The following is a 72,089-nucleotide window of genomic DNA, read 5'->3' on the forward strand; positions in this document are numbered from 1 at the left end:
TTTACTAAAAGCGCATTTAAAAACATGCTGGCTATGCCCTTGCAACTCCCACTCTAATATCACCCACCCCATCTAACTACTACCTTTCTTTCCACTCCACTAACTACCTTGATTATAGCAAGCTCAGATGCTCATGAGCCTAGTACTTATTATACAGCAGGAACTTCTCATTGTTACATTTGTTAATGCCTGTTATGTACTTCACAGATAAAGATTCTAGTTGTCTACTGATGTACTATGTTCTTCATCTGTAAATATGTTGTAAGTAATTTCTATGTTAAATTGTTAATCGCTATGTAATCCAATGTAACTACTGTCTGTTTATTTTACTGTGGAGCTTTTCTCCCCGAGCCTCCGCTGAAAATGGACCCACATCCAGTCGGACACTCCCGGTCAATAAATTTAAATAAATAAGAAGAGTGTGGGTATCTGAGAGATGAGTCAGGTTAGTAATCAGGTGACTGAGGAATTGGGGATGGTGCAAGGGCATAGCCAATGAGAGGAGAGATGTTGGTAGAGGGATTTTTTGAATGAGGGGGCATTATTTATAGTCCATAGAGAAGGTGGAAGGGCATTCCAGAGTTTAGCTACAGTGAGAGAGTAAAGGTATTGGCCTACAGGGAGTTTAGGTCTCTTAACTTGAATAAGTGATTTTCAGATATTAGCAAATGGTTTGGTTGATAAAGAGTCAGAAGTAAAGCCAGGGCTGGGCATTTTGAGGAATTATAGATGAATTTGTGTGCTGTGGCTAGTTGTATGCAAGTTAGGTGTTGTGAGAGTTCTAGCCAGTACAGGGATTGTAATGAGTGACAGTGGTGGGAGGAATATTTTGCTCTAGTAACGAATTTAGCAATTTTGCTATAGCAGCTCTCCATTTTATTTTTTAATGAAGATTGGATGTTTGTCATAATGGGGGCACCATAGAGAAGAGAAGTTAGGAGAAAAGTTTGGGCAAGTGTTTTTCTAGTTGAGTAGTTTAAAAAGTGTATATGTCGGTAGAGGGTACCAAGTTTTTGGTGTGTTTTTTTGATCGTGTTGTGGATGTGTTGGTCAAAAGTTAAGTTGTCATCTAAGGTTATACCAAGTAACTTAGTATGGGAAACTACCTCTATGGCAGTCTTGTTGGTGGAAAAAATAATTAAATCAGATTTATTAATGGTGGTACTTTTTTGATGTAAAGAGCAAGAGTTTTGTTTTATTTGGCTTGAGGGCGAGGTGATTATTTGTCATCCAGGTTTTGGTAATAGAGAAGGCATTCTGAGTGATGGCCAGAAGTTCAGTTTCAGAGTTACCAGAGCAGATAATAGTAGAATCATCCACGTATTGAACTACAGATGCATGAGTGGGAGTGGAGTGAAAGTCATTAATAAAAATACTGAACAAGAGGGGGCCTAAGATGGATCCTTGGGGAACTCCGGTAGAAGTAATGAGAAAAGGATGGCAGATGGTCACTGATATTGCAGGGTAGAGTTCCTGCAGATGTAATTTTGTTGGGATTGGACACTAAGACCCAGTCAAGTAAGGTGCCTTTGTCAGTATTATTGCTAGGCCTGGTTATGGTAGTAATGAGCTGAGTGAAGTTATAGAGGTTGATGCAAGCTTTTGGGGAAGGATTTGTATGGTCTAGCCAATTTGTGTTGACATGCTTTAGGATTATAGTTTCACTGTGGATATTATTTGAGGTCCAGGCTAATATTTCTTCTAAGACAGAAACATTGTTGCCGGGTGGGATGTAAATGGCTATCGGGCACAGACTTTTGAAATCATTTAGTTTTAGATGTGCAATGATGAGTTCAGCTGCAGAGAATTGGGGAATGGAGTTTGAGTAAGGAATGATGGTGAAAGATTTAGAATAAAGAAGAGTAACTCCTTCCCCTTTCTTGTGGGGTCTATCAGACCTTGGGGAGGAGAAACCTGGAGGGAGGAACTCTGTGTCTTTTATATATAGTTTTAGCCATGTCTCGGTTACAGCAATTATGTTGGATCTGGAATATGCTATCCAGGCATGGACTTCTGGAATTTTGTGTCTGGTACTTTGTATATTAATGGTAGTGAGCTTTAGAGATTTATGAGGTTTGGGAGGTGGGAAGGTAGTTGGAGTGGGTCCTGGGTTGGGGTGGATGTCTCCACATTGGGGAAGTGTGGATGTACTGTTTGAGTGGTGTTGCTGTAGAAGTTTATACTTAGAGCTAAACTGAGTTATGAAAAGTGTAGTTTGTAGAGTTAGCTGTGTATGTGATAGGATTGTATGTTTGAAGAATAATAATGTGATAATGGAATAAAGACTAGGAGATATTGTGGAATAGGAGTTGTGTTTAGGAAGCTGGATAGCTGTACAAAAGGTGGGTTTTGGTACTGTATGAGTAGGATGTAATGGTGTAAGGTGTAGAAGTAGTATGAGTCATTATGAGAAAAAAAGAAGTGGTAATACAGTGAAGTGTATTAGTGACATTGGTAAATGTTTGGTGAATATAGCAGTACCAGAATAGGATGTGGGAGAGAAAGGGTTGGGAGTGATGAGTTGAAGCAGGTTTTACTACAGTTGAAAAAGGTGTTTGTTAACTGAGGTAGGTGGGATGGTTTAACAGCATGAGGCTTCTGTTGATTGAGTGAGTGTGGCATGGGCTTAGAGTGGGGTATGTGTTGACTGGTTGCTTGAAACTGGGTGGGGTATATATGTAATTGATATGGGGTAGGGTAGGGGAGTGACGTGAGCTCGAGCAAAGTGAGGGGAAATGGAGCAGGAAGGCTCGATTTGACTTGCAAGGTGGGACAAGAGAAACAATCAGTAAGGTAGGTTGAAGTAGGGATGATAGCTTGGAGTGCAGAAGGGAGAGAAAGTGGAGGCAATGTTACTGACTAATGCTGCTGTGAGTGCATTCAGTGGGGGGATTATAGTGAAACCTGATCTAGCGCTCTACCTAGGAGGTAAGAGCTGCTGAAAAAAAGTATCAGGAGTCTAAGTAATGAAGGTAAGCAGCGTTGTAGTTTAATGGCAGGGATAATGCCAGTTACTATGTTCCACTATTTATTCACAGTGAATGGAAAGAATAACTTGTTTGAAGGGACTTGGGCGACTTTACAGTAGACAGTAATACTGGATAATTTAAATAACTGTAGAGCACTGTTTTTCTTACAAGATGAGCTGCTAATCTGGGCTAAGATTCAGCTGTTTATTGGTGTTCTGCTGTCAGCTAGTGACAGTCAATTTCAATAGCATGGATTGGGAAAAGGAGGGGGGGATACCTTGTAAGTGTGCATGCTAAGCCAGTATAATAAAATTAAGTAAAAGCACTAAGAACTAGATGCAAAAATTAGTTAACAGGGAATACACCTGCATAAGAATATTGCAGAGAGTAAAAGACCCAGTAGTGAGTCCCTTAATTCTCAGAATTCTTCACTTGGGAGGGAGGGAGGGAGGGGGGCAGCTATGAGTGAGTGAAACAGACCTAGAGATAAGACTATTTCAGACAGTAAAACTGCCAGTAGTGACTCCTTTTGCCCCCAGTTGTTTGCAGGATAATTATCAGAAATTCTTCACTTGGGGGGTGAAGCAGACCTAGAGATAAGACTTTTTCAGACAGTAAAACTCACAGTAGTGACTCCTTCTGCTCTCATTTGTTTGCAGGATAAATATCAGAAATTCTTCATGGGTGTGGGGGGAGGGGGGGACAGCCACGAGTGAAGTAGACCTAGAGATAAGAATATTGCAGAGAGTAGAAGTCTCAGTAGTGAGTCCATTTGCCTTAGCTGTTTGCAGCATAATTCTCATAAATTCTTCACTTGGGAGGGAGGGGGCAGCTGTGAGTGAAGCAGACCTAGAGATAAGACTATTTCAGACAGTAAAACTCCCAGTAGTGACTCTTTTTGCCCTCAGTTGTTTGCAAGATAATTATCAGAAATTCTTCACTTGGGGGGGGTGTGTGGCGGGGGGACAGCCACAAGTGAAGTAGACCTAGAGCAGCATGTGTGCACACTTCTCAGGGGACCTGTTGGGTAGAGGCAGTTGAAGCGGCAAACTCTGGACTAGAAATAAGCACTCTACAAATGTTTTATTCAGACATACCATTAATCATGCCACTGCTGAATTTCAATTCATTGTTATTGTTAAACTATATGGGAATATGAATTGAAAGGCTGGATGGCACAGTATTTTAAATAAAAAAATAGAAAGCTTGGATTGTGAAATTGGGGGGATTATTTCCACCTGATTTAAATGACCATTTGTGATTTGACTGCTGATTGGTTGGTTTTGATTATACATCTCTAGTTGCTTCTATATATAAGTGGAGTAAACTACAGTTAATGTTATACATTGATAAAGGCCATTGGGCCGAAACAGGTCTGTTGACTGTAGTTTGACTTTATTAAAGTAATTTTCCTCTCACATGTGGTGCTGGCTGTTCTTTGTTGCTTTACAGTTTGCTTTTTGAGCCTCTGCACTAGCTGTCCATGAGGAAGCACTGTGGTTCGTTTGCTTCCTTCTATTAAATACCAAATAGATAGATACCAAATGCCCTGCTTGTTTTGTTGAGGTTGTAGGTATAGGAAATGTAGATAAAGCTATGGTATTTTCCAAATCAGTTCTCAGTGTTCCGTTAAATTGACAGAATGCTCTTTTTTTCCTGAGCCAAGGTGTCCACTTGTTGGGTTATCTGCTGAATTAAAATGGTTAAATCTACAACTGACTTGTTTAAATCTGTCCCTTCCAATTGAAGGAGTAAATATTGGCTACCAGCATCTGTTCCTGCAGCCATGAAAACAGACTAACAACCAACAGAAAATGCCAAAAATACAAACTAACCAAGAGAGAACAACCAAACTACAGTTCAGCTAATCAGTGCCAATAAATAAAAAATAGTTAAAACTGAAGAATGCCTTTATTAAATTACAAACACAGATGAGCACTTTCATTCACTTATGTTAATGAACTTCATCAGATAAAAAATTCTTCTCATGTATACCTTATATACCCCTAACACATCCTCAAAGTGATGTAATTTGCCCAATGCTCATATTTTTACATCTGTAAAATGGAACATAAAAGAAATTGCATGAGCATCGCTGTGGTATAAGAAAAGTTAATACCAACAATGCTTTAGCAAAACATGTTCAAATTTACAATCATACTTTTTATTTAATGGCAATAGATTGTTACCCCAACGTTAAGAGGGAGACCATGGACTTTGCTTCTAGAAAAAAAGGAGCTAATGTGGCAAGTTCTCCTGGATGCAAACCTTTGGCCTGAGATTAATGAAAACATTTCTGTTTATTAAAGCTTAAAGCATTGGTTAGATGAAATATTTTAAAAAAGTGGATTGTAATAAATTTAAATGTTTTTGATATTCATATTTTTTATTTGAAATTGGTAATAACTAGGATTTTTAATGTATTTTTTAATATTGTTGGTGAATTCACTATTGCTGTTCAGATTTTTGTCATTATTATTTTGGATAACTGATGTTCCATTTATTCTCCATCTCTGCTATTCATACTTTTTAAAAGTATTTGATTTTATCTCATATTTTTGTCTCAGCCCTATTTTTAATTTTCCTGTAAATTGGGGATTACAGTAAGTCAGTATTGTCTTGCATTATAATTCCATATTTATTGTTCAGAAAATGTTCATGTTAAACCTATCATCGTAACAACTTAAATGAAGTACAGTAATATTTTAAAGTAATGTCCCAAGTTTTCCCCCACTCTTTTTGACTTTGCCCAGAATTATTTAGTGAAGAAGTTGAGAGGGATGCTGCTGCTTCTGCTGGCTGAATCCTGTGTTTTTGTGTCTGTGCCACATTCAGACTGTGTACTGGGTTTAAAGGGCTTGCAAGTACTTCTTTCTTCACCAAAACATTATTTTAAGATTCTGGACCAGCTGCTGGATTCATTAACTTGCTCTGTGGCTGCCCTCCTATTTTTTTTTCTTCTCAAATTCTTTGGAGCTTTAGATTGTGACAAGTTGGTTAGTGCTTGGAGCATGTGACGTAAGACAGGATGAGAAGGTATATTATGGAAAGCTATAATATATGGGCTAGGGATTTAACAGTATAACTAGATGAAGGTTTTATAAACATTGAATGAAAAAATTAACTTAGTAGCCATTGAAATGAGAAATGTAAGAGTGGGGCATTATGTATTGCACATCTGTTCAGCCCTGATTTGAAATGTACTAACATGAGTCGGCTGATGGAGAAGGGCTGGGCTGTGAGAGAGAAGTTGATTGCTGAGCGAAAAATAATTCCTAAATGCAGAAGGTATGTACAGTTGTTACATATTAGATTTTCGGACCAAACCGAAAAAACCTTGAACAGCAAATAGATAATCAGTAACCAATCAAACTGGAAGGAAACCACACAGCCAGATGGATAATTTTTAGCGCTTTCTTCCACTTTTTATTCTAAACGTGAACTTCCTCAGAAAAACCGGGAGATCTCCCAAACTCCCGGTTTTATACCAAAGGACAGGATGTGATGTAAATTTACACTTTTTGTGAAAAAATGAATCATTCACTTTCTATTAAATGTTCTATTCAAATATCACATTAAACAAACATACTTGTATGTAAAGTTAGTTAAAACACACATTATTTTATGCAGCAATATTCCATCTCAATCTATATATTGTTTTACAAAATATATCTTAATAATAAAAATATTTGACAAGCTTTCCTGTATAAATATCTATGGATTAATGACTTGATTTTCCAACCTCTCTCAAGCAATTGTTTGTGAATAATATAAAAATACAACTAAAATATGATAAAAAAATGTGTGTATATGTAAATATGTGTGTGTACACACACACATGCACACATGTACACACATGCATACACATACCCATCCATGCACATACACATACACACACACATCCACATGTATACATACATACACACACACATATGCATGCGTGCATGTGTGCCCGCATATAACAAGATGACATACATAAACATATTTATATCCAACCGATTATTTGAAAAGTAAGTACTTCTAAGTACAAATCATAACTATGATGATTGTGATACTCTGATTACCTTTGTATCAAGAAACATTTGATGTTTATTGCTTCGTTCAAACCAGGAGGTTCATCTGCCCCCAAATACAACTGCCATAATGTCTCTTTCTGTTCTAACTTGTTATTTGTATCTCCTAACAGTAAACCTTTCTCAACAAAATCTAAATATTTGACAAGCTTTCCTGTATAAATATCTGTGGAATATCTGTACTTAGAAGTATTTTGTAGATAGACATTTACATGTATATGGTTCAGTAAATTCTTCAAGATTTTTGTTAGTGTCAGGATGAAACAAGGGCATCTCAGTTCCATTCCAGTAATTTCTGCACGATGAAGTATAGAATACAGTTATGAATTTATATTTATAATGGAGGTCATGGTCGTTGTGTATTGGTCAATTTTTTACTTTTCAAATAATCGGTTGGATATAAATATGTTTATGTATGTCATCTTGTTATATGCGGGCACACATGCACGCATGCATATGTGTGTGTATGTATGTATACATGTGGATGTGTGTGTGTATGTGTGTATGTGTATGTGCATGGATGGGTATGTGTATGCATGTGTGTACATGTGTGTATGCGTGTGTGGGTGTATACACACATACATATTTACATATACACACATTTTTTTATCATATTTTAGTTGTATTTTTATATTATTTACAAACAAATGCGTGAGAGAGGTTAGAAAATCAAGTCATTAATCCACAGATATTTATACAGGAAAGCTTGTCAAATATTTTTATTATTAAGATATATTTTGTAAAATAATATATAGACAAAGATGGAACATTGCTGCATAAAATAATGTGTGTTTTAACTAACTTTACATACAAGTATGTTTGTTTAATGTGATATTTGAATAGAACATTTAATAGAAAGTGAATGATTAATTTTTTCACAAAAAGTGTAAATTTACATCACATCCTGTCCTTTGGTATAAAACCGGGAGTTTGGGAGATCTCCCGGTTTTTCTGAGGAAGTTCACATTTAGAATAAAAAGTGGAAGAAAGCGCTAAAAATTATCCATCTGGCTGTGTGGTTTCCTTCCAGTTTGATTGGTTACTGATTATCTATTTGCTGTTCAAGGTTTTTTCGGTTTGGTCCGAAGCTGTTTGTGTGTTTTTTTCCATGTTTTCATCAGTGGCTTATTCAAACTAGTGAGGATGGTCGCAGAAGTTACCTCCCAGGATACGTTATTTGACGTATCCATTTATCCGACGCTGGGCACGGATGGAGCTGGTAGAGCTGAAGAGCGGAAACAGCTCAAAGGGCCTGAGCAGGATTTAATTAAAACTATCACAGAGATTGTGTTAAACTGTTTAAAAGGAAGATCAACTCCTAATGAAAGCGAGCAAGTAAACGACAAAACGACTACCATCGGAGGCAGTGAATTAAGGTCGGAAACATCATCAGAGAAAAATAAGAACACGAATGTTCCAACAATCGTGAATGGAGATGAAACTGATGACCGAAATCAATCTGAGTATACGGGCAACATCTGGGGGTTTATTACTAAAGAACAAGGCAATCCATTTTCGGAGGTTAAGGATTCTACGTCAATTAAACCAGTAAGTAATAACAATACAATGCAAATCTGCAAGAAGTTGATATTTGACTTAGAAAGAATAGTTTCCAGGCACGCAACGTTACGCCTGGAAATTCAATATTTAAATGAGTGCATTTCACGAAGTTTAGTACCCCAGGGACTCAGAACTGCCAAATTTCCTAATTGTGTGAGTCCTGGGGACGAACTTTGTAATGCATTGACTAAACTGTACAACGATACTGGTATCGCTATGATGCGCATTTTGGTAGCGCATTACGAGTCTGAACTAAGTCAATTAACAGAGAAAATTAAAATTCTTGATGGAGAAATTAAACATCACAGTTGTTTTTCACAACTGGTACCTTTATATAACAGCATTGAAGCCAAAATCAACAGGCTTCGGGCGACTGTTATTTTAAGAAAACAGAATAAAATGCGAAGAGACATAGCTTCTTATGAAGCAAATGAGGCATACATTTGTTCTTATAATGATGCAAAGAATGGTAACAGTAATTTAAATAAAGACTGTATGACTTCTACAAATACTTTTGGTAAGGAGTCAGTAAAACATTCTTCAAACACCAATCAGTCGTCTTCACCAGCTCTTTCGGTTACAACTAATGCACCTATGGGTGGGCAAGAACAAGTAGAAATCAATGACAGGCAGCAAACAGTAAATGGTGAAGTGTCTGAAAACATGGAAGCTTTTGCTTCAACTAGTTTTGCTGAAGTTGTCAATTCCAATTCCAACATGAATAAAAGGGGTGTTCCTTTTCACCAACAAGGAGCACAACCCAAGAGGACTACCAAGTGGTTCAATTCCACTCAGTACAAAGGGAAGTCCAAAGGGAAGAACAGAAAGAGGTGGTGATTTCACCATCAGGGGACAATGATTTTTGCATCAATATTGTAAATTTCAGTGACTGTTTGTTATCAGAGGCTTGTGAAAATGTTTTGAGAAAAGGTTTTAATTTCATTCCTTCTAACAACATCAAGATGGGTAGTTTGTTAGTTGATTTCAGACTGTTTATGCGTAAATTGAATTTGAAATATATTTTAAAGGATGTGGCTATAAATACTTCAGAGCAAAATAAGACACTAAGGAAACCGAGCACTTTCAATCCTTCTTTAGTAAACACACTTCAGGTATTTCAAAAAACCTGTGAAAAAGAATTTTGGGAAATGGACAGTAGGGACACTCATGACAATTTAACAGAAATGGAATGTGAAGCTTTGTTTCATTTATCTCAAATTTCTGATATTAGAGTCATGAAAGCAGACAAAGGGGGAAAGATCGTAGTCATGAACAAAAAAGACTATGATGAATCTATCACATTACTGCTTAATGACACTAATAATTATGTAAAAGTCAGTACAGAATTTATTTTGAATAGTTACAGGAGGGTTGATACACAACTGTTTGACATGATGTGTCAGGAGGAAATAGATAATTTAGATTATGATTTTTTGCTGCTAGAACAACCTAGGTTAGGTAATTTCTTTGGTATTCCGAAGTTACATCATAACAATGAGGACCTAACATTTAGGCCTATAGTGTCAGCTAAATATTCGAAAACCGAGAATATCTCGATTTGGTTGGATAATATCTTGAATCCAATAGCACAAAAAGCTGAATATTTCATAAGGGATTCTTGGCACTTATTGGAGAGTCTGGGACAAGTAGAATTCAAGCTTGACGAAATAAATTTCGCAACTCTTGATGTTAAGAGCTTATATACCTCTATAGATCAAGAGTTGGGAATAGATTATTTGAGGAATTTTCTCACACGAAATACAGATTTGGGAAATTCAAAAATTAATACTATATGTTCCCTAATGGAAATAGTATTAGACAACAACTTTTTTAAGTTTGACAATAACATCTATAAGCAAACATCTGGAGTGGCAATGGGGGCTAGGGTAGCCCCAGCATTTGCAAACATTGTCATGTCCAATTGGGAACAAGAATATCTCAAAAAGCATCCAGACTTTGGTAAAGCAAGGTTCTATGGTAGGTACATAGATGATTTGGTTTTTTTATGGGAGGGGGACAAAATTGATTTTGATAGTATGGTGAATGACCTGAACAGGACAACAAGTTTTCTGGTATTTAAACACAGTGGTTATGGTAGGTCAATCAATTATTTGGACATCTGCCTATATATGGATTCAACAAAAAATATTTTACATAGTAAAATATACAGAAAACCCTGTTTTACTAATTAATACCTACATAAAGATAGTCTCCATCCAATTCACATGAAGAGAAATGTCATCAAAGGCCAAATGATTAGGCTAAGTAGGTTAACATCAGAAGATAAGATCTATTATGATGAATTACTGTTGTTAAGAAATCTGTTTTTGGAAAGAGGTTACAAAAAACATTGGGTAAAGAGGCTAGAAAAAGAAGTAAGAAAGCTTAGAGATGGTATAGCCAGACCAATTTTGACTATCAATAAGTCTGGAATTATGGAAGAAATTTCAATAGGTATCAGAAAAAAGTAAAGATGTAAGTGAATTTCACACTGCTTTTCCTCTTCCAATATCTAACGAAATGTGGCTTATTAGAGAAATAATAGAAAAAAACTGGAGGATAATTCTTGGGAACAGAGAACTCATGTCTTGTGTAGGTCCAAAACCGAATTTCACATATAAAAATGTTATTAATATAAAAAACATTTTAGAATATGACAACAAGACAAAAAAGGTACCTACAAGAGAAATCAGTAACAAGAAAGGAACGTTTGCGTGTAAGGATTACAGACAGTGTCGTTATGTTAGTAATACCTCTTTTGTGACACGTAAACATTTAAACAAAACATTTTCGGCACAGAAGTATCATAACTGTCACAGTGATTATGTGGTATACATTGCAACCTGTTTAACATGTGACAGTTATTATGTAGGTAAAACTAAGAGAGTGTTGAAACGCAGGATTTATGAACACACTTTAGCAATCAAAAACAAAGACAAGAATAATTCTCTAGCGAGACATTCTCAGGTATGCTCGGATTTCAAAAAGTTTGAGTTCTTTGTCCTAGATTTTGTTGAGAAAGGTTTACTGTTAGGAGATACAAATAACAAGTTAGAACAGAAAGAGACATTATGGCAGTTGTATTTGGGGGCAGATGAACCTCCTGGTTTGAACGAAGCAATAAACATCAAATGTTTCTTGATACAAAGGTAATCAGAGTATCACAATCATCATAGTTATGATTTGTACTTAGAAGTATTTTGTAGATAGACATTTACATGTATATGGTTCAGTAAAGTCTTCAAGATTTTTGTTAGTGTCAGGATGAAACAAGGGCATCTCAGTTCCATTCCAGTAATTTCTGCATGATGAAGTATAGAATACAGTTATGAATTTATATTTATAATGGAGGTCATGGTCATTGTGTATTGGTCAATTTTTTACTTTTCAAATAATCGGTTGGATATAAATATGTTTATGTATGTCATCTTGTTATATGCGGGCACACATGCATGCATGCATATGTGTGTGTATGTATGTATACATGTGGATGTGTGTGTGTATGTGTGTATGTGTATGTGTATGTGCATGGATGGGTATGTGTATGCATGTGTGTACATGTGTGTATGCATGTGTGGGTGTATACACACATACATATTTACATATACACACATTTTTTTATCATATTTTAGTTGTATTTTTATATTATTCACAAACAAATGCTTGAGAGAGGTTAGAAAATCAAGTCATTAATCCACAGATATTTATACAGGAAAGCTTGTCAAATATTTTTATTATTAAGATATATTTTGTAAAATAATATATAGACAAAGATGGAACATTGCTGCATAAAATAATGTGTGTTTTAACTAACTTTACATACAAGTATGTTTGTTTAATGTGATATTTGAATAGAACATGTAATAGAAAGTGAATGATTAATTTTTTCACAAAAAGTGTAAATTTACATCACATCCTGTCCTTTGGTATAAAACCGGGAGTTTGGGAGATCTCCCGGTTTTTCTGAGGAAGTTCACGTTTAGAATAAAAAGTGGAAGAAAGCGCTAAAAATTATCCATCTGGCTGTGTGGTTTCCTTCCAGTTTGATTGGTTACTGATTATCTATTTGCTGTTCTACATATTAGATTTTTTAACTGTGTGTGTGTGTGTGTGTGTGTGTGTGTGTGTGTGTGTGTGTGTGTGTGTGTGTGTGTGTGTGTGTGTGTGTGTGTGCACAGATGTATTTTGCTACCTGCTTCTGCTACAATTAGATATTGTGGTTTCTTTATATCTTTGTGTCTTTTCAAATGTCAGGATGTTGTTCAGAACTTCCATTTATGACAGATACGTTTCCTATGCTTCTCTTTCTCTCTCTCGCTCTCTTTTTTTGACTGCTGTCATTCAAGCTGTTTTGAATATATTACCTTTTGATTCTGTAGTAGAATAAATGCAGTCTTGCAGTTTGAGTATAGACAGCAATCTGTGGGAAGGTCAGTTAGCTTAATAACACTGTGCTAAAGTTTGCCAGTCTCTGTTAGCAAGGGACTTAGCTTGGAAATCATTTCTGGGTGACATTTGCTGGCTGGAAATCATTTCTAGGTGACAATTGCTAGTAGTGGTTTTATGTGAGTAAACAGCATTTAACATATTTCCTAATTTCTAACACTGCCAATGTTATAATTGACCCTGTAAAATAGTAAACCTGTTTTCTGCTTTTTGATGCCCATGTTCTCTTTCACCATACAATTAGAATGATAACATATGTGTACATTGGGTATCTGTCAGCATTTTAATATATTAACAAACATTTTGCATAAACAAAACCTTTGTGTGTGTTCAGATGTGAAGATATTTATTTTGTTTTGCAATACTCTTCATGGATAGTGGGGCAACTTTGTGGAGTGGTGTGGGACATTATCACTAAATTTGTCTCCTAATACATTGGCTATCCTTGAAATAAGAATGCGTAATATTATACAAGATTCCAGTGCATTGTTGGATATTATTCCTTACTTTCTTGTCTCAAGTGAAGAAAGATTTGCAATTTCCTTTGGTATGTAGAGCAACCTTAAACTCAGACTCTGTTTTTCATTTTGTAGTTGTGCTCTTATGTTCCTTTATGGCATGTTTCACTCTGGTATCAAGTTAAGGGAGGGAGATTTTTGTTTTTATGTTCCTTATCTTGTTGTATAGTTTATTAATAAGCTAGTTCCATTAAAGAGGTTTCTTCCTGAATTTACAATTATATTTAGGATAGATGTGTGCTAAATTTTCTACACGGCTGTTGGAGTGTTGCTACAAATTTGAAGTGAGTGTGGCAGCCCCCATAGTTGTGACCATTTTGAGGGATTATTGGGAATTTTTGTCTAGGTCTTGTACAAGCTGAAGTAGGTTTGCCCTGGAGAAGATTCTAAAGGTGGTTTGGTGATGGGGTGGTACCACTACACCTGGCAGAGAAGGTGACTTATGGACAGATTTCACTATGGGTGAAAAGATACAAAGTGGGATACGGGTGGGAGCTAGTTTGGTAATTGCCAGGTCAAGGGTATATGAGACTTTCAAGGGTAGTTTTTACAATTTGCACAAGTGTTAAGTCTAGGGAATGCCAAGCATATCCATTTTTTTAGATGTGTAGGTGTGCCACTCAATGTTTAGGCTTATAAGGGCATCAGGGCCAATAGCCTAGTAACTTCCAATGATTCTGTAGTGCAACCTGGATAACTGGATGGGAAATGGAAAATACATCCCTGGGATTCCACGTGTGTCCCTGCTGGACAGGGGCATCGGGTGCTGATTTGTCTATGCATGGGCTAACCTCTTGGCTAGGCTTATAAGGGCCTCAGGGACAATAGCCTAGGAACTTCCTATGTTCCTATGTACCCCCAAGCAAGAAGGTGTTTGATTTGATATTTAACCACTCAGTGGTGTTAAGGTACTTTTCTCGATCACTGGAAGGCATTGGTGGAGATCTGTGGCTAGCAACAGAGAAATAGCTGATTTTTTTAATGGTGATTTAGATCTCCAGGAGTTTGAAATTAAGGTCCTGGATAATTTCATGTGAGTTGATGGTGTTTCTGACAGATGCAGATAATGCCCCACAGCATATACGTGGGGGCTGTGTCACACTTTATTAAAAGGCACTCATGAGTAGCCATCTGGATACAGCACAGCTGGGGTAAAGTTTAGCATACAATATTAATGGGGAAATACTTTATGTGCTTTCCCACCTGGATCAAATGCATGTTTGAACTAAAATGCCTGCTATTGTTTTGGTGATTCATGTAAAAGATTAGCTTCCTGGCAGACATTTGCAGAGGGTAGAGGAGAGCAGCATTGTGATGGGGGTATGACTTGGGCATGTAAGTAAGGGGGGTATCAACTGCATGATGATGAGGGTGTGGCTTAGCGGGGGCAGCAATTTGGAGTTGAGTACAAATATGAAAAGCCTGGCTACACCCCTCATCTAGATACCAAATATATATAACAAAATCATGGGTTGGTGGTATGTCATTGAACTTGTACCCCCTATATAAACATATTGTAAAACATCCTACTACTGTATTTAATTGTATAGCAATAGATGGAATACATCATGGTAAATACAATAAATTAGGTTGGCATGAAATATTAAATAAAAAGGGTTGGATTATTAGATTAGGGACACTGTTTTCATCTGGACTTAATGATATTTTGTAATTATATTTATTAATAGGTGTAGCTCAATTAATTGGTATGCTGTTTAAGCACTTATTAAGCTTGTATTGAATTACACTGAAGAAGGCAATGCTTGCGAACACCAGTCTGTCTTTCCATAATAAATATTATCTGGTGACTCTGAGTGCTGGCCCTGTTTGTATTTGAATTTTGGTTCATTTGGCCTTTGCACCCTGCTGTACTTGCATGGATTTTAGTCTTTTAGAATTTGCAGCAATCACTGTATTCTCACTACACAAACACTACTGCATCAAGATGGCTCCCACACCAGTCCTGAACCAAGCCAGATGCAAACAGTGAAAGTAAAAAAAAAAAAAAGTCAGTGCCACATAAATCCTATAGGATTAGTTAAACTAATTTAAGCAGAATACAAATAGCACAAAAAATTGCAAAATGAACTTTCTTGAGTTAATTATGGAGTATCAAACATTCAAAGTGACTTTTGTAAGGTTTCCAGCAGGAGCAACCAGTGCAGCTTCCTGAAGCCTTTGTTTAAACTCCTTAAGCCTCTGCCATCATCATCAGCCCCCTTCTTCCCATTTTCTACATGGGGTCGGGGTATCGTGTTAACTGTTGCCATCTCTTCGATTCAATGCCACACTCCTGCTGCCTTTGACGCTCATGCCTGACTGTCACAGATCTTTGATCTCACAATCCATCCATCTTTTTGTTGGACACCCTCATTTCCTCTTACCTCTTTCCTGTCTGTCTCAAATATTCTTCCCCAGATTGTTTTCTGCTTTTCTGAAGCCTCAGTAATAAACAGATATTCATCACAGGAATGATGTATTCGCTTCCTTTTCATCTGAGAGTAGCTGAAAAAAATTAACGTGAGGGAGACACAGCATGGCAATCTTTGTTTTTCATATCCATAAATCATTCCTGAACCTCATGTGAAGCTTGAGAGGTGAATCTTGGCATCCATTTGAGAACATGTAATAGGTTAGCAACAGCTAACTGCTCATAATTCTTTGTAGTGGGTGGAGTTTTATCTGTACCATGTACTTAAATTTAAAAATGTAAAAATAAAAATAATTGTTAAGTGCTTTATCAGCTTTCAAAGCCATAAAACACTTAGCATTTTCAGAAAGATAGTGTAACATTGTCCCTTATCTTTACACTCACCTTTCATGTCTCTCAACTGTCCAAATTTTCACAGAATGTCCAAATTTTTGTCTCGTATATTGGGTGTGTTCCTCATGAAGTCCATGGTTTTCAGATACATTACTTAGGACTGAAGACACTAAATAATGGCATACATTTCTGCATCAGACTTTGCATCCTTCAGTAAATCAGCTAACACACATCCTGTTATTCTAGTGACATTCTACATTTTGAACAAGAAGTCAGAGACAGGTTATCGATGGACAGCAGGTAGAAACAAATCTTTTATTCTGCCCCTGTCATTTGTACTGGTAGATTTGACTAGCTAGGTGGGCTCTACCTTTAATTTTAGCATGGGGTGCTTAACATGTGTTAAGGTCAGGTCTAGCGCCTTTCTAGTGCTTAACTGATTTGTCTTTTTCCAAACACTGGAGCATAATCAGCACACACTATGCACTACGTATATAATCAGATCAGCCAACTGTTCTAGCTTCCTGCAGAATGTCTTCCCCAAAAGTCACAGGTAGGAAGCCATTCCTGATACAATCCATTGGCTAATTTCAAACATCTTGCACTTCAGTTCGCCCCTCCTGACTGGTCTTCCTTTCCCAGCTTTGATACTGTTAGCTAAATCTGAGTTAATGGTAATACAAATAGAAGTTGAACATTTGCATTACTGAGTCACAATAGGCAGTTTATATGCTGAGTAATGAAAGTAGCAGATTATGTGGGGCCATCATTAGACTCTGCATTTCCTGTGAATTAAATTACGGATAAGCAGCATTTATGATGATGTAGATGGAGGCAGCTGTACATTATAAGTGCCAAGAGTCCTCAGGTAGGGTATAACATACTAGTGCTAGGCCGAAGTGTTTGTTATAAGAAATACTGCACCCTAACTGAAATTGTATAAGAAATCACAAACAGTGCAAAATATCAAGATAAAGGTGATGACATAAGAGTAAAACAAATAAGCAAACATATTTCCACTTGGAAAATGAAATGCTGTGTTAAAGTAAGATTTGCTGTTTAAAAATTAATCCCCTGACCTTCCGTTTTTATTAATCCTTCATTAGGAAGACGCTACACTTCTTCCTTATATATGATGCAAAATATGTCTTAGTCTTTTATTGGATTTGACACATGCAAGTTCTTTGAATGAGAAAATGCATAACATCAGAAATTTTGTAAAAGATGAAAATGTCTAAGTACTGTGAACAGTAAATTCATGTGAGAGCAGTGATTCATTGACAGTATTGCATATGGCACTCCTGTCAATCATACAGAAGCCTACATAGTATCAGATGGGAAGGTATTAAACAACAGTTTAACCCACATCTCTGTGCATCAGCTGCCCAAAGCCTGGCCAGCGCTGACAGCATCAGAAAAGATATGAAGAGTGCTATATTCACACGTAGAGCAGATGATCAAAGTACCCCTTATAGCAACAGATCTGTTACTGCGCTTCTTTCATCTGAGTAGTTTTCTCTGTTACGTATGATATTCTGTAGCAATGCAGTACATTAGCCATATCACTGCAGCATCAAATGATGTTACAGAATGCAGAAGTGAGGAGACATAAGATCACTTTTATCTCCTGACATTTTGCTCTCCTTACACAGTTATGCAGGGTATATGTATCCTGACTTTGAGTATAAAAATGGCTATCGCTGTTACAATACCCAGATAAACTATTGATTTTGTTATCTTTATTTACAAGATACAGCTAAATTATTTTTGAGAACACTATGTCTTTAGATTCCATTTTCTAAAACATGATACATTGTTATTTGTGTGCATTATATATATAGAATTATAGAGCTTCATTGGACTGCACAGGATGTCACAGTCATAAAGCAGGATTTCCTGAGCATATGTTTACATTTATGTAATGCTGCATATGACCATAATTGCAGTATTCAGACATATGCATAGCTTGCGTGCAGAAATTGACTGATATTTCAAATATTTCAAAATGAGTGTATTAAATAGAAATGGATATACATTCATACAACTGGCCTGTATTAGAATATTATGATGTTATTTTGCTTTTCATGCATCTCTCGCATGACGCTATCTAATATTCGCATGATGCTATCTAGTATTCGCATGACGCTATCTAATATTCGCATGACTCTATCTAAATATGCCACACCCTGTTTTTTTCTAACACTTCATATTGCAATTTCTGTTTGCATTATAACTTAACTTTAATTTCACTAAACTGGCTAAAATTTCCCTAAATATTAAATCATTGTTATAAGCTCTATCTATTCTTGAACAATGTATACAGATTAGGTCTAATTTGGTATAATTAATTAAACTTTATATTTTTGTATTTTTTAATATTTTAAAATTACTCTTCTTAAAATGTTTTTGCAATACTCTATATAGAGCTTTTTCTCCCTTGGCCTCCTATGAATATGGGCATCTGCCCATTTAGACTTTCCTGGTTATGAAATGTTCATAAATAAATTAATGTATTGCTTTAGTAGGTGGTTCAGTGGCTTCCGAAAAAATTGCAGGGATTAATAGTCTGTTTAATTGTAGCTGAAAAAAAATACTTTGTCTAGTTGTAAAGCTTCTAAATCAATAGTACTACTTTATTTGGCAAAAAAGTAGATTGTGTCTTGCTAATTCTGCACATTCACGATTCATTCTCTTGAATTATTATGCAGTGGCATTAATGTGTGGAAATACTGAATGAAAAAGTGTATGACACCAGAAATGTTGTGAATATTTTTTATTTTTAAACAGAAAACATATGATATTGCTTTTTTTAAAGGGACAGCTTGCAAAAGATAATGTGCAGTTAAGGATTACATTGGCTGCATAACACTGCTAGAAAAATTTCTTTGAATTTTGCCTGGGATGGTAGTTTAAACATCAAAAAGGTTGAATGGCAATGTTTAAGTGGAGTGAGATCGTACATTAGTAGGCAGTAAGAAGTTTCTCCTTTCTCCACAGTTATATGCTTTCAGTTACCTGGCTGTGTGTGTTAAGGGGGTAGAGGGCAGGAGGACTTGCCCTCTGCAATAGAGATTTAAAACAGTTCTATGTGTCGTGTTGGTGGCTTGCAGATGTAATTGTGGGGTTTTGTTTATTTTTGATGTAACTGTATTTGATTGGCTTACTTTGCTGAAAATCTGATCAAAGAATTTATTATCATTGGATTATATCTGTGGTATCTGTCTGTTTTATATGACTGACTTTTTAAAAAGTCAAATTTCATACGATCGAGACCGTGTGATCACTTTTTTAAAAAAGGTGAACGAATTGTACTGAGTTAGAGATACCTTCCAACCACTGTCGTGCAAACTCAGAATTGGTATGTTTGGGAGGGGGGGTGCATGGAGGACTTGCCCTCCTGCAAAATTGCTGTTTCTGCTGTTTTGTGCATGTTCAGCTTTTTAAACAGTTGATCACATGAATTCAGTCATGTGAAATTCAACTTTTTAAAAAGGTCCGTCATGTAAAATAGATCCTGTGGTATAGCTGCTTTACTTCCAGTGCAATTTTAAGAATTTAACAATGAGACCAGGACTGATGGACAAGCACTGCATTTTCGAGGAGGGCACTGTGTGAAGAGTTGCAGTGTTAATAAGATACATATTGAGCACGGAACAGCACTGACATAGTAGTAACAAGCTGCTCTAGGGTAGGATATGTGACTTACATGATAGATGTCACAGGTAAAGCACAGCCACATAATGCATGTCAACAGCTGTACAACACGTGTATTGGCTGCATGTGTAGCTGCATGTAGCACTGTTCTATCACAAGAAGAGCAGCACATCAGGCAACGAATGCATTAATGTTTGTGTGCAGAGCATACAATGGCAATCTGCTCATTATGTAAAAGGGGAAGAAATGCAGTAGATAGAAAAGTAGGAATTGGTAGAATGTCAAGTAGAGTAAAACACAGAAGGGTAACCATACACTTAGCTTGGGGGTGGGGACAAAGTAAGTGTAACTTTCTGTTTGGAAAAATCCCCGTTTCTACAATGTTACAAGAGAACAGTAGGTGGGGAAGTGACTTAGAAATGGCTGTGGAAGGGGTAGAGGAATAAGAAAAGTACAAGGGGCAGGTAGACAAATATAGCAGAGAGAGAGACAGGCAGACAAGGCTGGTATACCCACAAACTGTAGGGAAGACAGTGGCTGGACACACAAATACAGATGGTAGATGGATAGTGCAAGCTAGATAGGATGAAGAAATGGGAATAACAGGTAAGGGAGGGAAAACATCAAGATGGGGGTACAACAGCCTCCTGGCACCACTCACCTGTATGGCCAGTGATATTGACTGCTTGCTTCCCTTGCGGGCTGAGGGGCAGGAATTGCCATCCACACAACTCAACTAGTCCCACCAGGAGGCACTTCACTTTGTGGAGGTGGGCATCCATTCCCCAGTGTGCAGCATCAACCAGCAGTTTACACAATTAAATCTGGGAAGCCAGTGGAGATATTTCCAGTCTACTTTCATGAGAGGATCCTTCACACCCTTCTTGAGAAAAATACACCATTGACCTCTACAGCTTACCTACTACACAGTAATGATCATTGTCCAGCTGAGAGACAGACCTTGCCACTGTGACCCCCAGACCTAGACACAGCAGCAGCTTAAACAGACTGAGCCCCATTTTCCACAACTGATCATGCAGAAGGATAACCCAGGGGCATAATTAGCTCACTCACATGCTGCAGACACAAGTGGAGTTATAAAGTGGGCTGGCACACATTTTGTAGAAACCTCTCTTTTGGGCAAGCTACTCTTGCCTTCTGTATGTACTAGGTATACATGTAAAACAGTTGTACTAAAATGCTTATAGTAGATTTCAAGCTCACTGAGTCTTTGCTTGCCATTATTCAAGCAGGTTAAAATGGTGGCAGTCCAGGTCACTGTACCTGTACTACTGCTATTTACTACAGCAGGTGTTTTCCGTGGCATCATTTAACATTCCAGAATGCTTGTCCCAGGCATTTCTTTACACAGTGGAGCATCAAAACAGCTCAATACACACTCCTTGAAGTTCCTATGCAAGAAGAATAGGAAGATCTTGCTGTCCCTGGTTAAACAAGCTATTGCTAGAGCCCTGTATTCTCCATTGGGTCTCAATCAGTTCCATTCAATGCACAAACTGATACATATGCATGTTTATGAATCGTGTTATACAAAAGAGCACTGACGTGTAGCACCACATCATGACCATAGCATTGCATTGAGGCACTGTGGGTGTACACATGCAGTCTGCATGAACATATAGGTCACATTCCTTCTATTTAATGAGATGTGCACAGCTAGTACTGACATGTATGGCTAGTGAGTCACACACATCGACTTTAACTGGCTTCATTACCATAACAGTCATGTTACTTGGCTCTTGTTAGTGCCGTATAAAGTAGAAGTGCCATTATGTGTGTAACACTGATCATAAGGATATATCCCTGCAGCTGAGGAGTTTCAATAATGCCTCTGTAGATGTGGAGCTTCCCAGCTTCCTACTTGTTTAACTACCTCAAAAACAACAATAAACCCTGTGGCACATTTCAGTGGCAGTGAGGCAGGTATCCTAGTACATGTGTAACTGGGAACTCATGACACTGGCATGATACTGTACATATAAATGTGGCTGTGGAGTTCAAATTATAAAGTTAGGAAACTGTGGTAATGAATGCTGCAAGGGGTGTAGGATTCCATAAGCATGCATTGAGGTATGGGTACAATGTAAATGGTGGAGAATCTGTGCAGAGCACACATCATTAACTGCAACTGATGACTAGGTGCATAAATCAGGAGGCCATAGGTATATGAGGACCACAGTATAGTGTACACATGCAGTAACTAGCATGCTATCCTCACAGGAGTATAGACACAGGTATGGCCACCATAGGGAAGCACCATGCCTTGAAAAGTTAATTGGACAAGAAAATGAAGCACTCAGCACACATGGCATGTGCCCCCTCCCCTAGGAAAAGGTGCCATGGGCAAGCATTATTGTGACAAGATTTGGCAGGGACTAGTTCAGGATATGCATGCTCTGTGCCACCAAAGTAGGGCTGATCAGCAGATGTAATGAAGTGCTATTGATATGACCCTCTATGCAAAGGAAAATGCATGGAACATTGTGATAGACAGACCAACACATGGTGTGAATCACCGATACTAAAGCAGCTAGCTGTGGTTCAGGAATTTTTGGCATCTCTGGCCAGGAGTAGCTTGTGGTGGGTTTGATGTGGGAGCTGGGCTGCTAACAAGTACCCATGTGACAGAGGGGAATGTGGCAGGTTAGAAATGTTCATTAAAGAACACTACACCATACTCCATACTGTAAAACGTCCTTGAAGCAAAGGATTGTCAGAGACCCAGCTGCAAATCTGACATTGGAGTATGTCTGTTAATGCAAGCCATTGCAGCATTTTATCATGCATATTTATTGTCACTCATTTGGTCAAGATAAAACAGATGACATTAGTGGGTTCTGTTCCAGCAGCTTTATTATGTACAAACATATCAGGATTGAAGCTTAATAACTTTAACTTAGATAAACTTACAAACAAACTGGCTATCACACTCATACATGCTCACTGTCTGGCTGCACTCTCAAAATGGCACTGAAGCTAGCACATGCTTGCTATTTATATGCATGTGATGTCCTTGAAATGCTTCTTAAAGGTACAACACACACACTATTCTACATTTATGCTTTCTCGGGTTCCAGTTATACAGAGCCCAGCATGACAGAACAGCATACTCTTAGCAGCAGTTAAACTGTGGCTGGCAAAGATAGCAGCATGCACATGGCACAGACCATTAACACTGTCTACAACACTTCAGGATGAAGGGTTCACTCACATCCTCAGCCTGTACCCCTACCATTCCCAACTTGTAGTTTAAGTAATGTACCCAGATCCATTCCTACCCTAATAACACCTCCTCATGTGTGTGTGTGCGTGTGTGTGTGTGTGTGTGTGTGTGTGTGTGTGTGTGTGTGTGCGTGTGCGCATGCGTGTGTGTTTATATATATATATGTGTGTGTGTGTGTGTGTGTGTGTGTGTGTATATATATATATATATATATATATATATATATATATATATAGACTTAAACTGCCACATTTCATTGTCCCCTTATAAGGTCATAGGTGATTACTAGGAATGTGGCACAAGAGCCTTTACAAGCCTAGACAGTAATACCCAGGATATGACAATATCTTAATTGCCCAGATAGGGGGTGGGGTAGTATCAGGGTAGTGGGACTTTGGGTATTGGAGCCCAGAGTCATTTTACAGACTGCTTCTATCCATAAAGGACATGGGCAGTACCCCAGGAGTATGTATGGTTCCCCATCCATTTATCAAATTCTTTTTGAAGAGATGGGCTTTGTTTTATGGAGATGGGAATTTTATTCCATAGATGAGGTAGCCTTGGGAAATAAATTGGCATCAGTATTATTTGCAGTGATATCTGATTTAACAAATGATATAATTACACATTTTTAGCATTTAGTCTGACCATAGTTTTGGCAGCAGTCATTTGTCATTTTTAGGCCTGTTTGCAGGAGTCAGCATCATTTGGGGATTCTATGATTGCTACCAGCTTATAGGCATCAGTGAACTTGGTGAGCCAGAAGCCCCCAATACTGGCCTTCATTTCAGAGAGATATATACTGTATAGGAGGGGGTCCTAACACTGCACCCTGTGGGACACTGCTAGTAACAGGTTTCTTTTTGGAAGTGGATTTACCTATCTGGACAACATGTGTCCTGTGATTGAGCCATCTGGCTATCCTTCTGACAATGTAGGGGTTTATGCATAACTCAATAAGTTTATCTATGATCCCCAAGTGTGAGATTGTGTCAAAATCAGATTTGACCAATTCTCTGGTTTGTTTGTTTGGGCTGGGAGTGTCTTTTTGCACTGTTTTGTCTGTTCCTTTCTTGGCTTTGGAGAGGATTTTTTTCCTTTTGTTGAATAGCCTATTTCTGCTAGGGGTCCACCAAGGTGGTTTATTTTTGCCCGTAATCATAGGTTTGACTCAGCCAGTTACTGCCTCCTCTGTGCAGGTATGAATGTAGTTGTACAGTGCTTTTATGTACAGCTGAGAGTAGGCCTTAGTGTCATCTGGGTTTGGAGGCACTTGAAATTTAATAAGCTGCCCCTTAGTTTGAGGTAATTGGCCTTAGCAAATTTTTTAACAGGTTTGTAGTTTTATGGGGGTTCTAGGTTAGCTTTAATAATAAAGGAGATCAATTTGTGGTCAGATCTTACCAAGGAGTAGTTAATGCATGGGAGGGAGCAGCATCCCCCTATTTTCTTGAGTTCTAGGTCTAGGATATTTGCACCTCTAGTTGGGGAGCTAACTAGTAGTTCCAAGGTACTTGAGTTGAAAAAGTCTAAAACCTCTGAGCAAGTAAATTATGGGTTATATAAGTCTCCTACTTTATGGAGGGGTAGTTGAAGTCACCCATAAGTATGGTCTTAGACTGAATGTTAAGAGATTCCAGTAGGTTTGGGTAGGATGTGTGGTTTTCCAGACTCATGTTAGAGCGTCTGTAGCTAGCATGGATATGATAGGGTGTCACACCTATAGTTAGATGGGCATGGAGTAGCTCAAGTGAGTCATGTTGTTGGACCAGTCTAGCAGTGTACTTGGCCTTCATGAACACTGAAACACCTCCTCCTTCGTTTTATCCTGATCTGAGGAGAATAGAAACATATGAAAAGCATTGTAGCCTTTGATAGTCATTGTGCTTTCCATGGTTCTGGAGCATGTTTCTGTGACTGCACATATGTCCACATTCTCCAGGGTGATGAGCACTTTCAAGGAGAGCAGCTTTTTATTTAAACTCCTAGCACTGAGCAGCAGTACCTTTAGGTAGTCTTGAATGATATTCGTTATGTTGCAGGATTTAACAACTTGACATGGCCTAAAAAGGCACTATGGGGTTAAATAAAGTTTTTGCCAGTATCCGGAATTCAAATGGTGACAAGTGCAAACCATTTGTGGCAAAACATAATGGTTTGTCAATCGAGTTTTCCCAGGCTGAAAGATATTGGATCCCCTTATTGTGACACCAGAAACTAAGCCAGTTGTTGAAGTCAATCATTTTTTGCTGGTACTTTGGCATCATCATCATTGGTGAAGGTAGTATGCTACTGAAGGCTAGATTCCTATCTGCCTAGGACACACATTCATGTATCGCTTCATATAGTCGAATGAGGTTCATCTAAGCCCACAAGGACTATGACCTTGTCATACTGGTACCTGTGGTTTAAAGACACAAGTAAATGTATTATCTGGCAGATCCTGGCTCCGGACAGACAGTTCAGTGTGATGATTTCCTTGTTTAGCTTGGTAAGGGGGACATCACTATGTTGTACAATAGAATCCCCAATAAATAGAATGTTTGGCTGTGTGGTGTGCTGCCTGGCTTTGAAGTGGGGCTATTGTGATTTTCAGAGTTGTGTGTTGTGTGAGGTGCTGTCTTTTTTGACTGTGGGCAGGGCCACTGAGAGATGTTCTTAGGAGGTCCTGGAGGTTTGGGTAGATTACAAGTGAGTACTCCGGTATATGTGAGTGTATGTGTTTTTTCCTTAGTGTTGGTCGTGAATGTTTGGGTGTAATGCTGACAACCCTATTTGCATTTTTCATGTGTATAGTATGTAAGAGCTTTACCTTCAATGACCTTGTGTATCTACATCTTACAAACAGTGTGTGTATGTTCTAAAATTAAATGGTTGTCAGTGAACATGAGGCAGTTACCTCACTGCCTCAGGATACTGATATCCACCAGACCATATGACAGGGAAGCACATATCCATTATACCAGATTCTTAGTAGATGGGTAGGATTAGTGGAGAACAACTTAAAGGCCAAAGTGAGAATGTTTGGTAGTATACTATTAAATGACCTGCAATGGTGCTGCACTCTGCACAAACTAGCAGCTGTATGAGCAGCTATGAACAGTGGGAGACTATGGAGAGTGTTTCCTATAGCTGATTTTTAATTGGAGAGGTTTGCTTATATACAAGGCCTGTTTACCTGCGCCTATGAGCTGAACAATCTATGTGTCATTTTCCAAACTACCTTTCAAAATGTAGATGTTTATAAATAAAATGGAGTCTGTCACCTAAAACCAAAGAGAATGGCAGGGTTAATTTTACAAATGCTCCAATTTCTGTCAACAGTCTTATTAACATCTGATCCAGTGTTGTGTTGAATAACTAATGCCCTCTCATATGCTTCTTTTGGTGTAGGGTCATAAAGGTATTGTTAAATGTCCCATAAACTGAAAATTTGTATTGGCTACCCCATTTTCCTGCAATGTCCTGAACTACCTTTTAAGTAAGTTTATTTGAGCATCCCCTCTCAATAAGCATGTCTTTAAGTTTGTTGATTTCTTTGATGAAAACATCTTTGGTTGAGATCATGCTAGCTAGCCTAATACATTGTCCTTTTATCATACTTGTTTTGCATATGAATCTATGAAAACTGTTGTAATGCAAATATGCATTACTGAAAGTGGGTTTCCTATAAGTTTTTGATTTGAACCCCTCGACTGAAATAGTGTCTAAAAAACTAATCTCTCTCTTGCTAAAATAGTAAGTGAAACCAAGAAATATTTTAGTTTCTTTAAAAAAAAAAAAAAAAAATCCATCACTACACCATGAGGACCCTTCCATAAAATCAAAATACCATCTTGAAAACGTAAGTGCATTTTACAATGTTTATAGTAATCTGATACAAAAACATAATGTAATTCCTAACAGGTTAATACTAAATTAGTGTAGATGGGAATGCACACCACTTGCAATGATACTCCTCTTTGCTGTTTGAATATTGTCCTTCATAATAGACATAGTAATTGTCTAAAATCAATTTCATTACATCTGTAATAAGATTAATAGGGTCTATTTTATATATTTGAAAGCTTAAATGTTCATATCGCTACAGATTGAACTTTAGTGCTTGAACTTTAAATGTTTATATATTTTTAAAAAATTAAAAAAAAAAAAAAACTAAAGGGTGCACCGCCACCCCCCCACATGGGGGAGCTGCACCCCCGCTACTTAAATATACCAACTCCAAGATCATGCTAAAGTGTAGGAAATGGAAAATTTTCCATTTCCGCACTGTAGCACACTGAAGTGCGATCTCAGTGTTGGTATATTTAAGTAGCGGGGGTGTGGGGGCGCTTTTTTTTTAATATTTATTTTTAATATATTTGAACATTTAATTCTTCGGCACTAAAGTTCGATTTTTAGTGATTCAAACAATTAAGCATTTGAATATATATAGTAGATCCAATTAATATACTTCACGTGAAAGAAATTACATATTAAAAAGCTGTCAAAGAAAAATTCCAATCCTTCAACTTTGGGAATACTTCTAAAAAGATCTTTAACATCTGTGGTCAAACAACCTAGGTTTTCTTCCCATAAATTGTCCAATCTTCTCAAAAATAGCTCATGAGTCCTTCAATAAATGGTAATGTAGGCAATAAATAGACTTAAAAGATCTGTCAATAAATACAGCCAGTGGGTATGTTTTCAACCCCTGTGGTGCATAGGTCTTAATGAGGGGTTGGTTACACCCTTATGTGCTTTGGGAATGCCAAATATAGTTGATATTCTAGGTGAAAAAAGAGTGAGAAACTTGAGTGTTTCAGATATCAATAACCCTTGGATCATATGATCTTCTAAATATGTCAATTCTTCTATATGCTATATTCACCTCATTCCTAGAGCTGGTGGAGTAAATAATATGTAAAATATCAAACATCTTGCCAATATAATCAATACTATCAAGTATGACCACTCCACTGCCCTTGTATGGTTTCATAACCCTTATTGTGTTTTCCTTTCCTTAAATCATATAATATATTCCTTACTTCGTTTGATAGATTGAACCTAGATTTGTCATTGCATGAGCTAGCACATTTATGTAAATCTGATTCAGATGCTGAAATTACTTTTCTTACAAACTCGAGTATCATAGTCCACATAATGCCCTCCAGGGTTGTTCAACAGGGCCAAGTTTAACTTCCTAATGTACAGTTTTAATTCTACTATATTATTTACTGATTCAGTGTTTTGTTTCTGTTGGAATAAACAAAACCTTTTTGGAATAAACTAAAATAGGTTAGGGAAATATCCAAGTGATTTTAATTAAAAATGTTGATTGAATCCTTTGTGGGAGAGCATAATTACCCCAAAATCTTTAATAATCACAGTCTTTTCACTGTCCCCCTGCTCTTGTTCTTGGATCTTTGATTTCTTCAACTCTGGTGGTAGTCCCAGTTCTGAAACCTTTGTGGACCCATCTTTGCTCTCTTTTGCTCTCCTTTGAGACTGTCTGAGGGGGGAATTCTAAAGGGACATCCAAACTTAACCTTTCAGAATTGTTCCTGCCTTCCATAGGGTTCTGAAATTCATTAACTTCCTTCCTAGTTTCACTGTTAACATACTGTAAATTGGGTACAGATGCATGCACAAAATTACTATTACAATTGTGTTTTGTATCAGACTTAATAGAATACTCTACATTATTGTTCTACTGGAGAATGTCCCTATTGATTTTCTTACACTTCCTGTCTCTAATAATAACAACACATTGCTTATCCTCTTTTTTTTTTTAAACATCATATACTTTATACTATCAAAAATAAATCATCTGTAATTTTTTTGTATAAAATATTAATTTCTACCTTTAATCCTAAAATTATATCATTATTCCTGTGAACAACAAGGTCCATCAGTTCAAAACTGTGTTTATCAAAAAGTTCAGTAAACTGACTGTAGAATTTACAATTGCTATCCATCTCATTAGGGACTTACTCACATGTAGTCCTTGTGGGACAATATTCCTTTTTATATATTGGAGCAAGTAACTATTATCACACTGTAAACTTTTATAGGTTCATAGGTAGGTACTAGGCTATCGGCTCAAGGGCCTACATAAGCCTAGCCAACAAGGTTCCATGGCTTATGCCACCCAAGAAAGTTATTTTCCTGTGCCACTGTCGAGCAGAGACACAGAAGTAATCCCTGGGGTGTATTTCCTATTTCCCATCCACTCATCAAGACTTTTCTTGAAAAGTGCTAATGAAGAACTTTGCTTGACATAGATGTGTAGCCTGTTCCATGAGTATAGGAAGTTTCTGGGACAGGAATCTATCCCTCCAGCATGTCCTGTTTATTGTGGTGACAAGGCTTAGGTCCCTAGAGCAAGTAGCTTGGAGGGATTGGGATTTCTTTAGGTGTAGCATGTCCAACAACTCTGGGTTTGACATAGCTTTATATGTTAGGCAGAGATCACCTCGGAGTAGGCGATATGCTATGGAGTAAAGCTGGAGTTTTTTGAGACGGTCAGTGTAGGGCATTTGTTTGAGGTCAGTAATCCTCTTTGTGAGGTATTTCTGTGGCCTTTCCAGCTGCTGCAGATGTCTTGTGAGGTACATTTCAAAAGGGACGTTATACTCTATAATGGGTCTAATGAGTGTCGAGTAGAGGGGAACGATGACCTCTTTTTTCCTGGATGAGAACCATTTTATGATGAGGTGTACCATGTAGAAGGACTTCCTGACTACTGTGGCAATGTGACTATCAAAGGAGAGACTACTGTCCACCTGGGTCCCACGGCCTCTTATCACACATTCTGTGTTAAGTAGATTGCTGCCTATGTGGTAGTTCGTGGGTACAGAGTTTTTACCAAAGGGGATGACACTGCACTTTTTGGCATTGAGCTTGAGGCCATGGCTCTGACACCAGGCATCTGTCTCAGTGAGGCCCTTCTGTAGGATGTCCACATCATTTGGTGACTTGACTATGACTCCTAGTTTGCAGTCATCTGCAAACTTCATTAGCCAGAGGCCTTCTGTGTTAGCCTGTACTTCAGAGAAGTAGATACCAAACAGGAGATGCCCCAGGATGGAACCCTGTGGTACTCCACTTGTCACTGCTTTGAGGTCAGATTTGGAGTCTGCAACTTTTACAGTGTGCATTCTGTCAGTGAGCCAGTTGGCAACCTATCTTGTGATGTAGGGATTTATACCTAGTTTAGTGAGTTTAGCTATAATTCCAGAATGGGGGATGATGTTGAAAACCTTGGTGAGGTCAAGATAGGCTGTGTGAACCAACTTACCCTCATCCACGGCTTTGGTGACTGCCTCAAAGAAGTTGATCAGGTTCAGGAGGCATGATCTGCCTTTCACAAACCCGAACTGGGTGGGATCCAGAGTTTGGAGGTTACCAATGTCTTTGTTTATGAGTTCCATGATGATATGTTCCATGGCCTTGCAGATCAGGCTCATCAGGCTAATAGGTCGATAGCTCCTGGGATCAGTGGTGGCTCCCCCTTTGTGGAATGGGATAACTGTTGTTGCATGCCATTCAGTGGGCACAAAGCCTGATGCAAGGCTATTATTGAACATGAGGCTTAAGTGGGGAGCCAGTTCATTCTGAAGTTCATGTAAAACGCAGCCTGGGATGTTGTCCAGTCCCATGGATGCTGTGTTTTTGGCTTTAGAGAGTGCAGCTTTTACCTGCGTAGTTGTGATTACAGGGACTCTGCATTTTTCCTGTATAGATATGGGCCTTTTAGGGGGTGAGAGGGGGGTAAAGTTAGCACTGAGCCAGGATGTTGGCAATATCAGTTGGTTCTGTAATTTTCATGCCTTTGTGCTGTAACTCAGAGCAGATCTGGGTGTTGCCATCTAGATTCTTGACATAGCTATAGAATGCTTTGTGGTTGTCCTTGGATTTAGTGGTGATTTTGTTTTTGTAGCTAGCTTTGGAGGATCTTATAAGGGATCTCAGCTTCTTACTGAGGCTGACCAGGGAACTCCTCCACTCATGGGATTTTACTCTCTTTCGCAACAGTTTTTTCCTTCTGTTGTACAGTTTGTTTATGGCAGGGGACCACCAGATTGGCTTTCTTTCTTTTTTTGGAGGATAGCATCTTGGTTCTGTTTGGGATAGCATGATCCATGCACTCGTGTAAGTGCTTCTAGAGTGCATTTGTGTGGGATTTAGCAGTTGTAACTGTATTGTCCATCTGCAAGGGTGTCATGAAGTTCACCACTTCTATCTTAAGAAGCATGAAGTTGGCTTTGGAGAAGTGTTTTACTGTGGATTCCTTAATGGGGGTTGGGGGTGGGATGTGGATATCAAGGGTGATAAGCTTATGGTCAGATCAGACCAACGAGGAGTTGACTTCAGGTGTGGAACACTGGTCACTCATGTTGGAAATGACTAGGTCTAGGATATTGTTGCCCCCGGTGGGGGTGTGGATAAGTTGATCTAGGGCATTGGAGTTTATGAATTCCAAAAAGCGTTGAGCTAAGGAGTTGGTACATGAGTAATTTTCCCAGTTAATGGTTGGGTAGTTGAAGTCACCCATTATTAGGGTGTTTGTTTGAACCCTAATATTTTCCAGTACATCAAGAAAAGAGGAGTGGGAATCCTGGGGCATGGTGGGGGATTTGTAGTAAGCTACAATTTGGATTGCAGTTTTGCCCAGAGTTAGTTGCACTTGGATAACCTCGGATGCATTATGCTGAGCAACTGGCCTGGAGGTGTGGATATCCTTAATGAATATGGATACACCTCCACCTTTGGTGTTTCGGTCCAGGTTACATGGCTGAAAAGTGTGGCATGAGTTATAGCCTAGTAGTGCAGGGGTGCTTTCTGGAGCCTTGAACCAGGTCTTAGTCACTGCACAGATATCAATGTTCTCCATTTTAAGGAGTGCCTTGAGTAAGAGCATTTTGAGATTTAGGCTTCTAGCATTGAGTAGCATTACCCTCAGTTTTTGCTTGCCTGTTCCTGTTATGGTGGTGAATGTGTTATTTGAACCCTGCCTAAAAAAAGGCATTATAGGGGCAACAAGAGCCTTAGCCAAATTAAATTAAGTTTAATATTTTCTCAAATAATTAAATAAGCCCTATCAGTCCAAGTTGTCTTGAACCTGTTAAATGTTCAGATGGCGTACAACTGCTCTGTGATAAAGAAAATGTTTTGGCATCTCAAGCAGGCAAGTTAAAAGCAGAATTTCCTCTTTGGTTATCATGGGTAAAAAAGTTGGTCAGATACAGTACCCGTTGACATCCTAGTAATTCACAGCATCTGTTCAGCATCCTGGTTATATAAAACCCTTTCCTTCCTCCAGTGCTGTAAACCCATGGTGCCTGAAGTAAGGGAAGTCCCAGGAGGGGCATGTATACTTTGCTGTTGTCTAATGAAAGGTATACCATTGTGTTCAAATGAACTAGTAAATACCCCAGTAAGGCTGTGAGTGTTTCCTTCCCAATTAGTACTACTGAAATGGTAGGGCTGTTAAAAACACAATTCTGTGCTTAGTAAACAAGCCTTGCATTACTCTTACTTTAACTTCCAAGTCATCCAGTGAGACTTCCCAAGGAGTACTTATTACTGGTTGACTGCTGACTCCATACTACAAGACCATGTGCCCAAACACCAAAAAAAATAACCAAACAAAACTAGGGTTCACATCCTACCAAACTAAAAAACAAGAAATATGTGTGGTATGTTTGAGACTGATGAAGAACCAGTGGAGTATAAAAATCACCTTTTATTAAAATAATTGTTAAGCAACTTCATCAGAACATAGTACAAATATCCCACCTTATTTAACTCCTCATGCTAGCCAATTAAATTGATCCACATATTTAAAGCAATGTCTCAATTTATATTAAAACCAAAGCCAAGACCCATAAAAACAAACATTCTAAGTTTATGAAATACCCTAATGCAAATATCTGTACAAATGTAAGATGTTAACATTTCCTAATAAAAAGTGGTTCCCATTAAAGCTTTGGTGCTCTCAAACTGAATACAGGAAGCAGTGAAATGTTGTCATGAATCTCTGGTTTAATTGTAGCATTTAATTTAAGCTGCCAGAAAAGTTCCCTGTATTTCAGTCTTGTGCCCCAGTGTTCTCCTCTAGGACATCTATGAATATTTGCTGTGATGCCAAACCTATACATGTTTCACTATGCTTGTATAGAGCATGATTGGTATGTTTTCAAGAAGTGGCATATAAATATTCTTATATTCTTTTCCTAAAAACTCTTTTTGTTTTCCCAGTGTAAAAACAGGAGCATGCGGACCATTTTGCTATATATACTATAGATTTACTTGAACAATTTTCCACATGGCCTGTTTTTTTCACATTGCTTTTTACAGGTAACTTATTCAGCGATAACCTTTACAAAAATACTTGTCACAAAAAGTTCAAACCTTTTCCTTCTTTCATACCTACCTTTTTCACATCTTTCATGAATCCTTCCCACATATACATTAAATACTCCTCCTTTATATTTTGTCCCATTCCTTTCTTTTAATATCACGTTTTCCAGTCTCTGTTTTCCGTAACTTTATTTTATTCATATATTCTTTCATTTTGATATTTTGCTTTTTCTCCTTATTCCATGTTGCCTTGTATCTCACATTCAGCATTTCCCCTACCATGTTTTTCTCAGTTTCATTTTTTACTTATCATTTACTTATCATTTTTTTTAATTATCCAGATCAAATGCATAGACAACAAGTATACAATAGAGTTTTTTATCTGTTATAAATTATACCCCTTCTGACAGGATTTAATCTTGTACCCCAAATACAACTGAAAAAAAAAACATTTATTTTTCCATACATTGATTCAGTCATAAATATTTTTTTTTAATTTCATGCACATTGTTACTTCAATTAGGAAATAAATTTTCACTTCAGTCAGTTTTCCCTCAGAAGTTGTGCTAAATTCTTAAAAATGTACTCTTTTCATGGGACAGACATTTTTTTTCTTTTCTATTTCACATTTAATCACCTCCACTAGAACAAAAGGTTCAAAAGTTACCTCACAAACATTCTACAGTTTAACCTCCAGTTGTACAATAACAATGTGAAGTATGTTATACTGGTTTATTTTATTCACTAGTTTTAATATTAATTTTTACAACTGGCCATTGTCTTTCTGTTATCCTCCTTCCTGAGTTTTCTTGCCTGCTTTATTGTTTCCAGTCCAGATGTCATTTTTTTTTACTGCTTCAGTAAAAGGTAAAGTTCCATTTGATTTCTTGTTGAAACCCTGTGCCACTGCATGCCTTTAAAGCTAGTTTTTCCACCAGCTGAACATGCAGCAGACAGATGATTTTCCAGCCCCACCTTATTGCCTTCCTTCTCTGCTTCCATGGTAGTGCTCTCCTCTGCCATCTCAGTAAACACTCTTTCCACCAAGGCACTCCATTTTATATTACCATTTTCTGTATCACCCTGTTTCTTTACATTCACCAAGACCTGTATGTCTAAATCTTCTGTTTCCACTGTTGTCACCATGACATCCTTATGATCTGCCATCACATTTTCCACATTCTTGCTCTATTTCATTTTATCTCTCTTACCCTATCTTTGATCTCTCCCTCTATTCATCAGCAGAGAAGAAAAAGTAAGGAAAGTTCCCAGATGCTCTGACCAAATGTCCCTAGTCAGTACGAATACCATGTCATGGCTCCCCTAAAAAGAAGACACTAGCCTAGTGGAACTTACCTGGTCAACAAAAAGATAAATAAATAAAAACAAATTATTTAAATAAAATTATTCTTGAAGACTATAAGAGAAAATAACACTTTATTAACTATTTGTTAGAGACACACAAAGAGTAAGTAACTGACTGACTGTGCAAGTACACTGTTTATATTACTGACAGTGACCCTCTTTGGTCTATTTTTGCTGCCAAGGAAAAACTTCTATTTTCCGGAAAATAACTTATGGAACATTGCGCTAGTATAACACAGCCAGTGTGTTTGTTGGATATTAAATTATAGTAAAGTGTTAAAAATAAATTATCTTCCTCTATCATAGACCTTTGTAGGCATAAGCTGTGCACAGCTTCCGGAGCCCCATTATTTATTTAGTAATTTATTTTTAGTTTCCAGCGCAGAGCACTGATTAGATCTGACCTGGCTCAGCCCTGGTTTACACTGTAGTGATGACATGGCCAAGCAGTGGTAATTTACAGTGTAAACAGTAAAAGATGTAAAGTAGGAAGTAAAGCATGGTACATGCAACACAAGAAATGTGCACACATTTACAGATAATGATCAGAGCACACACAGAGGAATGAGAGTGAAGGATACCATATTAAATTTTAAGGCACGAGATTTCCAACTCATCAGATATTTTGTAGAAAAACACACTTGTGTTGCTACAGGTTTTACTGATAACCAGTGGTGTGAGTAGAAATCTTGTAAGCAAGATGGGAACGTTTTGTAAGGTAATTTAGAAACTGATAGTTAAGAAAGTGGGAGTAAAGTATAGAATGTATCAAGAGGTAAAGGTTAAATGGGGGGGGTGGAGACTTGAAAGAAGGAACTGGAAAAGTAGAAAGAGGAAGTTTACAGGTCAGAAACACATGTATGATGAAGTTTAAGTCAGAGTGTAAGTAGTACAATAGAGAGTTAGCTGATATGGCCACCTATCTGACAGTGCCACTTAAAATATTTAAACTGCTGTCAAACCTCCACCCAAATACTTTGTTAGCTGTGAACGTCCTGGCACACCCCATTTCAGTACCCAAGCACAGAGAATCTGTGTTAGTGGAATGTAATTTTATGGAAGAAGTTAGAAGAGTAGGACCCACTGAAGTTTAGTTTCTAAGGTTTTAGCTTTGGTTGGATGTGTTAAGTCTTATTTTGAGACAGGATGAGGTGTCGTGATGCGTGATGTAAGAGTTTGAAAAGGGCTGGGGGTCCAAGAAGGAGGTTAGTTCTGCTTTGAAAGGGCAGCCAGTTTATCTTCTTAAGGGTGTCCCAGAGATGTTTGCACCAAGACAAGTTTGTTATGAAGCAGCAGATTTTGTTTGATAGTATTTGTAAGGTAGTACCTCTTCTGAGGCAGTGGCAAACTGGAAGATGCTATGTTCAAGTTGAGCAAACTGTACCCCTTTGCATAGAGCTGTCTTGGCAGGTTGTGATAGGAAATAATGTATCTTTTGGGCTGAGAATAGTAAATGGTTGACTTTAGTTCAGATTTTCTTGATGTTGTTTTGGAAAGAGAGATACTGGCTGAGCTGGAATACAAGGTGCCTGAATAAAGTGGTGGATTCAGGCAGATTGTTTCCAAGAACCTTTTGAGAGGCTGTTCTTTGAGACAAAAAGCATGGATTTATTTGTTTGTTTATTTTAAGGGAGGGGGCTTATAGGGGTTGAGCAGAAGTTTTCTGGTGCAGAGCCATGATGTCTACTTATAGTAGGTCTGCTCATAGCTAATTGTTGGCTAATATTAAAGTTAGGATTAGATTGAGAGAGAATCATGTCATCATCATATAAGAGGAGTTGCAATCAAGGGAATTCAATTGTCAGTTTATTTATGAAAATGGAAAATCACAGAGTAGACAGAAGTGAACCCTCAGGCACACATGAGTGCACCTAGATAGGTTCTGTTTTCCTTCTTTACTGTTATAGAGCCAGAAGGGCTATTTCACATGTTGCATTTAACTGCTCTGTCTAACTGCATTGACTAGTGTTTAAATATGTTGAAAGTGTATCTTGCTTAATTTGGGAGCAAACTGCTTTATATACTATTTACATTTTATTTTTGTATATTGCCATAAGAAAAGATTTTATGTTATCAGGTGCTGAAGCAGGAATAACCATTGCCTGATGTTTTTGTTATTGACTATTGCTAAATCAAGTCCAATCTGACTGGTCACACAGTATGTGCTGCCTTAACCTAATGCTCTCTTATATTTTTCTTATATTTTTCTTTCAGTAACCCAAACCACCCATCAGGTCAAGCAGGTATCTGCCCACCATATCAAGCAGTGGAAATTTCAAACCTCTCTTGAGCACTGGGCACCCACAAACACTTGTCCTGCAACTAAAGAGACTAAACACTAATGTAGGTGCTTAACATCCAAGTGTCTAGACAGTAAAATATCTTACCTGCATTAACTTAAACAAATGTTAGTGAGTATATTAGTACATTTCTGCTGTATAGTTCCTTAATAAAACCTCTGTACTGATGAGTACATCACCAGGAATAAACAGCTGTATAATGCTTTCCAGTTAGTGCCCCCCAAATTAAAGTCTATTTTCTTTTGAGAAATACTCAAATCTGTAAAATAGCATTTCATTACCTCTCCTGTTTCATCTGTAACTAACCCCAGCTTTAATTTTATATCCTTTTAAGAATGTCAGAAAATTATACTCTGTGCCCATAACATAGTCTATAACTTAGTGCAAACATATGGTTTAAAATTCAGTTTAACATATAACCGTTTAAGCTAACACTACATATGTACCAAAGCCTAAAGAAACAGTTGGAGTCAGTGTTAGCCCCGCTCCCTGCTGCCAATTCCTACCCGCCCCACTACTTCTACCTTTATTCTAACCCCTAATCACCTGATCAGTAGTCCAACCCCTAATTCCCTAATAACTAGCCCAACCCACTCATCCTACCTCCCCCCACCCTCCAATCCAATTACATCCCACACTAATCCCACTCCCAACACATTCCCAGACAACACACCTCCACTCTCACACACAATCAACCAGGAATCCTAGTTGCACTACTCACTCAAAGTAGTATCATGTTACCCACACTCACATCCCTATCACTAGCTTTACTATCGCTAACCTTCCTAACTTCCTTACAAACAGACCTACCACTGCACAACTACTCCTATCACACTACCCCACCCTCTCAAACCCACTCACACTTCTACATCTGCCCCACAATCATAAATCTTACAACTACATATTACTCACTAACAAAAATGACACCATCTCACCACACTAAGAAAAACACACATAGACCAAGCTCACAAACAATATTAAAAAGCACATAGTGACACTCCTACAAACTCTGCTAACCTCTGGTGACATTCACCCAAATCCAGGTCCCTTCTCAGCCAGACAAACATCTGACCTGCTGATCCTAAATCTCAACATAAGAAGTATTACCAACAAGCTAACAGACCTACATGCATTCATAGCTCACTACAACCCTGATGTACTCACCATTACAGAGACCTGGCTTAAACCCAGTATCCAAGATGAAGACTTTCTCCCCCCAGGGTACAATAAACTTAGATCTGATAGAACAAACAGGAAAGGAGGAGGAGTAGCCATTCTCTTTAAAAACACCCTTAACTTCCAGCTCCTGCACACCACACCACCCACTTTTCAAAATGCTGAAGTCCTATTTTCTATCCTATCTATAAGAAACACCAAGAAGATCAATATAATATGCTGCTACATACCTCCAGGCAACAACTCATTCATAATAGAAGACATCCTACACTGGACAAAGGACAATCTACCTCAGGAAACAGTCCTACTAGGAGACCTTAACACGGACTGGGCAGCCTGCAACTCCAACAGCCCCTCTACTCATATCAATCTATATGGGTTCTCTCAACTAATTAAAGAACCAACTAGAATAGACGAGAAAACAAAGAGAGAATCCATACTGGACTGGACACTAACCAACTATCCCAAACAAAACTATACAGTAGGCTGTCTCCCAGATGACCTAAGTGATCATCTCCCCACCTTCCTACTCCACAAACACTCCAATCATCCCAAACCAGTAGTCTGCAAACTTATACGAGTTGACCATAACCTTACTCCACAATACCTAAATACTGTCCTAAGCCACTGCAACTGGGAATCACTACGGACACTTGGGTTAGACCAGGCAGTAGACTACTTCAATACTACCTTTTCTATCATCCTTAACAGTCTAGCTTCTAGCAGAAAGATCAGAGTTAAAGCCAACTACGCACCCTGGCTAAGTAGGGACACCAGAGCTTTACTAAAAGTCAGAGATAAAGCCTGGAAAATCTGGAAATCTGACAAAACCCCTAGTTCCAGGCAATACTATCAACAGCTTAGAAACAAGGCCAAGGCTGAATCCAAAATAGACAAACAAAACTAGTTTCTTAGCGCCCAAAGGAAATATTCAAATAATCCACAAAAAACACTACTCCAGCACCCAGCTCTACTAACAATACCCTAGACATAGCTTCTCAATTTAATAACCATTTTATTAAATCCATCTTAGCCCTGTCCAGTCTAATAACCAAAAACAATCTACCTCAATCACAACCCAACCTATCCCACATCACCCTGTCTTTCATCCTATCACCAGTTTCCACCTTAACTATAAAAAAAACCCTCCTAAAACTAAAGCCAACCACATTGGCAGCTGATAACATACCTGCTGCATATCTAAAAATGGCTAGTGACTCCCTATCATATCCTGTCTCCATCCTAATCAACCGCTCCATACTAGGATCCTACATACCCAAACTCTGGAAAGTATCTCACATCATTCCTCTCCAGAAAGGAGGCAACTCCTATGAATTCTCCAACTACTGACCTATTGCCATCCTTTGCCCCTTATCCAAAATTCTTGAGAAATGCATCCACTTGGCAAGTGATGACATTTCTTAACACACACAATCTACTATCTACCACACAACAGGGTTTCTGTCCACATCACAGCACTACCACAGCCCTTTTATCTTTCACTAATTATATAAACCTTCACAGGAATGATAACAAATATGTATCAGCCATTTTCCTAGACCTCTCAAAAGCATTTGATATGGTCTCCCACTCCATTCTACTAGACTCACTAACATCATTATCCTTCACCTCCTCTACTATAGCCTGGTTCAGAAGCTACTTGTCTGACAGGCAACAATCAGTCCAGTGGAAAGGAACTCTGTCTACACAACTTCCAACCACCATATGAGTCACACAGGGCTCTATACTGGGCCTGCTATTGTTCTCTATTTTCACAAATAACCTCAAATGCTCTACACAACATGCCACACTCATACAATATGCAGATGATTCAACCCTGATCTGCTCTGCCTCATCTCCCACCACCCTACATACACTCACTCAAGATACCTTTAACTCAGTAGAAAAATGGATATCAGGTATCCAACAAATTCTAAATCCCAAAAAGACAAAACTTCTACTATTTACCCCTAATAGATAAAAAAAATCCCTCTCCTTTACCATAACATCTAAGGACGGCATCACCATCTCCCCTTCTAACCACACCAAACTTCTGGGCATTGAAATAGACAATAATCTCCACTTTGATGTTCACATCTCATATACCATAAAACTAGTACACAAAAAGTTAGGCTCCCTGTACAGGCATAAGTCCTTTCTCTCACAAAAAGTAAGAGTCAGTCTTGCACAAAGCCACCTCCTCTCAGCTCTATTATATGCAGCACCAATCTTTACCCAAATCAGACAATGTGATCTAGACAAACTAGAATCATGCTACAATAAAATAGCCAAGTTTGCTACTAAGTAAACCTATAGAACCCATCACTGTACTGCACTAAAAGAACTAAAATGGCTTGAGCTACCACAGCTACCTATCACCAACTGGGCACAGCCTACAATATTCTCAAATATCCTGAAAAAAAAACCCTCATTATCCAACCTACTTAAAGTCTATACTGCAAACCGGTACCTAAGATCTACTGAAAAATCTCTCCTCTCCGTCACTAATGCTAACAATAATGCAGAGAAAGCGCTCTACTTCCACACCGTTGCCAGAAATTGGAACTCTCTTTCCCTATCCATGTGCACTGCCCCCTCTACATCCATTTTCAAAAACTCTCTCAAATCACACCTTATTAGCACCTGGTTATGCCCGTGTATCACATAACCCTACCCACACTGCTATTAACTCCCCAAACTCCTCTCTGATCACATGCTGGATTTCTGATCCCCTGTAGGCTTGGTCATCTGAAAGGGTACTTTTATATCTTACTTGATATATTTTCTTCTCTTACCAATGTATAACTGACATTGCCTTTTTATCTATGTTCTATATATTCTTTTACCTGGAGCATTTTACTAATTTCTTGTTATATTACTATGCTCAGCATACATGATGAAACCTGTTTTGTGTATTATGCTGGATGTACTGTAACTGACATTGTCTTTTTACCTATGTTCTATATCTTCTTTTATCTGGAGTGTTTTATTAATTTCTTGTTATATTACTATGCTCAGCATACATGATGAAACATGTTTTGTGTATTATGGTGGATGTACTGTATTTGTATAACTTGATGCCGGAGCTTTTCTCCCCGGGCCTCTGGTGAAAATGGACCTAGTCCAGTTGTAATTTCCCAGTTAACAAATGTAAAATAAATAAAGGCTGCCTGAAATGAGGAAAATTCTTAACTTTGAATGGCGAGACGGTGAGGAAATCTTTGAACCAGCAGTTGGTTTCTGAACATATTCTGATGTCTGGTTAACTGGGTAAGTAAAATGGAATGATCAGCCATATCAAGGGTACAAGTTAGGTCAATGAAGACTGCTAAGAACCACCGAATGAGCATAAAACAGGATTGGAGAAAAACACAAACGTTTGACTGCATTGCCTGTTTTAAGAGCTCATTTGGTAGTTCTTAATAGTTTATTGACAGCTTTCGCCCCACTTTTTGTTACATTGGTATATCCTGCTTTATATGCTCATTTGGTAGTTCTTAGTAATTTATTGAGAGCTTTCGCCCCACTTTTTGTTACATTGGTATATCCTGCTTTATATGCTCATTTGGTAGTTTTTAGTAGTTTATTGAAGGTTTTCACCCCACTTTTCAGTGAATACTGCTCCAATGAGGTTACCTTTATCCATGTTAGGATGTTATCTGTGATGGCCCAGAGACCAGTCATGGTACTTCTACCTGCCCATAAGCCATGTTGTTTTTGAGAAAGTAAGTGGTACTTGCTATGGCAAAGAGATAAGTTGGTAGCAAATGAGTAGTTTTAAGAAGTTTACTGAGGGTAGGGAGGATATACATGGGGAAAAAAGGGTAGGGAGGATATACATGGGGAAAAAAACTGCAAAGCTAAAGAGAGTTTGGTATGTTTAGAAACAGCTATGACAAAGGTCGATTTCCAAATAGTGAGTACGGTACTGGTTGTTAGGCTGAGACTGTAAATGTGTTTTAGTGGGGTCCATACGTATTCTCTGCAGTGGAAGAAAAATCAAGGGCAAAGGTTGTCAGGCACAGTGGGAGAGTCTAGTGGTATCTGTTCAAGTAAAGGAATAATTTCTTTGTTTGTGAACATGGAAAATTGGAAGGGAAGGGAGGTATTCATGGGGACTAGGGTTTGTTTGTGTGGGTGGTGGTATAGTGGAAGGGAGAGTGGATAGACTGGAGAATTCCTTGAGAAAGTCTGTATGTAGGGCAAAGACTGCCAGAAGAGCAAAGAACATGGCCAAGTGAAGGAGGATTACTCAGGGTGATTTCTACAGCAGATGTTCTTTACTTCACTCCAGAATTGTTTGGGAGAGTGACTGAGGCAGATTTTTTTTTTGATTTGAGAGAACTGATGATATGCCTATGCTTGTGTATAGCTTGTTTAGTAAGATTCCAATATTTGGTATTGTTTTCCATGATTGTAAAACATATGGAAATGAAGTGCCTGAGATAGGTGGTATGATGCTCACTGTCAGACATTTGAAGACATGAGGACATAAGAGCAGAAGCCAAATTAGCACAAAAATTGCAGAAAATATCAGAGAGAACAATTATGGTGGTTCCGGCACATGTGCAAAAAAGCAGAAGACAATCTGGAGAGGATGATTTGGGACAGAGGGCAAGAGGAAATGAGGGCATCCAGCAAAGAGGTGGATGGATTGGTTGAGAGAAGATCTGCACCAGTTAGGCATGAGTGTCAAAGAAGGCAGGAGTGTGGCACTGAATCAAGAGAGATGGTGACAGTTAACACAACACCCAGACCCCATGTACAAAATGGGGAAAAGGGGAGGGGGTTGATGATGATTAGTATGCAGGTCTCATTGTGTTTGAGCTACACTCATGAAGCAAGACAGTAATGTTAGTTTCAAAACAAGGGAATTATAAAAATAAGACTGGTGTTACTTTCATAACAGAGTTATTAAAAATGAAAAAAGGTAGAAAGTCAACAGCTGAAGAATATAAAAAAAGTAAAATAGTTCACTGGGTGTTGAGCTAACTAAAAGAAAATAAGTTAAAAAATGGAAAGTTATAAGGAAAAGAAAAAAAATACATTTACCTGATGCTAAGCTAAGCTAAAGGGCATGAGAGAGGGAAGTAAGTAATACATGGTGAAATAAAAGCAAGGTGTAAGTAAAGACTCAGCAGGATCAAATGATCTAAGCTGTTAAAGAATGAGAAAAATTATGATGTGATGAAGGTAGTCTCAGTAGTCATGAGAAGGAATCCGTTCCTCTCATCTGTACTTCGGTTTAAAAATTTGTGATTAATGAAATGTCTAATCATACAGAGTGGCAATCATCATTCCACAAATGAGGAAGGCTACCTAGTTGGTCCATATTTTAATAAAATGGGAATATAGTCATCACTTCTTAAAGGCTTTGAAATAAGATTTAGTGAATATTATCTCCTTCAGTTTCTGGGGGTGCTCATGAAAATGTTAGTGCTGACTAAACATCTAAAATAATGTTGTTAGAGCCGGTCTGTTTGCATCAGAGAAAAATTTGTTTTTAACTGGCATTTCATACTATGAAAGCCACTCTCAGAAATGTAATAACGTGAATTATAAAACAGAAAAAAATGGCATTGATGCAAGTTCCTTTGATAAAAAACATTAACTTTATTTTAATACAACTTATCTTAAATCATTAATATGTGAACCAGGTTCCTTCAGTTTTGAAAGGAGAATGTAAAAATACCTACTGTCATAGATTTCTAGGCTGCGTACTTAGGGTAATAGGTATATATTAGGCTATCAACCACCAGGGCCTTTATAAGCCTAGCCACATAACCCATCCCAATTGCATTCTCTGATAACATATTCATCTTAATGGGGGAGGTATGTTTGTTAAGAGGGCTATATTACTCAGGAGGTTGCTAAATATTTATGTGGGGGCATATTAGTTAGGAAATATTTACTGTTGGCCTCAGTCTATAAGAGGCATGGGAACCAGCTTGAGGAAGAATTTGATTACCCATCCAATGTTAGTTAGGGAATTTTTAATGTCACTCTTAGTTTATAAGAGACATGGGAGGAGGTGCAGCCCAGGGAGGAATTAGTGATTTCCAATCCAATTTAATGGTTAAGATTACATTTGAATAGGGTTAGGGATGGGCTCTAATTCACATGGATGGGGAGTCTATTCCAGAGCATGCAGATCCTTTGTGTCACATATCTGCATCACCACCATGTTTCATTTATGTCACAAGCAAAGTTTAGATCCTTGAATCTAGTGCTTCTGGTGCTACTCATTTTGTGGATGTGCAAAAGCACCATCAAGGCTGGCTCAAAGGATGTTTTATATGCCAGTCCACCTGTCAACAACTTGTAGGAGACAGAGTATAGAGAAAGGGCTCTAAAGCAATCTGTATGGGACAGTGTGTTAGTACCCTGGATTCTCTTGGTGAGGAAACTCTTTGTCTGTCCCATCTGTTGCATATGCCTAGTAGGTCCATGTCAAAGGGGCATTGTACTCTGTGATGGGTCAGATAAGAGATGGATAGAGTGGTACTATATAACTTCTTTGGACCTGGATGTCCTACCTTTACTTATAAGTCGGACAACATAGAATGATTTTCTTACTGCTTTGGCTACATGTTGGTGAAAAGGCATATTACTGTCTTCATATGTTCCTAGATCTATAATTGCTAGGTCATCTCGAAGGGGCATTTTATAAATGGAGTAATTTGCCTGAGTAGATAATTTACCAAAAGGTACTATAATGCTCTTCTTTGCATTGAGTTTTAATCTGTGGCTTTGGCACCAGTCATTTGCCTGTATTAGACCCTCTTGCAGGATGTTAGTGTCATGAGAAGAATTTGACACCTCCCAATTTACAGTCATCTGTGAACTTGGTGAGTCAGAGGCCACTGATATTACCTTTGATCTCTGAGAAGTAGATGCCAAACAAGAGTGGGCCGAACATGGAGCACTGGGGTACTCCACTGGTGACCTGCCTCTTGGTGGAGGTAGTCTCATGAATCGCGATTTCTTGGATCCTTTCTGTTAGCTAGTTGGAAATCTTGGATCCTAACTATTAGCTAGACTGCAATCCAGTGATTTGTTTAGGGATTTATGCCTAGTTCAGTGAGTTTGTTAGGTGAATGAAAAGTGTTAGTTCGCCAAATTAAATAAATGGTGAGATTTTCCATCAGGGGATGGTCTCTCCAGACAAGTAAAACAGATCATAAGCCACAACTGGGCTATATTAAAAATGGATGATGGACTATACCATTACTTGGGAGAAAAAAACACTTTTATTTACAAAGTGCACAAAAATATCAAGGAAAGATTGGAGAAGGGTATGGTGGAGGCCAAGTTAGGCATTAGAAAATGTGGTAGGTGTAACTACTGCCAATATGTTATTGACAAGACAGAGGCACAGTTAAACAATGCCAGCTGAACAACTGTTACATTTAGAAAAGGGGACTGCAACTCGGCCGTCTTAGTGTATATGGCTTTGGCTTTGTGTAACTACTGTTTTTCCTTTTATATAGGAAAGACTGAGAGGAAGCTATCTAAAAGAATTTATGAACATTTGTATGATGTGGGAAAAAGTAATTACAACAACGCTTTATTTAGGCATTCTTTAACGTGCATTGGTTTTAAAAAATTTGTTTTTGGCATACTTGAACTAGTACCTTGTGACACCAGAGGGGGTGCCTGGAAAAATATACTTGAATATAAGGAACTCTTCTGGCAACTTAAACTAGATGCTACTACGAAACCAGGTTTAAATGACCTGGTTTCTATTAATTCTGTGCTTAAGTTGAGGTCTGCATAACTATGATTATATTTTCACTTTACTTTTTAGTATTTGTTTGGTTTCACTAATGACATAAACTTTGAAAATGTTAGTGTGTACTTTAACTTCAAGATTTTCATTACATGCTGTTACTGTCTATTGTGATAGGTTGCTGATTGGTTGACTTTAATTGAATTTACGGTTTAATTAGTTTTTTATTGATTGTGTTATTTAAGTTGGAATGGCACTCTACAACTATAGTTCTGATAAAGTCCTAGTGAAGGATGAAAGCGCTTAACTGTTATTTTGTGCCGCAATAAATTTGGATTTTTATCCTCTTACTGCTGACTGCTTTGTGCTTGGGTCAATGTGGATTTTGGTTATTGTTTTACAAGTTTGTTTACAATACCTGAGTGGGGTAATGTGTTGAAGGCCTTAGCCAGGTCTAGGCAGGTGGTACGTACCATTTTCCCTTCATCCATTACCTTGTTTACCTTCTCAAAAAAGTCTCCCAGGTTAAGTAGGCATGACCTTCCTTTGACATAAACAAACTGGGTTAAGTCTAGTGTCTGTAGGTTGCAAATGTCCATGATAATTCATTCCATGGCTTTACATATTAGACTAGTCAGACTAATAGGTCTGTAGTTTCCAGGGTTGGTTGATGGCCAACCCTTGTAAAAGGGGATAATCTTGTTGTCCTTCAATTACTTGGTACTTTGCTTGATTTGAGGCTGTAGTTGAAAAATGACTCAAGTAATCATAATAGGTCATACTTCAGCTTACTTATGAGGCAATCTGGGATACTTTTGGGTCCCACTGAGGCTGTGTTTTAGCCGTAGTGAGCACATCTATGACCTACATCCAAGTGACAGTTGTGGGGGAAGAGGTTATGCTGGTAGCAATTTCACAAGGGGTGGCAGGGAGGGGGGTAAAAATTGATCTGAATTTGTCAGCCAGCAGATTCTCTGTCACTCTGCTCACTGAAGGTGATACCATTTACTACCAGTTCAGCACACTGGTGCATGTTATCTTAAAGTTTTAGACATAGCTGTAGAGGACCTTGTGGTGGTCTTTAGCCTGATAAGCTATCTTGACCTTGTAATTGGCCTTGTTGGATTTAATTAGTCCTCTTAGTTTCCTTTTAAATTTTATTTGTGAGCCTTTGTCATTATGAGAGTTGCTCTGTCTGCCTTTTGCAATGACTTTTTTTCCTTTTGTTATATACCCTATTAAAATTAGGATTTCACCAATGTGGTTTGTTTTGGGATTGCTTCTGGTAAGTACAGCAATATCTATGCATCCATTTACATGTTTCTATGAATAATTCTGCACAGGCTGTTGTGATCTTTGGGTTGGACAGGGCATTGCATTTTGACAAACTGTCACTTGATAGGATGCAGTTTGCTTTTGAATAGTTTCTAACTTTAACAGGTTTTGCCAGTTTTTCCAAGTTCATTTTTATTTTGAATAAGGCAGTTATGTGATTCAACTTCTCCAGTGAGGACTTGCCATAGGAGTGCAGCCACTGTCCTATATTAATGAGAGCAAGGTCAAGTATGTTTGACCCTTTGGTTCTAGTGCATACTAACTGATCAAGGGCATTTGTATTAAGAAAGTCCAGGAAATGGTATGCCTTCAAGTTGGTGACAGTGTATTTTTCCCAGTCTACATAGGGGTAGTTAGTCTCCCATTAACAGAGTGTTTGGTTGGATGGAGAATGCCCCCAGTAGGTTTAAGTGTTGTGGGCTACTTGAAGCAGAGATGGTGACTTATGGCTTGCTAAGCTATGGTAAGGGACTCTATCTAAGGTGAGCTGTAGGGCATCATCCTGTTTAACCAACATTGAGGTATATTTGTTGCTAATGTAGATCAAGGCTCCTCCACCTTTAGAGCCCCTGCTGTGTGACTGATGGTCTAAATATGTAGAAGACACTGTAGCCTTGCACTGCTGGAGTACTTCTGCAGCTTTAAGCCATGTCTTGGCAACAGCACAGATGTCTATATCTTCCAGAGTGAGGAGAGCTTGTGGGGTGTGGAGTTTCATGTCAATGATCCTAGCATTTCTCTGTATTACCTTCAGGGTCCTTTGGGTTTTATTTGCTTCATCGGTAGGCTTATCACATTGGCATTGTCTAAAAAAGGCTTTAAGGGATAAACTTTTATCTAAAATCTAGAAGCTTGGGGTGGGGGGCAGGTGTAGGCTATCTTTGGCAAAGCAGCATGGTCTGGTGACCACTTCGTCCCAGTCTAAGTGTTATTGAATCCCCCAGGACTGACACAAGAAGCTGAGACAATTGTTAATGTCAATCATATTTTGTTCATACTGTCCCATCATCCTTTCTGAAGGTACAGTGCTCCTCAATACAAGGCACATGCCAGTCTGAGACCCATACTCCAAGATTTCTGTAATGTCTGTCTTCATATAATTCATATAGGTATATTCCTGGTCATTTACACTGAAACAGACTATAATAGAATAATAACTAGTTCCTGTGGTGCAATGGCTTGAGTGCATGAGTAACTTGGTGGATCCTGGCTCCAGATAAGAACCCAACCATAATCCTCTCCTTGTCCAGTCTGGTAAGTGGGGTATCTGTGCTGTACAGTGGACTGTCCTATTGGCAAGAGGCCTGGTTAAATTGTTTGCTTGCTGTATTGCTTTGTTTGTGGGATCCATTGGGTGTAAGCTTATGTACAGTGTTTGGTGTTGCTTTTGGTGAATGCCTTAGAGATTGTTGAGAACAGGCATTGCTGTTTGCAGACTTAGGAAGTCTTTGATGTTTCGAGAGATTGCTTTCTAGTGACTCAGCCAGCATAAAATGGTCTGTGTGTGTGAGCACAATGTGTGGTGTGTGTGGGTGTGTGTGTGTTCTTGACAACCTTGTTTGTTTGCGAGATTTTTGCCTCCAAGGAAAGTGTGTATGTACATCTGTTGCATACTCTTAGTTTCTTTAAGAGAACACGTCTCTTATCTACCCTCCTCTATGCCTCCCCTATTCTAACTAATCTACGGAAGGCTGACCTAAACAAACTTGAATCTTGCTTACAACAAGTTTGCCAGATTTGCTTACGGGTCCTCACATAAGACTCATCACTGTGTACCACTCAGGCAACTAAACTCGCCAGAGCTTCCTCAACTTCTTAAACTCAATCAATTGTCACCTGTACATAAGCTGTACTACCACCCTGATAAAATCCCAGCACTACATGATCTAATCCAACCCTATGCTGCTACTAGAACCCTTAGATCTAGTAATCAGAACTTCTTAAATGTCAGTAATTATAATAATAATGCTGGCAAATACTTGTTTAGCTGTTTCTAAAGCTTGGACTACTTTACCTAGCTACCCGACCTATAACAGCTCTACCACACAATTTAAAAAAACACTTGAAAACACATTATATGGACAACTGGTCCTGCTCCTGTGACTCCCCAGGGTGAACAACTAATGTACAAACTAATATCTGTATTTCCCACATTCATCCCCTTTTGTACTACATACTATATGATACAAAAAGCTATACCTATCATTTACATCCCTATCCAATTATGTTCATCTGAATGTCCTTTTAAATATGTTACTGTATTTATTCCTTATTATGTTTTGCCCTGTGCAGGCCATGCACTGCCTTTTACTCTGTATTATGTTGAAACTGCTGTTAAACTTTGTTATCTGGGTTTTTCTTTACTATGTTAATATGTGCTGTATGTGCTAGCAATGCATTATATTTCTGTATTTCATACTAACTTTTAAGTATATTTGTAGTCTGGAGCATTTCTCCTTGGGCCCCCGCTGCAAATGGACCTTGTCCAGTCGGACTATCCCGATCAACAAATGTAAAATAAAAATAAATAAATAAAAAGGTTGTCAGTGAACATTAGAAAATTGCTCCCTTGTCTCAGGATACCCATATCTACCAAGATGACCACAGAGACACTTAGAAATTGAATCTCTGCATTGTCAAGGCTTGTATTAGCATGGGATATTAGGAATGGCAATTGATAAAAACTTCTATACAAAACCAAAGATTAAAACTTCGACACAAGACCGACGATAAAAACTTCGGCATGAAAGCACATAACATTTTTAATAAAATCTGTGTTTGTGTTTTTTGCTCTGAAGTCTTTTCCTTCTTCATTGTTTATTATTAGGTTTGAGCAGTGGTATTTACAGAAGTCTTCTAGAGTGGTCCCTAGGGTTAGGGACTAGAGCTGAATAGTATTAGAATATGGTATTAGATAGTGTTGGATATAGTGGTGTCTCCCACACAGGCTAGCTGCTCTGAGCTTTACTTTGCGCAATATGTGTCACTAAATTGTAGGTTACAGTCCTGCTACTAGTTTTATAGGTTGACCTTTGTTTTTAATCTCAGACAGACCAGACTACCACCTACTGCCATTAGATGGAAGATCTCTGTCCTCTTAATGTAAAAGCACAAAAAAGATTACTTGAGAGTGTGTGATATCAAAAAACAAATTTAACAAACTAGCTAGACAATTTCAACTCAATCAGACCATTGACGAGACAGTTTCAGCAAATGTAGTAACTTTAGCCTTAAATACAGATAAATGCACAAATAGAGCAAGAAATCAGTAGTCGATCACTAAAATAGCTTCTGGAAGTGAGATTTTTAAATGTAAGTACTTAGCTTGTGCCTGGATGGCATGTGATGAAAGGAAGTCACTATAGAGACTCAAGGATAGACACTGAGTAGCTGAGCTCTGTGGGAATCAGCAAAGAGCTGCTCAAACATGGCTAATTTCTGCAGGCACTTAAAATGAAGAAAACTGTGTAGAATCCCTTTAGCAGATCCAAAATTGCAGGAATACAGCAATTAAGTGCCAACAAAAATACAAAATAGCAATGTACACAGTACCACTGCCAGTAAAGCTTCTCAAAAGTGCAGTTTTCAGCCATCAGCAAGCAGCACAATATCAAGGGTCCTTGAAAACGTCTCGAGTGCAAACTTTAGCAGATAAAGCAGTTAAAAGAAGTGCAAAATAGTAAAATAAATCTTTTATCTGCTAGGGACAAAATTTATTTGGGACCCTCTCAGAGTGTAGCAAGAATGCTAACCAGATAGGTGCTTTGTGAAAGTGATGATCTGTAGTAAAGGAGGCTAAGTAAAGAACAGTACTTTGCTGAATGGGCACTCAGTATGATGGATCAGTGTGAAAAAATGGATGGAAAAAGTACTTACTCAGCTCACACAACTGGCAACAACAATCAAAGGAGGGAGGGGCTTTGTTAATCAGATTACCATAAGGTGTGGAAGCCAGACACACTGGCTTTTAAAATAAGAACAACAAAAGGGTGGGAGAGTTGGGGAAAAGTTTGAGCTGATGTAAGAAACCAGACATTTCAGATACTACAGCTTGTCATCCACAGTATATCACGTCAGCATGTGAGCCAAAATGGCCAGGAATACGTTTTGGATCAATGGTAGACAGACCTAGACAAAAACCAGGATAGCAATCAGTCTATAAAACAAAGTATATCAACAATCCAAACCTGTGGCTGAAGAAATGCAATATATGATAAAAACAAGCTTTTATTGTCGGTAAGCACTTTCATAGTGCTTCTCACACCACTTCCTCAGACGTTTACATAAAATATGAACTTGCAAGCCCATCTTATATAAGTGACTCAATCAACTCAAACTACTTAATTGGCATCTTACAATACTATCTAATTATACTCATTATACCTAAAACATCCACTACTTACTGAATTTAATACTTCTTACATATATAGTAGCTGATAGTTCATGCTTAACTAATGAATTAATTCATAAAAATACATAAAAATATATAATATATATTAAATTGTGTACATATAAATACCAGCCCAAAACATTAAATAAGCATTAAAATTCATATACAAAAATAACTCTAAAATAACTTATTATACTGATACCACAAACAACACAGAAACATCAGAGACATGCTGGATTATTAGGTTAAGGGCTGATAGAGGCTCAGGCCTTAATGAGAGAATTTCTTTAAAACCAATACTTAGAAACAGACGTTTGGCCAAATAGTATAATAAGTTATTTTAGAGTTATTTTTGTATATGAATTTTAATGATTATTTAAGGTTTTGGGCTAGTATTTATATGTACACAATTTAATATATATTATGTATTTTTATGAATTAATTCATTAGTTAAGCATGAACTATCAGCTAATATATATGTAAGAAGTATTAAATTCAGTAAGTAGTGGATGTTTTAGGTATAATGAGTATAATTAGATAGTATTGTAAGATGCCAATTAAGTAGTTTGAGTTGATTAAGACACTTATATAAGATGGGCTTGCAAGTTCATATTTTATGTAAAGGTCTGAGGAAGTGGTGTGGAAACACTACGGAAGTACTTACTGGCAATAAAAGCTTGTTTTTATCATATATTGCGTTTCTTCAGTCACAGGTTTGGATTGTTGATATACTTTGTGACAATACTTTTTGTTTTTGGAATATCTTACAACTCATTAATACCAACCTCAACCTTAAAGAACTTTGCTAGTCTATAAAACAGACTTGCACAAACTAGAAAAAAACAGATCCAAGAGATTTGAAGACTGTAAATACTATGGCCTCAACATTTAACAATACTGTCTCAGCTACAGAGGAAAACAGCTTACTTACAGAAAATTGAGTCTGACATAAGAAGCCAGACAAATCGGACACTACAGTTTGTCATCCTTGGTATATCATGTCAGATGTTTGCCAAAAGGGCCTTATGGAAGATGCATGTGAATATCTCTGTTGACTACATTTTAAATGGGCTGAAATGTTCTGAACTTATACACACCAAGAACAGGGTCATGCTCAAAATACATAAATTGCTACAGATTTTATTAGAAAAGAACACATGATTAGGTTTGTTATTAATTATTACAGTTATTCTGCTCTAAGTAAACTGCAAGTGCAACAGATGCAAAATTTGCTGAGAGTGTTCCTGTTCTTGTTACTGTGTATATTGCCTGAACCCAAGTTCTAAGCTACATGCTAAACTCAATAGAAAATGAATGTACTGATTTTAACTTGCCCAACCATTTTTGAAGAATGCATTTCACTTAAAATGATCAGTACTGGAGAGTAAACTTAGCTTAGTAACAGAAATAAGTATTGCACTTCTGATATTTATGGCACACAGTGAAACATATGAATGTGGATCATGAATATGGGACCAAAGAGTTTAAATGCATAATACTTGGCTTGAGGTACAACATCATTCACAAAGGCCCTAATAACAAAAAAAAAAAAAAAAATCATTCACAAAGACCCTAATAAAAAAGAGAGAGATGCAGATTTAAATAGAACCTTTGTCTAAACAGCCAAAATTTGTACAAAACACAGGAAAAGAAAAGAAAAATATTTGCCCTGTTCCATGGCATATATGGACAAAGCTCTGAGTATGATTCAGGTGGCCATAATTGACTAGTGGTATGAACGCTGCAGGGCTCAAGCAGGGAAAGTATGCTTGGACATCTAATGTCAACTTACAACAACAAATGAGCCAGTGGGTTATAGAAAAGGAAGTCTTTTGATTAACTCTTACAGAGGTAAAAAAATACTCCATTTGTATTGTTAATTGTTAAGTGTTTTTTCAAAAGAAGGCCTTAGTGTGCTGTTTCACATTTTTCCGACTTCATTGTTTACTTACAGATGACATAGCTGTTGGAAATGCACACAGGTATGTGAAGGTAAACAGTGAGTCCTGAAAGTGGAGAGAGAACTGCAAAGAGTGCTTATGTATGAAACCTATAAGGGAGAATATCCCAAAGCAAACATGATTATTACAGTGTTCCATACCAAAGAAAAGAAGGTGCGTGTTTGTACATACACACACACACACACACACACACACACACACACACACACACACACACACACACACAAAATATAGTTTGTAATAGCTCAGGAGAAAAGCAATATAATTTTTAGCGGCACAGCTGTGAGTAGATATTCCCATCCTAGGTGACTGGATTAATTTTCCATTTCTCATAATTCAGTCTATTATTAGGGGATACTGCACTCCTGAGTGTGCTGTCCAATGGATGTGACAGTAAACCAAGGCCTCATTTGCCTGAGTAGGTGGTAGCTCTTATGGTTTTAAAATATTCCACAGCATTTAACAAAAAGAGGAGGGGTGTTTCTTTGGTGTCTAGGCTAAATTTCCTCTAGTCAAGGTAAATACCACGTCTAATGTCCCTTGAAAAGAGGTCAATGGCTGAGTAGGACTAATCTGGTCAAAAAAAGCAAAATAATTTATAAAAAAATAAATAAATGCAGGAGAATGCAAGAAGCCAACATTTAGGTTTCTGTCTATGTTTAATTTCTCCAAGTGTTTTGGATTTTTAATATCATGACAGGAATGGACCTTATTCCTAAGTCAGCATATAATTAGAGTCTCACCACATTATTTTGCATTTCAATATACAGGCCTTTTGCCATAAGTATATAATACTCCATGTGCAATTATTTCTAGTTCTGTTTTTCAGAACTTGTTTGTCAGTTTCTGCAGCATTTCAAGAGACTTTTTAAAGCAATATGTTCATGGTCCACTGTCTTGGGCCACCATTATTGGCCTTGCATCGTTTGGTTTCAGTCCCTCTCTCCTTTACCATTCCAGCATCAAATCTTCATCAGCATGAGGTTGTTTTTGCAAATCTCTTCATCTTGCACTATATTTGTGGACTTTCTAATTTTTTTCTGCCAGATAACTGCTTGCTTTTTCTCTGCACAAAGAGATGCAAGCAATTGTCATAACTGACATTCAGCCATCATCTGTGCAAGTGTAGTGCTTTGATGTGCTGACCTACCTTTCCCTAGGGTAGAAGATGAGACAAACAGGTCACACTTACACTACATAGTGTATGTATGTGTTAGCTATACTTATGTCTACAGCCTGAGACAACCTTGTCATCAGAGCATCATATGAATTAAGTGAAATATAAAAACAGGAATAGCAGCTGCTCTATCATCTGCCACCCACTGAACATGAAAGAGCAAAAGGCAGAGGCACATCTATCTACATAAAGGGTAAACACACCTCAAAGCTGGTCAAACAATATGACAACCTTGAGCAACTCCGTGTCCAACTAACCATTGGAAAAATCCATTACCATATTCGTTCTAGGTTTAGGTGCCCTACCATCAACCAGAAAACCCAAACATCATACCTGAAGTTACCAGACTGACTCACCACCCACCTCAATACCTTACTTATGGGTGATTAACTACTACCCCTCCATTAATTAGGAGGGGTACACAACCACTAACATGCAGGCCCAAAGATTTTTTGACTGTAAATTCAAATGCCCCGGAGCAGCTAGTTGGCACTCCCACTAAGGGAGCAGATATCCTAGATCTGGTACTCACAAATATGGGAAAGTGCTGCAACCCCATTGATGTCCTCAGTGGTAAGATCAGATCACAAAGTAGTCACCCTTGAAATAAAGGTAAAACTAGTCCTCCCACCTTACCCCCCCAAAAATTATGAACTTTTCTAAGGTAAATTGCTTCCATTTAGGGATGGCATAGCTAGTTTCCAAGCTCCGCAAACCCAGAAAATACAGAAACCTATGCAGATGCATACACAAAAGCCCTGTACAGCCATATAAACACCTGCATTATACTGGCAATACCAGACCAAAGTAAACCCAGGTCAAACCCCAAAAACAAGCCAACCTGGTGGAACCCTTATATTAATAAGTTGTAAAACAAAAGAAAGATAATCCTGTTGAGAAGTAAAAGGGAATGCACCAGGAAGTCCCTCATCAGTCTAAACCAGCAAATCAGGGAACTAGTCAAATCTCTGAAAGCAGAATTTGAGGTAAAAATAGCCTCCAAAGCTAAGGATAACCATAAGGCATTTTTCAGGAATGTTTGCAATCTCAAGGACAACAATGATGAAGAATTAGTTGTAGATGGCATCAATCATACTCAACCAGAAGATACAGCAAATCTGCTGGCTGACAAATTCAGCTCAGATTTCACCTCCCCAACACCCCCAGTTCTTCCATAAGAAATACTCTCCACTACTTCACCACCAATTATCACTAAAGAACAGGTTGCCACTGCAGTCTCTAAGCAGAGACCCTACTGGGCCTGGTAAGTCCTGATTTATGCTGGTTAAGAGGCAACCTGGTATAGTGCAAGGCCCTACTGAAGATGTGTGTTTAGCTTTAAACACAGCCTCCAGACTGGCTTTGTCCCAGTAGAGTGGAGGACAGCAACAACAGTTATCCCTCTGCATAAATGGGGACCATTTTACAGACCTGGGAAATTACAAACTCGTAAGTTTGACTAGTCTTATATGTAAAGCTATGGAAAGAATAATCATGGATCTCTTAAATGATGATATAGGAAACCTCTAAAAAGTGGACATAACCCAGTACAGCTTTTTCAGATGGCAGATCATGCCAAATGAATCTGTTGGATTTCTGATAAAGTCACTAAGGCCATGGATGAGGGTAAAACAAGTACACACCACCTACCTCAACCTGGCCAATGCATTTGTCACAATTCCCCTCTCAGTTGTTAAATTAAAAAAAAAAAAAAACTCTCAAAACTGGGCATAAATCCCTACATTACCAGATGGATAACCAATTGGCTCATGGACAGTGCAACGATTAAAGTGAGTGAATCCAGATCCAGTGAGAGGCTGGTTACTAGTGGTGTGACACAGGGCTCAATGTTAAGACCGTTCTGTTCAGAATATACTTCTCTGAAGTCAAGGCTAATGTAGAAGGCCTCTGGATGACAAAGTTTGTTGACGATTGTAAGCTGGGAACAATCATTGGATCCCCCAGTGATATAGATATCCTTCATGAGGGTCTAAATCAATCAAATGATTGGTGCAGAACTATGGTCTAAAACTTAATGCAAAAAAATGCATTATCATACCCTTTGGGGTCAAATACCCCTGCAAATTACATCAATAGCACACACCAAAAAGTAGACTCAGAGGTGAAAGATCTAGGTACATAGATAGATAGTAGTCTGAACTTTGACCACCATGTGTCCACAGTGGTGAGGGAGTCCGTACAAGTAACGGTATGGCATCCAGATCCAAGTAAATTATTGTCCTGCTGTACCCAGCTCTCATTAGGCCAATAATTGAGTACAATGCACGATTTGGCATGTACTTGCCTAGGACTTGCTGTAGCAACCTCAGAGGTTCCTCACAAAGAATATAGAGTGTAAACATGTCCTATGTGGATAGACTAAAATTCCTAACCATTTACTCTCTCTCTCCTAACCCCTATTAAGGAGAAATATGTGCCTGACCTAAAAGACATTCAAAAATCTAGCCCCAATGGAGCTGCTACACATATGCAAGTCAAACAACATGAGGGTCCCCTGATCTAGGGATCTAAACTTAGTGACTCAAGGTGAACATGCTTGAGAGACAGATGTGAGTCTCTGAGACTGCTTCTTTTTTGGAACAGGCTTCCTATTCATATTAAGTCTTCCCTGACCCTCTTTAAATGCAATTTGGATAAGTGAATGGGGAATAACAAATTCAGACCTGGGGTGATGCCCATATCCTTTATGGATGGAGGAGTCTGTTAGATACACAAGGCAATCCATGCCATCCTCTTTCCCTTAGAGGGCCATATACTGGATAAAATTGGGTTACATCAGCTAGGCTTTTAAAGGCTCTTAAGCTGTTTGCCTAGTCATTTTCTATGAGCCTGTATATTGCACCAGCAATGATTTCTACCAAAACATAACTAGACATGATCCATTATTCCTTTACTGCTATTAAGTAGCACTACATTTACCTAGCAGTAGTCCAAACTAGGATACTTTCAATATTGTTCATGGTCAACCTTCTTCATGAATTTCTTTCTTTCTTTAGTTGACCTGGTAAACCACTTCTCAGCAGGCGTCCTGGGAGAAAAGATCCATAAGCTACAGTGAGAAATTAAAATGCATACATACATAATGTAGTGAACCATAATACTGAGAAAACAAAATCATTGACAAGATACATATGAATAGTAAACATTCAAAGAAATAATCGTGATACAGGCAATACAATGATGTGAAACATCATTCATGTTAAGATCAGAATGAGTGGTTAGACTAACAAAATTTAGATCCATCATATTCCATAATAGCAGGAAACAGATAAAGCAAATTTTCATAATTTAAAGTTGAATAGAGTATGGTCAATGTATGTGGCCATTGCCAAGGAGATATCATAGTAACAGGATAAGATAGAAAATTATTGGCCTAATAGTCATTTTAGAGCAAGATGGGATACAGTGGGTAAGGATAATTTAGGGTGATTAGCCAGGTGTAGTGCATGACCAGAGGAATATAATAAGTTATCTGCCATATTTTTCGATTTAACTGGATGGAATAGGAATTTCAGTAGATTGAATAGTCCAACATTGGGAGAATGGCTGGATAATATTTTCACATTTTTAAGTTTGGAAAATTAGACTGTGTGTTATTGTTAGTTGTGTGAATATTAGTGAGGTGATTCTAACCATTTATCTGTTTTATTGCCATGCAATGATGGTATCTATAAGGCAGATAAGCTGTGAATTTAGCTATTTTGTTGAAGCATTTTTCTGGCATGGTTATTTGGGTAGCTTGCAGGTTGACAAATACAGGAGCAGCATAAGGGAGGGTTGGTTACAGTAGAACAGAGGCAATGGCTTGCCTTGCCTGGTTAGTCAGGTAAGGATTTCATTATTTTTTTTATTTTTATTTTTTACAGTTTTATGTTGTGGTCAGCGTTGACACCTAGAAGCTTTGTATGAGTTATAAATTCAATTTTGGTTTGGTCAGAAGAAATAATGGTAAAGAAGGAGTTGTCAGTATTCATAGACAGTTACTAGGCTAATGTCCCTAGAGCCCTTACCAGCCTAGCTATATATATCCCAAGTTGCCCCAATTGTCACAGAGCTAAGGGTCTATGGTAGTTAATAATGACTTTTTCTAGGAAGGACGTGGGTGTGACCCCAGGAGTGAATTTGCGGTCACCCATCTATTGATATAGGTTGCATTTGAAGACGGTCAGGGAGGTGCTGTTTCACATGAATTGGAAGCTTGTTCCAAAGAAGTGTCAGTCTCTGGGAGATGTATCTCTCTCTCCAGCATGATCTCTTCATGTGAGAAGCTAGGTTAACATCCCTGAAGTGAGTGACCCTCGTGCAGTTTGATTTATGAATGTGTAGCATTTCCATCAGGGCCGGGTCAGAAACTAAAATGTAAGCTAGGCACAAGACATCCCTTAGCAACCTGTAGATGACAGAATACAGTGACAGGGCTTTCAGTCTTTCTGTGTAAGGCTTGTTTTGTGTACCCTGTAATTTGTTGTTGAGAAATCACTGTGGTCTCTCCAATTCTTGCATGTGTCTGGTGAGGTATATGCAAAAATGAGCATTGTACTTATGTTGGTCTGATGGGGGCCGAGTATAATGGAATGATAACATCCTTAGATCTGCATGTGATGCCTTTACTTATAAGATGTGCCACATAGAAGGATTTCCTCATTACTGTGGATGCATGGTAGTCAAAGTTCATGTTGCTCTTAACCCGAGTATCCAGATCACTTACCACTGGATCTACATTTAAGGGTATACTGTCTATAATGTAATTAGCTTTGTATGAACTATGTTCACCTTCCCACCTTGTCATATGTCCATGTGATAAAGAAGGAGGAATGGTCGTGATGGGGAAGGAATTTCTTTTAAATCTCATGTCTGACATGTTGTCTGACAGTGTCACGTATTTGCAAATTAACAAGGGTTTCATTACCACTGTTACTGATGAAGTACATTTCTTAGTATATGATTTGTTGATGTATGGTTCTATCGAACAAGGGTTATTTGAATATTTTTACAGTGGAAGATCCTGTGACCTCGATTTTATATGGACTTCCTAAGGTCCACAAAGATGTCCATAAACCCCCCATGCATCCAATTGTGTCCAGCAGGGGATGGGTTACAGAGCCATTTTCTATTTATGTTGAAAAAAATTTAAGGAAAGTGTTGGACAATGTTGATAGTGTGCTTAAAAATACTAAGAATTTTTTGAATGATTTCTACTAATGATATCGATCATATCCTAGGGATAATGACATGTATTTAGTGATCCTTGATATGATGTCTTTGTTCACTGTTATTCCTAGTGATTTAGGTGCAGAGAATGTGAGGATATATTTAAGTAAGAACACTGATTTTACATTTGGGAAGATAGAGTTGATTTATGCTTTGTTTTCTAAAATCAAATCAATCAATGTTTTTATATTTCCCAAAGAGGTTTTTCTTCAAAGAGTTGGTGTAGCTACAGGCATGGCTTATGCCAATAGCTACACCAACCTTATCTTAGCCCACTGGGAGCAAGTCCATGTTTTCAACAATATCTGTTATACACAGTATTTCACTTTTTACAGGAGATTTGTGGATGATGTGTTTTTGTATGGACTGGCAGTTTAGATGATTTGACTGATTTTCTGAATTACCTTCATGGTACCACAGCATTTCTGAAGTTGAGTCATCATGTTCCTGATAAATCAGTAGAATTTTTGGATGTGTGTATTAAAATTGATGAAGATAAAAGATTTAACACACTGATTTATAGAAAACCATGTAGAAAGAATGCTTTATTACATAAAACGATTATGCACCCCTGGTCATCTGACTAGGAGTGCCCTTAAGAGAGAGTTTTTAAGAGCCATGCGAATCCACAATGATATTGTGGAGTTGCAAGTTACTTTAAGTAACATGAAGAAGGCTTTCTTAGAATGGGGTATAGTGTAAGTCTTCTAGACAAATGTCTAGTAGAGGTGTGGTCTGTTTGAGATACAGTGGGGAGACTGTATTGCTCAGATTCAGCTGATGAAGTAACTGTGGTACCTAAACAGACGAGTAAACATTCTAATAAGAATAGGCTTATCCTTACTTATTCAAGCAATATTAACATTACTTGTGAGGCTATTAAGAAATATTGGCCACTTTTATGGATTGACTCTGATCTTAGGAGAGTTTTAGATTGTAAACCCCGTTTTCATTCTGAAATAATTTGTCGCTGAAGCAACAGTTGTTATAAGAATTTTGAACATATTCTTTTTGATGCATCAGATAGATGTGGGACATTTTGGTGTGGACTATGTAAGGCTTGTCAATAAATTTGGAGTTGTACCCCTCTGGTTAACTCACAAACTGTGAAATAAATAAGTTTTGATTTTTATGCAGATTGTCAGACCAAGAATTTAATATATTATACTAAATACATGATGTCTGAAGCTTCCTAAATTGGGAAGACCAGTCAACTGTTTAAAGAAAGGATTCTGGAACATATGGGGGATATATGTAATCAGAAGAGTACTAGTGCATTAGCTCAACATGTTATACAGAATAGGAGCAGAGACAGTTTTAAGATTCATGCATTAGAATTAGTGTCTGAAAAATTGAGGGGGTGGGGACTTTAAGAATATTACTGAAATGAAGGAGATGAAATGAATACTTGTTTTAAAAGGAAATGTATTTCCAGTGCTGAATGAACATGTGCCTTGGACGTTGGTTCTTAAGTCTAGACCCCTTAAACATTAATATTTAACTATCAGAGAAGTGTGTACTTTTTCATGGTATTGTTACTAATAAGTATTCCATGTCACTGTTTTAACAGTCATGTTTTTAAAGGGGTGTTGTGATGCAGCACAACTCTACTGGCCAGTTCCTTCTTCCAGTGGGTTCTGTTTTTAGACTGGAACATTGTTTTCATTGGAGAATGCATTTTTGAACTGTTATATACATTTAAGTGGTTTGTGTAACTTTTTATATGGTCTGAAAAAGTCTGTTTTCTGTGAAAGTGCTTACCTATTTTATTACTGAAGTTCATTGTGGTGTTCAGACTCCAGTTTTTGTTTTACACAATTAGCAGGGATGTCAGCTTTCCTAAAGATAATAATAATGCATTTCTTTGCATTTAGTTTTAATCTGTGGCTTTGGCATCAATCATTTGTCTGCATTTACCCTGTCTACAATGCATTAACATCGTTGTGGGACTCAGTGATTGCTCCCAGTTTGCAGTCATCAGCAAACTTGGTCAGCCACAGGTCATCCAAGTTTACCTAGACTTCTAAGAAATAAATTTCAAACAGTAAAGTGCCTACCACAGAGCCCTGTGGTACATCACTGGTGACTGGTCTTTTGCTAGAGGTGAAGTTACCCACTTTGACAGTATGTGTCTTGTTGGTGAGCCATTTGGCTACCCATCTGCAAATGTAAGGGTTAATTCCCAAATGGGAGAGTTTCTCTATAATACCTGAGTGAGGGATTATGTAAAATGCCTTGGCTAGGTCAGAATAGATTGTATGCACTGTCTTTCCCTCATCCAGGGCCTTAGTAACTTTCTTGAAGAAGTCAGCCATGTTTAATAGGCATGATCTGCCTTTAACAGATCCAAACTGGGTTGGGTCCAGAGTTTGGAGGTTACGTTTGTCCTTGTTAATAAGTTCCATAATGATCCTTTATAAAGCTGTGTAGATGATGCTAGTAAAGCTTATGAGTCTATAATTCTCTGAGGCGGTTAATGGACCCCCTTTGTGTAGAGGGATTACTGTTGCTGTTCTCAACTCTGCCAGAAAATAGCCAGTTTGCAGGCTGTGGTTAAACAAGGATCCAAGTGGATATGCTAGGTCATGTTTTAAGTTGTTTAAAAAGGTAACCTGGGATGTTGCTTGGTACCACTGATGACGTGTTTTTGGCCTTGGAGAGCACCGAGATGACCTGCTCTCCTGAGGTAATAGGTTGAGGAATGGTGGCAGATATACTTTGGGGGATAACTTGTGGGGACAGGGGGTTGAAGTTAGCTCCAAATCTGTTAGCTAGCAGGTTGGCTGTTGCCTCTGTAGTTGTATGGGTGGTGCCATCGACAACCAGTTCAGTGCATAGCTGGGTATTCCCTTTTAGATTTCAGATGTAGTTAAAGAATGCCTTGTTATTATCCTTTATTAGGCAGGCTATTTTTGGTTCATAATTAGCTTTGGAGGACTTGTTAAGATCTCTAAATTGTTTGTTTAAGCTACAGAGGGATTTCTTCCTCTGCTGAGACAGTTTCTTCTTGTTCTTTGGCATTAATTTTCTCTGCTGTATAGCCTGTTTATACTAGGAGTCCACCAGGGTGGCTTATTTTTTCGGCAAGACCTCATATTAATCCAGTCAGGTACAGCTGATTCTGTACAGCTGCTTAAGTTGTTATACAGGACATTGGTGTACACCTGTGCATAGGAGTCCATGTTATCTGCTTTTGAGGAGGCTTTGAAACTTCTTAGACCATCACTTAGCTTGAAGTAGTTTGTCTTTGAAAAAGTCTTAAGTACTTTTGAGCTTGATGGGGTATCTGGTCCTATAATTACATCAAGCGAGACTGCTTTATTGTCCGATCATACCAGGGAGGTCATCACATGGGGGGTGCAATATTCTCCCATGTTAGTGAGTACTATGTCCAGGACATTTCAGCCTCTTGTGGGTATGCTGAGTAGCTGCACCAGAGCATTTGCACTGACAAAGTCAAAGAACCTCTGAGACAGCATGATCATGGTTCTGTATGTTCCCTGTCGATGGTAGGATAAGTAAAATCACTCATGAATGGGTAAGATGTTGGGCTGTATGAAAAGTGACTCCAGGAAGTCCAGGTATGTGCTATACTTTTCCCATTTCATGGTGGGGGACCTACAACTAGACAGAATATGGTAGCGGTCTTTGCCAGTCTTGAGGTGTACCTATCCTTAATGAAGATGGATACACTCCTCCTTTGGTTCATGCTCAGTTTGTCGTCTGAATGTGTGGAAGGCATTGTAGCCATGCATGGCCAGGGTGCTTGCCACATGTTTGAACCATGTCTCAATGTCTGCAAAAATGTCAGAATCTTACAAAGTGAGGAGTGCTTCCAGGGAGTGCAGTTTCTTGTTTAGACTCCTAGCATTAAGCAGCAGTACCTTGAGTTTATCTAGAGAGGATTTTATGTTGGGAGGTTGTTTTTTTTTTTTTGTTTGTTTTTTTTTACTCTGTCTAAAAAAGTCCCAGTAGGGGTGGCTAATGCCTTTGCCAGTATTTAAAAGCCTAGAAAAGAAAGGTGCAGACCATCTCTGGCAAAGCAGCATGGCCTATCGACCATGTCTTCCCAGGCTGACAGATGCTGGATCCCCTTGGACTGACAGCAGAAGCTATGCCAGTTGCTAAAGTTAATCATTTTTGTTTGTATTATGCCATCATCCTTGGAGAAGGTAGAATGCTGCCTAAGGCTAAGCATATACCTCACATTTTTAATCTGTTCCACATCACGTATGTGATTTTCTGGCAAATCATTGGGGAGTAAAGTCATGAAATAATGGCAGTCAGCTGAGTTCCAGACTTCATACCATTCAGATATTTCAAGCTAATACAAGCCCTGTTGCTCTATCAACTTTCTAAGTTGATAAGAGCCATATTTAAACATTGTCCCTATGTTTGGTCCTTTGTCCTCCCATTATTTATGGAATTCTTCAGATTTCTTGCCCTTAGTGGTTGAGAGGTATGTACTCTTCCCCTTTTGACAATGAGCAATTTCATACTAAAATATTATTAATCTCTTGTTATACAATATAATTTGTTCCATCGTCTACAGTTACAACCTTTTTACTATTCTTTACTACTTTTTTAAGTAAAAAAAAATACATTTTATTTAGCCATTGCACTGTCTACTCAGGCTATATACATTGTGTGTTTTGTTGATACCTAATGCTTGCTCTCTTAATGTGTCTTTTAGTAGATTCCATCCAGCCTAATATCAGCAGTTACATACTACATTTTCATTCTGCTTTGTTCTATTTGCTTCATTTTTATCTATTTTTGTATTGCTTCCAATCTACTTTTTCTGATGGCATTGTTGGCCATTTTTTGTTTTAACCTTCCTCCTTTTATTTTAATTCATATCACACTTGCCATTTATTTATCTGTTTTCTACTTTCGTGACTATCTTCTCTTCCACCTTATAATGCTCTATCAGCTTTATTAGTTTATTTAGTTTGTTTACCTGTGTAGTACATTGATCACAACAGCCCATTTGCTGGCACAGACCAAGTTCATCTTTCTTTGGCCATGGCCTTATTGTAACTTTACTTTTAACTCTGTTAGTTCTTCTTTGCTTTCCTTGTCTCACATTGTATGTCTGCCCATAACAACATTCTGCCTTGTGTAATGCTGTATCTTTACCCTGCATTTGTTTTATTATCTCATGTATCATCATAATCAACAACCCCCTTTTTCTCATTTTTTACATGGAGTTGGGCTGTCAACTAACACCATCTCTGTCTCTCTCTCCAGTACCACTCTCCTGCCTTCTTCAGCACTCATGCCTGACAGTTATGGGTCTTCTGTCTTACACATCTTTGCTTATTTATTATTTATTATTTATTTATTTATTTATTATTTATTTATTATTTATTTCCTGCCTGTTTTCTTTCACTGCCTCTCCCATAACATTCATTGGTGGTATTAGTCCTTTTATTTGGCAGCCCCTTTCCTGTTAATACTTATCAAATTCATTATCTCTGGAATATCCACTTAATCCATATAGACTCTCTCCATTCTTCACATAACATTGCATAATGTATGTGGAGGTAACTTAAGAGTTGGTATTCCACTGGCCTTCTGTTGTTTTAACCTCTTGTTTTTCCTACTGTATCTTTGCAGTACTTAATCCCCATCTTCATTTGCTCCTTTTCTTTGCTGCTGTATCGCTCTTGCTCCCCATTACTCCTGCTCATTTTGGTATGATACCCTTCTTCCATTTTCTTTGGGTCTCCTTCTGAATGTTTTATTGTTGTCTTACTCCCCTCATCTTTTACTTCTGTGCTATATAGTGCACAGTAATAATCCCCAAGTATTTCTAGTTTTTTGCACTATTGATCTTTCTACCTTCTGTGACCTTAATTTCACTGCTAGTGTCCTTACTGTCCTCATCCATTGTCTGCTGCAATTCCATATAACTTGCCCCTTGTGCCCATATCCTTTCATCTTCATCTTTTTAAATTGTCCTCTTCATTTCTGCTAATTCTTTTTTTATGTTCCATCAAATTTGCCCATCTTAACTATAGTTTTCTTAATTTCTGAAAAATGTTCCTTTTGTCATTTAATACTTCATTGTTGTCATTTATGATTTTTGCCTAATTCTTTTCTACAGCTCCCATTTATTGAATCCCATCTTATTCCACAGTCTCCTTTCTCTATATCCATTACATTAATGATTGTGTCTTTTAGCTTTATACTGAAATCTTTTGTTCTTCTTTAAATAAACTGGGACTTTCCAATGCTTCTCTCATCCTATAGTTGACCTAAGATCTAATTACATTTTACCAGTGCGAAAAGGGTCCTACAGCTATATCTGTATATTCTGAATGTACTCTTTCATTATATTTATTTTATCTGTCCTTGACCAGCTTTTCCATTGTCATGCACCAACTGTCCTTCAGACACAGTATGTTCAATCATTTTATTTATTTTTTTCTTTTTTTTTCCCTTTTTTTCAGATGTTGTCCTTACTTCTTCTGGATGTATTCTAGTCTCCAGCTATAGCCAACCCAACCCCCTTGGATTTTTGTTAGCGTTAATATTTTCTGTATTATAGTAAACTTCACACATCATGGTATACATAGCCACTAGTGTAATTTTGTTCTTCCTGCTTTCCCCTTCCATTTGTTAAATATGTATCTTCCCTACTATATAAGTTTTCTGTTTTCATCTCATTGTATTATACTGTATTACTATCCCCCTTCCATCTTTATCTGCATCCTGGGATAATCCTTTTCTTTCCAGCTTTTTATTCTCGTCTTTTATCATGTGTGTTTCCAACAAACAGAAAATATCTACTTCCGGAGTTTGAGGGTGAACTATTAGTCTTTCCCTTTTCACTGGATTCATAAGGCTATTAATATTTCATGTCTTTAACATTAACCTAATACCTGTCTGTAGTGGTGTTATTTATCTTATGGTGTTCATCACCTCATTCCTTTCTACTCCTCTTTCTCTGTGCTTCACCATTTAAATTCCATATATGATTTGTAATGATTTAATTTTGTTTTCTTGTCTCTATTATAGTTCACGTCTCATTTACTTTTTGCTCTATCCCATCTAAGTTTTCTTCTTTAACTTTTCTATTCCCCGTTTTGTTTCCTTCCCCCTTCCCTTTTGCTTACATCCATGGTGAGGGCTATAGCCTCTGCTTCAGTCACAGCTTTGTCTTATGCTCCTCCCAAAATGGAGAGGTCTGAATTGTGTATTTGAGTTGGATTTTACATCACTTCTATGGCTTTAAAATTACTGCCATTCCTTTATCCTAACTCTCATTCAAGTCTCTTATGTTCACTTTCTTTTGTGTCTTTTCCAGTCTAATCTATGTTTCATTTCCTCTCTTTCTTCTTTCTGTTCATTGCTTTTCCTTCATATGTGTCTCTAGTTGCCTTACCCTCTTTATTCTGTTGTCTTTTCTGGCTTCTGTTTTTCTGCAGCTACTCTCTCATTTCTATCCTTCTCTCCTTCTTGCTATATCCCTTTGTTCAATTTTTGCTTATAGTTTATACTTGTTAGAGCCACATATTTCTTTTCTTGCAACCTGCATACTATCTATTTTTTATGTATACTTTTTACACCTATAATAGCCAGAGCATGCTTCTTCCTGGACAAGATGATTTCTAATAAACACAAAATGACATTCCCAAATCATGAATAAAAATCTAAGCAAGTCTAAAAAATGATTTAATAAGTGAACAAAATGACATACAAAATAAGTGCAAAAACAAAAAGTTAACACTTTTGGCTTTCAAAACTCACTCATATGGATCAAAGACTTCGTCAGACTTTAAATACATGCCATTTACCCTTCATTTATATAACAAAGCAGTTGATCATATGATAAAACTTGTGACATTACAAATCTTTTTGTTTCTGTTTTAAAATACATTTATAATTGATACTAATATTAATTCCCTTACCCCCCACATGCATTTAATAATACTTGCCACCTGTATTCTGTATAATTTAATTTACCATCTCTATTACCACCCCTTTCTATTACTAGCACATGATCCAACAATGCAAATAAAACCTTTTTAAAGTTAGCACATTTTTCAGATTGCCTTTGCTGGGCATTCAATACATCTTTTTTTTTGTTTGTTTAATTAAATACATGAGCTCATAATTCTCTCATTCAGTTCTTGATTTCTTCCCTATATAAAAACTTTCACACTGAACAGACTGCATAATAAATTGCAGATGTTGACTCACAATTGACTCTTTTTGGAGCTCTGTATGCTTTTGTTGCAGTAATATTGGGACCATATTACATATATTTACATTTTCAACCTGCACATTTAGCATAAAATCTCTTCTTTAAACTTGTTGGAGGGTAAATAGCCTCCATTTCCCAGAAAATTATCACCAAAGTAGCATAATTGGGTGATAATCTGGCACCCACAGCAACTCCTTTGTCTCTTGATAGAAAGTACCATCAAAAACAAAATAAGCTTCTTAAAACCCATTCTATGCTTTTCCAAAAAAAAAAGCTGATCTATTCTGCTTTATAATCCTTACTGTTCAACGGCATATTACTGACCCACAAAATTCAGTCAAGTGAGACAGACCCACCAACGAGACACGTGGTCTCAGCAAAGATATCAAAATTGGGAAAACTTTTGATGTTCATGGACAAAGTATTACAGGATGCAATATTTAAAAGTCCATCTTTTATTTAGAATGCATTCCATTTTAAGGAATTACTACAAAGTGTAACAGTGGAGAGAGAAGAATTGTTGGTAATAATTGATATTAAGTCATTTTCCACTGTAATTCCACATGACATAGGTATTGTGTGGGTCACTAATAAGCCATTTAATAGTAAGGCTTATACAACAGAAGATTGGATTTATTGGGAAATGTATAGTTGTTATAGTCCATTAGCACGCATCCTTCTTATTAGAAGAATAATTTATACAAGACCATGTAGTACACAGGAAATAATTAAACAAGAGAGAACAATGCAAAACAAGATGTACAGGAACAGTTGTAATTAAGATTTAAAATTAGGGGGAAAGGTCTTTTAATTTAATACTAAGGTGTCTTTCAGATATAAAGAAGGTCAAGAATGACTGTGACTCCCATATGGTTTTAACATATAACTCAGAAAATTGGATTATGAAAAAATATTGAGGAAAATTGGAAAATTTTAAGTAGTAATTAGGCATTTTTTCTTTTGTGAGACCACATACAAAGTTTATTAATAGAAGAGCAGCTAATACTACAAAAAACCCCAGAAGGGTCCAAATAGGCAGGGGGAATTGAGAAGGTTAGAAAAAGGATTTTTGTACATATAAATGAGCAAGTTGTGAAACATGTAGATCTATATTAGATGGTCCTTAACATTTACTGCTTTAATGCAACAAAAACATATAGACTTTCCAGGAAGATTCAGTTGTCAGTCAGCATATGTAATTCATTATGCATGCTGTTCACAGGCTGAACATTTTTATATAGGAAACAAATGAAAAATTAAAATGAGAATTTATGGGCATGTGTATTCAATTAAATAAACATATGTGATGAAAAATCTGCTAACTTTTATTTTGAGTGCCAGATCATATGCCATTAATGAATGGGGCAGTAGATAACAGAGATAAATAACCGGCAAAGGTTATTAAATGCATGTGAGAGTAAGGGACTCAATATTATCAATTATGACTGTGTTTTAAAATGGAAAAAAAGACGATGTTGCAAGTGTAATCATGTGACCAAATTCTTTATTTGAATGAATGTTAAAGGACATTTGTGTAAAGTCTGATGAAGTCTTTGATCCGTATGAGTGAGATTTGAAAGACAAAAGTGCTAACTTTCTTATTTTTAGTTACATTGTTTATCATTGTATTTAATAAATCAGGTTTTTGAGCCTCACTTGGAATTATATGCATGGTTTGGACCTGTCATTTTGTGGTTGTGCTTTTTACAGGTGTTTCTTTCTGTCTCATATCAAGCCTTACCCATATTTTTCTTTGCTGTTTCACCTGCTTAGTCTTCCATTTACTTCAATCTCTGCTTCTCTCCAAAGCTTTTTCTCTGCATTTGTTTTCCTTTATCAGTGTTCTAGATGTCTCTCCCCTCTATCAGTCTCCCCTTTGGGGATCAAACCTTGTTGCTCGACTTCCTGTTTTGTGTTAGTGTTTCCAGTAATTTCTGTGCTTTCTTTATTGGTTCCTCTCTCTTCCTTCCTCCTATTCTTTATAACATCCCTCTTCTTTGCCTTATTTTCATTTTATTTATGGAGATCAAAAAATTAAAAAATATATATTAAGGTCTTACACCCCCAATGAATCCTTTACATTCTCGTGTCACTGCATGCAAAACCCATTGGTCTGTATTTAACTTTTATGACTGGTCTCAAATGCCTCACTATCTTTAACATTCTAAGTATTTTATTAACATTTCAGTTTAAGTATTCACTTCCATCAAACTTCCTCCCTTATGTTTCTATATTCTTCTCTTCATGTTTTCCCTAACCATTTTCATATTTTGTATGGCTCTCCCTTCCTGTCTTTTGGAATTTGGGAGACATAGATTGAAAGCTGGATATTTAATATATCACACAGTAATCAAAACAATAGATAGATTAATTTAGGGACCTGGGTGTATGGGTAGATCAGGCCTTGAGTTTTTATAATCATGTCAGCCAATTGGTTCATGATATTAGTAGAATATATGGGTTATATAAAATGATTTATAAAGTATAGAAAATCAGAAATGATGATTGCTATTTGTAACTTAAAGTAGACCCAAACTAGAGTATGGAATAACAGTATACAAGCTTTATAAGAAAACAAGCATGAGCAAGTTGGGAAGATTATAGCAGAAATATACCAATGGCATCCATGGATGTGAAAATGTAAGATCTTATGTAAGACTAAAATATCAAAACTTGTACAATGTCTCATTTAGATATTTAAGACAAGACCTTATTTGGGTCTATAGGGCATTTAGAGACAGTTACTTCTGTGAATGTTTGGGGTTATTAGTTGTATATACCTGGGAAATGACCAAAGTGTTTACATTACAAATTTTCACATTGCAGGTTATATGTGCAATTTTTTGAGTATTTATCCTTTGAAGATTAATTTACAGTCCAGTGAGATCGAGGATATTATTACTAGGAACTGGGCAGTTTTTAAAACCAATCCATCTATACTTGGTAGGAAACCATGTTTTGTTTATAGAACTTCTAGAAACCTCAGCGATTTTTAACAGAGGCAGTAAACCTAGGGTGGTAGAGGTGAAACATGGTACCAAGTGTGGAACTGGTAAGCAATGTCCCTATATTTTTGAGGATGCATTGATTGTGAATAACATTGGGCACACCACCCTTAGGTTATTAATAGGTAATTACTTAACCAAAGCTGTGGTTTCTATAACAAACTGTATCCAATGCCCATAAATTTATATTGCATCCAATGCCCATAATTTTATATTGCTAAGACAGAAAAAACCCTCAGGAAGAGGGTGTATGAACAGGTATACAATATAGCTACACAAAACACTAACATTGGCCTTTATAAACATTCAGTTTGTAAGTCCAAGATTTTGCTATACTTGATAGAGTTTTACCCAAAGCCAGAGGAGGAGAATGGGAGTTAAGTGCTTGGAACATCAGGAGTTGTTATGGCAGCTAAGAGCAAATGCTAGTTTTCCACCAGGGCTAAATGAATTTATATCAGTTAATCCTGTTTTAAAACTTAAGGCCACCAAACTATGATTTCATTAAAAAGATGGTCATAGAATGTTATGATTGTTTATAAATTTTCACTCTCATAGTGACATGTTATTTCTTCAGTGATGTGATTTATACTGTATTTAAACCTTGCACTCCATCAGCAGACCAGTTACCAGCA

Source organism: Protopterus annectens, chromosome 2.part0, assembly GCF_019279795.1.
Source record: "Protopterus annectens isolate FY-2018-M chromosome 2.part0, PAN1.0, whole genome shotgun sequence".
Classification (NCBI taxonomy): Eukaryota; Metazoa; Chordata; order Ceratodontiformes; family Protopteridae; genus Protopterus; species Protopterus annectens.